The 64,140-nt window shown below is 42.5% G+C and overlaps 1 protein-coding gene across 1 annotated transcript; it reads left to right on the forward strand.

Annotated features, from left to right (window-relative positions):
- The first annotated feature begins 30,665 nt into the window (after positions 1-30,665).
- LOC139419665 (C-type lectin domain family 4 member E-like) lies at positions 30,666-58,308 on the forward strand. The gene is made up of 6 exons (XM_071169650.1): positions 30,666-30,988; positions 31,650-31,751; positions 31,908-31,973; positions 55,106-55,230; positions 55,327-55,427; positions 57,295-58,308. Exons 1-6 carry the CDS (start codon positions 30,886-30,888, stop codon positions 57,464-57,466), a joined length of 669 nt encoding a protein of 222 aa, XP_071025751.1. The 5' UTR covers positions 30,666-30,885; the 3' UTR covers positions 57,467-58,308.
- The last annotated feature ends 5,832 nt before the right edge of the window (positions 58,309-64,140 follow it).

Consider the following 64,140-nt stretch of genomic DNA (forward strand, 5'->3'; position numbering starts at 1 on the left):
CCCCCTGCTCAAGCCAGCGTATGTCCAGGCCCGTCTGAAGTTTGCCAATGACCATCTGGATGATCCAGAGGAAGAATGGGAGAAGGCCATGTGGTCTGATGAGACAAAAATAGAGCTTTTTGGTCTAAACTCCACTTGCCGTGTTTGGAGGAAGAAGAAGGATGAGTACAACCCCAAGAACACCATCCCAACCGTGAAGCATGGAGGTGGAAACATCATTCTTTGGGGATGCTTTTCTGCAAAGGGGACAGGATGACTGCACCGTATTGAGGGGAGGATGGATGGGGCCATGTATCGTGAGATCTTGGCCAACAACCTCCTTCCCTCGGTAAGAGCATTGAAGATGGGTCGTGGCTGGGTCTTCCAGCATGACAACGGCCCGAAACACACAGCCAGGGCAACTAAGGAGTGGCTTCGTAAGAAGCATCTCAAGGTCCTGGAGTGGCCTAGCCAGTCTCCAGACCTGAACCCAATAGAAAATCTTTGGAGGGAGCTGAAAGTCCGTATTGCCCAGCGATAGCCCCGAAACCTGTATGGAGGAGTGGGCCAAAATCCCTGCTGCAGTGTGTGCAAACCTGGTCAAGAACTACAGGAAACGTATGATCTCTGTACCAAATATTAAGTTCTGCTTTTCTGATGTATTAAATACTTATGTCATGCAATAAAATGCAAATGAATTACTTAAAAATCATACAATGTGATTTTCTGGATTTTTGTTTTAGATTCCGTCTCTCACAGTTGAAGTATATCTACATGCTTTGTAAGTAGGAAAACCTTCAAAATCGGCAGTGTATCAAATACTTGTTCTCCCCACTGTAGTTGCTAAGGTAACACTTTTGTCTCCATGAGAATGGAATTCAAGATAATTGGGTTTGGTCATTAATGTTGTCATGCTCTAGTCTAGTTTATAGGCAACTGTCCTGTGAAAGGACTAGCATGACCTATTACCTCGTTCAGATTTTCAGATGGGAAATGTACAGTCTTCACTGTACCCATCCCTCTCTGTGTGTTGTATTCCCCGCCTCTCCATCCCTCTCTGTGTGTCGTATTCCCCGCCTCTCCATCCCTCTCTGTGTGTCGTATTCCCCGCCTCTCCATCCCTCTGTGTGTCGTATTCCCTGCCTCTCCATCCCTCTCTGTGTGTCATATTCCCCGCCTCTCCATCCCTCTCTGTATGTCGTATTCCCCGCCTCTCCATCCCTCTCTGTGTGTCGTATTCCTCGCCTCTCCATCCCTCTCTGTGTGTCGTATTCCCCGCCTCTCCATCCCTCTGTGTGTCGTATTCCCTGCCTCTCCATCCCTCTGTGTCGTATTCCCCGCCTCTCCATCCCGCTCTGTGTATCGTATTCCCCGCCTCTCCATCCCTCTCTGTGTGTCGTATTCCCCGCCTCTCCATCCCTCTGTGTGTCGTATTCCCCGCCTCTCCATCCTTCTCTGTGTGTCGTATTCCTCGCCTCTCCATCCCTCTCTGTGTGTCGTATTCCCCGCCTCTCCATCCCGCTCTGTGTATCATATTCCCCGCCTCTCCATCCCTCTCTGTGTGTCGTATTCCCCGCCTCTCCATCCCTCTGTGTGTCGTATTCCCCGCCTCTCCATCCCTCTGTGTGTCGTATTCCCCGCCTCTCCATCCTTCTCTGTGTGTCGTATTCCCCGCCTCTCCATCCCTCTCTGTGTGTCGTATTCCCCGCCTCTCCATCCCTCTCTGTGTGTCGTATTCCCCGCCTCTCCATCCCTCTGTGTGTCGTATTCCCCGCCTCTCCATCCCTCTGTGTCGTATTCCCCGCCTCTCTATCCCTCTCTGTGTGTCATATTCCCCACCTCTCCATCCCTCTGTGTGTTGTATTCCCCGCCTCTCCATCCCTCTCTGTGTGTCGTATTCCCCGCCTCTCCATCCCTCTCTGTGTGTCGTATTCCCCGCCTCTCCATCCCTCTGTGTGTCGTATTCCCCGCCTCTCCATCCCTCTCTTTAGAAATCAGGAGGCGAGAGAGAGAGGAGAAACAGTTAATGGCAACTCATTGTCTCCCAGCTCAGCATGATGGCTCTTGGTGAATGGCAGGCAGTGGCCGGGGCTGGGACAAGCTGTTGGTGGTGGGGGCCATTTCTTATTTGTCATGGGGGAGAAGCCAGGGCTTTGTGGGATTATGAGGCACCTAGAGTGGAGTAACTGGGGCTCCAGTCTCCACCGAGCTCCTCTGTCCCCACCCAGTCCCAGAGCCCCTCTCCCAGCCTTAGCCATCTGCTGCCCCTGCTTCATCTGGAGCAATGCTGATCTGCACTGGGAATAGAGTTTCCATCTGTGGATAGATATAACTATATGCTGTATTCGTGCATCATTTTTAGCTACACACAGATCCATGCAAGAGGCGGTACTTGATGATGAGCTACTAACATAATTATTTTGTATACAACGTTTAAAATAAATCATTTGTCAAATAGTGCTAAGACAAACAAGACCACATTTAAATCCACCAAAGTCTTGTAGCTCTACCACCATCCTTATTAGAGAAGAATGTCTCACGGGTCCCCAAAAAAGAAAAAGGCTATTTTAGATTTAGGGGTTAGGTTTAGGGTTAGGGTTAGAATTAGGTTTATGGTTAGAATTAGGGTTAAGGATTAGGAGTTAGGGTTAGGTTTAGTTTTAGGGATAGGGGTTTGGTTTTAAGGTTAGGGTTAGGACTAAGTTTAGGGTTAGGGTTAAGGGAAAATAGGATTTTGAATGGGAATACATTTTTCGTCCCCACTTGGATAGTAAAACCTATGTGTGTGTGTGACCAGGCTTGTCCACAGCAGGCGAGACTCTCATAAAACTCCCATCTGCTGGGGCCACATGTTCCAACGCCCACCCCAGTGTCTGGCTGGAGCCCTGATCCCCCACCCTGAGACTTAGGCAGACACTGTCATCATCACTGGAGAGGGTGTATTGCACACTACCTTTATAGCACACTACTTTTGACCAGTGCCCATAGGCCCATGGTCAAAAGTAGTTCACTAAATAGGGAATAGGGTTCCATTTGGAATGCAACCCTGGACTCATTTCTGGACTCATTCTTAATTTAGGTGTAATGAGGTCATCCCTTTCACCTAACACCAGTTTTACGAGTGAAGCAGGGGAAATAACAGTGTCACATCATCTTGACTCGCACATCTAGACCGCTCAGAAAAAATAACAGTAAACACCGGCAGCAGATTAGCAGTAAACAACAAAACTGAAGTGGAGGAGCAGCTGACCCTTGGCTTGAACCTTGAACCCAAGAAGCCAATTTCTCCTCCAGGTTGACAATTCCTCTAGGTACAGATCTAGGATCAGCTTCCCCTCCCCCAATTCTTCACCATTGTGGGGCGAAAATGCTAAACGGACCCTGGATCAGCATCTAGGGTCAACTACTTCCAGCTCCCCAATCTCCCTTGAAGAGGAAATGTCCCTGTTTGGAGACATTTCTGTCGATCTCACTTCGGTTCTGAGAAGCAGCATTACATCACTGTAGGGCTGTTGAACTGTTAATGTACTCCTTTATGTTACATAAGCACCCAGTCACATCTGCTGATGTATCCAGCCATGTTAAAAAAAGGATGGGAGGACTCAGCAAACAAATGAAATAGCTCCTATTCATTAGAGCAGAACATAGCAGAAACATTTAGGTAACAGACAACTAATATGAAAGTTTCTTATTGCAGAACTGCTTATACTGTAGTACCTCCCAGTTTCGGTTGCCTGGCTACCCAGCCACATCGCTTCTGCCTAAAGCCACGCCCACTAATGAGTCTGGATTTGATCTCCTTCCCGACGACATTTCAAATGTGAACACATTCAAACTGTTTTGATTGGTCCCAGAAACCGATGGGTTGGGCCAGAGCCTGAACACACGTGGGTAAAAGCGACGTTTCGGAAACAGTCATTGGGTTTGATACTCTGATTGGTTAGAGACAATCCAAACGCTGCTGATGACTTGTTTTGTACAACGCTCCGTAGTTTTATGTCAGCGTAAAGGATATCTATGGTGGCAGTGTCAGACTGAATGTATGTAGCGATAGATAGAGCAGCGGAATTCAATTCAGTATGAGTCGTCAGGCAACCGCTTCGGCCCGATTCCATTTCTAGTGAACACAACACTAGTCTCCTCTCTCCATTCAATAGCCTCCTTTCGATTGTAGAGGTAAGCCCGCTGGATGGGTGATTGGATTTGAAGCAATGGGTTTGGACACTAACGTATGGGAACTGAGCTAATGCTAGGGGAAGATTCAAGTTTCTCATTAGCTCTGGTCTATTTCATCCAGTGAAAAGGCGGAGCGAAGCAGGTTTGGAATTAGCAGGGCTAATTCCATTCTGGCTCCTCTTGCTGTGATGTACGCGGCTCCGCGGAGGAACAATTTCCAGCTGTGAAATGCTTCGCTGGAGGATAAACAAAGTTAATGGAGGAGGAAGAGGAGAGAGGGAAGCACAATCAACCGTTCCGGGTAAGATGGATGTTGGTGTTAGAAAGAAATGCTAACAGAATTAAGTCAGCCCAAACGTTTGTTGTTTATTTGATTGATTTCAAACAGAAAAGTGTGTCGGTATCAACTGGTCTATTATAGTCCAATCAGGAGAATGATTTCATTTATTTTCCTAAAAAAAACATTTAATTTGTGTCTGTAGAGAAACCAAACAAGAATAAGTATTGATGTCTTTTTTTCGCCACTGCTTGTGTAGGGTACACATTACGCTTTTTTCATTGCTTCTACACCTTCCACCTTAGTTTCTGTTTACAGACGGATAGATTGCTTTGTCCGATGCTTCAGATCGGATACCAGACTTTCCCAATCAACGCCACCTTCACTTACAGCTGCGTGGTGTGAAAGAGGGAAGGCCTCTCTCTCTGCTGTTCTGTTGTAACTCATAGTTCTCTCCTTCAGACAGAGCAAGGTGCAATGTGAAGAACTGTAAAAGAAGCCATTAACAGTGTCAGAGCAGCAAAGTGTCAGTCACCACTCACCGATAACAGGAGGCGACATCCATCTCAGATCCCAAAATAAACGGAGGAGAGTCAATGACACTTACGTGAGACAACATTCAAAAACATTCCTCTCTGTACAGTACACACGTCCACTATCGATCACAACATTTTCAAGCACTGTTTTAATCCATTGCGCTGATCATGAAATAGCAGAGATGGCCGTCAACCCAAGACACCAAAGTCATCAAGCTGTTCTTACTGCGTTTAACGAGTCACCGACTAACCCTAACCATCACAAGAGTAGCCAGTCTCCTGACCCACGTGGCGGCAAATTCACCAAGGCAGTAGGAGGTCGCCTATCCCAGACGACTGCATGCTACTAATGATTTTAAGTTTAATCACCTCAGTCACAAAGCTTAATCAGACAATTAGTAATTTAAGCAAAACACTTAAACAAGGGGCTAAATACTTAAACTATAAACGGCATATGTATGATATATATTATTATATATACATACAGTATATATCATTATTTATAAACTGTCTGGTTCGAGCCCTGATTGCTGATTGTCTGACAGCTGTGGTATATCAGACCTTATACCACAGGATATGACAAAACATTTATTTAAATTTGTATAATTACGTTGGTAACCAGTTTATCCTCAGGGGTTGGTGGTATATGGCCAATATACCACGTCTAAGGGCTGTATCCAGGCACTCATGCATAAGAACAGCCCTCAACAGTGGTATATTGGCCATATACCACTCCCCCTCTGGCCCCTATTGCTTAAATAATCACCACCATGTTTTTAACTGACGTGCCTATATCAAGCACCACATTGCAGTCAGTAGGAGCGAACACTCTCTACGTTGTGCTCTTTCCCTGAAACAGACTCGATGAATAGAAGGACAGATTGACATCAGAGCTACTAATGAGAGTTTAGACCATGTGTTGCAGGCTGGGACTTCACAGGTTGAGACTCTGGGGAGACGGTGAATAAAATCTACTTTATCTGTTTATTTGCTACATTTTTATGGACTGGATGTATCTACTATACATGGAATATATTGTATGTCTCTAGACGGACGGCTGTGATAAGATGCTGGTTTTAACACGCCTAGTTACGCTGTAACACTCCAATGTAATTCCTGTCATGCCTAGAGGTTATGGGAATCTCAGTAAACCCATCTATGTGGGTGACCTACTGTAGGTCAATGACAAGCAACGTCAATAGCTCTGGCCTGCATTAGGCTTGGCAAGTGTTCCTCTAAATTCTCAAAATGAACACTTTCCCTTACAGTGTGACTATGTTTTGAAGTATTGTGTATACTGGAATTACACATTGCAGCAGTGCACTTGGGGTCAGGTACTTCTACCCCCTCCTTTTTTGAAAATTCTGTTAAAAATCGCGCATCTTTTCAGCGTCCTGCTAATCATGCCAGGAATATAGTATATGCATATGATTAGTATGTGTGGATAGAAAACACTCTGAAGTTTATAAAACTGGTTAAATCACGGCTGTGACTATAACAGATCGTGTGTTTCATTGAAAAACGCAAGAAAAACTGCTCTCTGAAAGCTAAAAATAATTTCCATAAGTCACTTCCACCAGTTATTAAAAGAGAACAGAATTTAATGGCAATCTGCCTGCAATTCATACAAATTCCGCACGATGGCGCCATTGTCCTAATTTTCAATTGAATTTATTGTTGGAAAATCCTTCTGTCTGACCTCCATTTTCCCAGTCTTCACCCGGATGCAGTTGAGGGAGATATCAGATGGCATTGTTTTTGCAAGTGAAGACCTATTGAAAAGACATCGCCCTGTAATCATTTTGATAGATTATAAACGTTTACTAATACCTAAAGTTGGATTACAAAAGGATTTCGAAGTGTTTTGTGAAAGTTTATCGTCGACTTTTTTAATTTAAAAAAATTACGCAGCGTTTAAAAACGATGATTTTTTCTGAATGACACAGATCCCATACAAAGCTATTTTGGGTATATATGGACCGATTTAAACGAAAAAAAGACCCAATAGTGATGTTTATGGGGCATATAGGAGTGCCAAGAAAGAAGCTCGTCAAAGGTAATGAATGTTTTATATTTTATTTCTGCGTTTTGGGTAGCGCCGGCTACCGCAAAGTCTGTTGTTTACGTGTCGTGCTGGCATTTTGGGGGGTGCATGCTATCAGATAATAGCTTCTGATGCTTTCGCCAAAAAGCATTTTAAAAATCTGGCTTGCTGGCTAGGTTCACAACGAGTGTAGCTTTAATTCAATACCCTGCTTGTGAATTTTGATCAAAGATTGAGTTGTAACGAGTACATTTAGCATTTAGCGTAGCGCATTTGCATTTCCAGGGGCATACTTGGGACGTCTGCGTGTCAAGTATTCTCAAGAAGTTAAAGGTTTGAGTTTTTTGCTGTATATAGTAACAAGAAAAAGTGCACAGCTGCAATGTTGCCCAACAAACACTGGTTAAATTATATTCTAAGTCAAACATGACCTAACGCATCCACTACAATTGTGGTATGGATTTATCCCTAGCCACCAGCTGCACGTATGGATTTAATCTGTTAATCCACAAACAAATCCAGAAGAACAGATAGCATGTCCGGCTGCGTCGGATATGACCATAGAACATAGGCAATGGAAAGTACAGAACGCTATTTGCTCTGGGTTCAAACTGTGTCCATTTACAACATATTAATCGCTCCGCTAATGTCAACCTGAACGCTTTGTTATTTTCGTAATTGATTTGCCCCTAAGAATCCTGCATCCATTGCCCTTGCCTTGCCTTGCCAGTCTGTGGAACACATACTGTATTAACCCCTGCTGTTATCATCACATCAACACTTTACCATGACCTCATGATTGCAGACTTCTCCTAGCCTATCAGCTCATCCAATGGAGCTGTAGTAATGGTGCTATTCATGTAGTAATCACCGTCTCATCTCATTCACGACCCCGAACACCCGTATTGTTCCTCCCCCTACCCGTTGGTGCTCAGACAGTCTGGGATATGATTGGAAACGGTTTGCCCTGTAAATGAGGTTTCTGTAGGACGACTCTTTCTTTCTTCTGTGTGATGCAGTAAGACATGCCACATAAAGGCCTGCGGTGCCGCACTAGAGAGGTGTCAGGTGAGACAAGAGAAAAGAGTGATATTTCTGTTGGAAATCAACTCCTGATGTGATAACCTGCTGAGCTAAGGCTAACACGCGTGTCGGGCAAGTCAACTCATCACGTGTGCATGGCTCTCCAAACCACGTCTGAGCAGGCTGAGGCTGCATCCAAAATGGCACCCTTATTTACTATATAGGGAACAGGGTGCCATTTGGGACGTTTACGTCGTTGGTCCGTCCGTCATCCGTCCTGGTAATAGAAGGGATCCCTGGTGTTAGGTATAACCCCGTCCCACTCCCTCGAAATTCTAACTCGGGGTCTCGCTATGCACAGTGCAGTACCCGAATCATGAATTAAAGATAGTTCATTATTTAATACATGAAGCAGGAAATTAATCATTTAGATCAGCGTCAGTTTGAAATATGGCCGTGTGGCATGCAGTGTGGCCCATGAACTGTGAAGTCCCAGCCCGCCTCCCAAATGGCACCCTTTCCCCTACATAGTGATACCTTTGGTCAAAAGTAGTGCACTCCACAGGGAATAGAGTGCCATTTTGGATGCATCCACATACAGTGGTGCAGTCTGCCAAGACCACACATTAGAAAGCTTGTACAGCATGCCCCCGCTCATGATAAAATAGCCATGGCAAATGGATTCCCTAATAAGGCCAAGCATATAAGAAAAGAGGACTAATCTGTGGTAAATGTGTTACTTCTGGAAAATGTCCATCGACTTGGCTTGATTGCTTTTGTTCTCAGAAAAATGCTCCGAGGTGCATTTCCAAATGCATTGTTCATCATCGCTCGCTCTGGGAGGCCACTACATATTTCCCAATCATGTCTTTCCCTCTCTGGAAGTTTGTTTGTTTGCCTCGCAAGATGTCAGGACCAAATGCATGCTTTTCAACCGTTCGCTGCCTGCACCCGCACGCCTGACCAGCATCACCACCCTGGATGGTTCCGACCTTGAATATGTGGACATCTATAAGTACCTAGGTGTCTGGCTAGACTCTAAACTCTCCTTCCAGACCCATATCAAACATCTCCAATCGAAAATCAAATCAAGAGTCGGCTTTCTATTCCGCAACAAAGCCTCCTTCACTCACGCCGCCAAACTTACCCTAGTAAAACTGACTATCCTACCGATCCTCGACTTCGGCGATGTCATCTACAAAATTGCTTCCAACACTCTACTCAGCAAACTGGATGCAGTTTATCACAGTGCCATCCGTTTTGTCACTAAAGCACCTTATACCACCCACCACTGCGACTTGTATGCTCTAGTCGGCTGGCCCTCGCTACATATTCGTCGCCAGACCCACTGGCTCCAGGTCATCTACAAGTCCATGCTAGGTAAAGCTCCGCCTTATCTCAGTTCACTGGTTACGATGGCAACACCCATCCGTAGCACGCGCTCCAGCAGGTGTATCTCACTGATCATCCCTAAAGCCAACACCTCATTTGGCCGCCTTTCGTTCCAGTTCTCTGCTGCCTGTGACTGGAACGAATTGCAAAAATCGCTGAAGTTGGAGACTTTTATCTCCCTCACCAACTTCAAACATCTGCTATCTGAGCAGCTAACCGATCGCTGCAGCTGTACATAGTCTATTGGTAAATAGCCCACCCATTTTCACCTACCTCATCCCCATACTGTTTTTATTTATTTATTTTTCTGCTCTTTTGCACACCAATATCTCTACCTGTACATAACCATCTGATCATTTATCACTCCAGTGTTAATCTGCATAATTGTAATTATTTGCCTACCTTCTCATGCCTTTTGCACACAATGTATATGTAGACTCCCCTTTTTTCTACTGTGTTATTGACTTGTTAATTGTTTACTCCATGTGTAACTCTGTGTTGTCTGTTCACACTGCTATGCCTTATCTTGGCCAGGTCGCAGTTGCAAATGAGAACTTGTTCTCAACTAGCCTACCTGGTTAAATAAAGGTTAAATAAAAAAATTAAAAAAAATTAAAAAATATAGTGCACTATGGCACTGGTCAAAAGTAGTGCACTTTATAGGGAATAGGGTGCCATTTGAGACGCAACCTGTGAATGGGAAACAGTGTGGTCTGTCTGTCTTTAGCCCTCCCCCTCTCCGCTGCTCCGTCAAACCCCAGCTCCAAAGAGAAATTAGTTATGTCGTCTGTCAGTTTACTAAAGCCGATTGTCTGCTGCGTCTGACGATTGAGTGTTCAGATGACTTCTGGTGAAATGATAGAGGGAGGGGAAAAAGGGAACACAGAAGGAGGGAAAGAGCTGAGCTCCAAGGCACACGAGGTAGGGAGCATTTCCCTCATAAGATAAGAGATGAGAGCAAGGCTTTGTCAAGATATCCATACCGGCATACTGCGTATTGAAAGGTTCAAATTTGACATGTTTTTTTTTTACCCCCCCTAACCCTTCCAAATAGACTATAAAGAAGGTAAAACGAAGTGATAAGCTGGTGTGAACAGTGGAACGTATCCTAGATACTGCATGTATCCATCCAGAAGTAAAGCAACCACTCTGAATCTCCAGTGTCCTGTCTCCAGAGGCTAGGGGAGTCTAGTTGTGGCATTGTCCTGCCCTACACTTGGAACACTTGGGACTTGGAAATGGGTGGATGGCACACCACTGACCACAGAGAAAGGAAGGATAACTACTTACTTTGACTACTTATCTATACAGGTTATTCTCATTGATGGCAGAAGTCAACAAAGTTGAATTTTTGGGGGTTATTATCGAGGATATTGATGTTTTAACCATAATGTCTGACTATTTTTAACCCCTGGTAATGCAGAATGACTTATAATGTGAGGATATTCATCACTGGATTTGTGAGAAAATGGTTTACCAACATGGTAAAATAGTTGACCATGATTATCAAGTTTTAAGGAAGATGCAGATGCATACAGTGTCAAAGTAAGAAAAGTGTATTAGTAGAACAGGGCAAGGCTATTACTAATATAATAATACTCTTGGTAAAAGTATTTATCTTCAACTCGCAATCTGTGGATTATATTCGATTAGATAGATTGAAATTGTGTGTTAAACATCACAGCACAGTTGAAAGTTATATGGCGCTTAGAAATATTAAGAGGGTGGCCAGCAGAGATAGGTGGGATGGGCTGAGGGAAGCTGAGGGTTGGGATGTGGAATTGGAGACAAGTGGGAGGGGAGTTGCTGGGCGGAGGATAGAATGACGGTCGAAGTTTTTAAAAAAATATATAAAAAATAAAGTAAAAATAGCGCGTTGACCCTGGTTTCTTCTGTGTGTCTCTGGTTGGGAGTCTGTTAAATTACTAATGTGATGTAGTTGTTGAGCGGCTTCACTGCAAGTATATTGTATGTTCTAAACATTCAATAATAAAAAATAATACCAAATTAAATAGAACATGAGGCAGACAAAACGACAGGTCAAGAGCAGGCAGAGGTCAGTAATCCAGATCAGAATCAAAAGGTACTGAACGGCAGGCAGTAGGCACTATGGGTCAGGCCAGGCACTATGGTCAACATCTGGAAAACTAGAAAACAGGTCACATGAGCAAGGCAAAAATGCTGGTAGGCTTGACAAGACAAGACGATCTGGCAACAGACAAACAGAGAACACAGGTATAAATACATTGGGGATAATGGACAAGACCTGGAAGAGGGTGGAGACAAGTACAAAGACAGGTGAAACAGATCAAGGTGTGACAATGATAACATACTGTAACACAAACAGCAGACCCCAGTGCACACAACTTCCTCCTTCAATCTCTCTCTCTATCTGTCTCACAGACACACATACACACGGTCTCTCTCACACATACACACACACACATGCACGCACACACACGCATACAAGTATGCAAATGTTTAGATTTTTTTGTATTTGTATATTAAATCCTCTTAACCCCAAAATTGGGCACTGGAATTACTTTAAAATATATGTAAAGGTTTACATGGCTTATTTTATTGATTTCGCACCATTTTATAATTCAGAAGACAGCAATCCTGACCTTCCTAAGACCATGTAAAGGTCCTCTGTGGAATAAGCTGGTATTTGCATCCCTCTGGTGGTCGGCTGCATCATTACATCAATTTATATCACTTCACTGCAACATTACGTCAAAGGGGTGGTCCTTAGAAAAACATTTATTCAACTGATTCAGAGCACAGATATGACAAGGAAATCACTGAATCGAGACACGAGCAGGCGGATCTAAATACATTACTTAATTAGCTCAACGATAAAGAATGTGAACTACCCACTTCCTTAAACCTAAAATAAGTAGTCATTTTGTGTGTCAGAAGCAGGCACATTTCTCCATTTACCTATCCCTTCTCCCCTTGTCTATAGGACAGAAGTATGTTGTTTAAAAGGTCCCAAATGTTGATTTAGACATTCACAATTTTAACAGATTTTGACTATCACTAATGTCATGATATGTTTGGTAAAGTAATGAAGGTGAAATACGACATATTACAAAATATGAAAAGGCTTATTATATAACATTTGTATATATAGCATATGAATAAAATCCTTACTTATTAGCTTCCTGTGTATTAGCAGTTGTTTCCCCACTTCAACAGATACAATATGAAGCCATTACAGCAGACTCTTGATAAGTTCACACTCTTCACTACTTGGGAACCAAATGAAAATATGAAAAGGTGAAGAAAATGCCGTAGCACACAACTACTGTACCCATGTCGTTTTTTTTGTCATCATTTTTGTCATTTTTATTGACACTTCCCTGGGAGTGTCTACAGCAGATAGTCACAGAGACAAACACACACAGAGACAGACACAAGGCAGAGGTAATTAGAACACAACAAATCCACAAAGAAATGCTTTGTTGACAACAAAATCAACATGTTGCAATGGCCATCTCAGTCTCCGGACTTGAACCCCATTGAAAACCTGTGGTTTGTATTGAAGAGGGCAGACCATACGTGCAGATGAAGGATATCAAGCATCTGTAAAGATTCTGTATGGAGGAATGATCTAATATCCCTCCCAATCTCATAAAACATTTTAGGAAAAGGCTCAGTGCCGCTATCCTCGCAAGGGGAGTTTTGCAGTGTTAAAAACAGGGGTGCCAATCATTTTGACCCCTATCTTTATTAGATTTTTTCATTACATGTTAAACAAAATATCTTTCTATGAGCAATTGTATTAGTACAAAATATCATCATAAAAAAAAAATTGTGGAGCTCAGTATTTTTATTATTTTATACAGTCTTTTTTGCTCATCTTTATCAAGGATGATAATAATTTTGGACCTGGCTGTATATATTTATCTTTTTCAACAATATGACTTTCTCTACAAATCAAATTAAATCTAAATGTATTTGTTATATGCACCAAATACAACAGGTGTAGATCTTACTGTGAAATGCGTACTTACAAGCCCTTAACCAACAACGCAGTTCAAGAAATAAGGCTAAGAAAATATTTACAGGTTAGTCGAGGTAATTTGTACATGTAGGTAGGGGTGAAGTGACTATGCATAGATAATAAACAGCGAGTAGCAGCAGTGTAAAAACAAAGGGGGGGGGGGGGGGGAGTCAATGTAGATAGTCTGGGTGGCCATTTGATAAATTGTTCAGCAGTCTTATGGCTTGGGGGTAGAAGCTGTTAAGGAGCCTTTTGGACCTAGACTTGGCACTCCGTTACCCCTTGCCATGCAGTAGCAGAGAGAATAGTCTATGACTAGAGTGGCTGGAGTCTTTGACAATGTTTTGGGCCTTCCTCTGACACCGCCTTGTATATAGGTCCTTGATGGCAGGAAGCTTGGCTTGAGGCAGGACGCTTGGCCCTTGTAGACATTGTTGAGGATCTGGGAACCCATGCCAAATCTTTTCAGTCTCCTGAGGGGGAAAAGGTGTTGTCGTGCCCTCTTCACGACTGTCTTGGTGTGTTTGGACCATGATAGTTTGTTGGTGATGTGGGCACCAAGGAACTTGAAACTCTCTACCCGGCCTCATCACAATAGTCTAGATTGGTCTGACTGAATCTGTTACCGAGGGGACTTGCAAATGTGTGGATGGCACACTGCTGACCACAGAGAAAGAGAGAGTAACTACTTCAACAATAAGGTTAACCCAATGTGCCATTGGAACACAGGAGTGCTGGTTGCTGATTTGGAGTGCTGGTTATTTCATTAAACTTTTATCTATACAGGTTCTTCTCATTTATGTTTTTAAGATGAAAAATGTCTGGATATGATTGAGGATTATAAACTGGGTGGTTCGAGCCTTGAATGCTGATTGGCTGACAGCCGTGGTACATCAGACCGTATACCACGGGTATGACAAAACACGTATTTTTACTGCTCTAATTACATTGGTAACCAGTTTATAATAGCAATAAGGCACCTTGGGGGTTTGTAATATATAGCAAATATACCACTGCTAAGGGCTGTGTCCAGGCAATCTGCATTGCATCGTGCGAAAACCACACCACCTTGGGCCTTATTGCTTAATTATGACATATTAACCATGATGTCTTACTGTTTTTAAAGCTCTAAGTACGGGTATTGGCATAACCCTGTAAATGCTGACCCTGCTGAGAATGAGGACAGTGCTGAGGTGAATGCAGAAACATTGCATCCTCTGAGGCTGGGAATGACTTGTCATGTGAGGACAATGGTCATTGGGTTTGTGAGAAAATGGTTCACCAACACCAACAGCAGACCGCAGTGCACACAACTTCTTCCATTACAGCAGACTCTTGATAAGTTCACACTCTAATCAAGAACCAAATGAAAATACGCGATGGTGAAGAAATTGCCATAGCCACAACTACCCATGTCAATTTTTTTGTCATCTTCCTCTGTTGACACTTCTCTAGGAGTGCCATCTACAACAGATAGTCACACAGACAGAGACAAACTCAGAGGCAAACACAAATACATAGACAGACACAAGGCAGAGGCAATTGGCACACATCAAATCCACAAAGAAATGCTTAATTGACAACAAAATCAACATTTTGCAAGGGCCATTTTAGTCTCTGGACTTGAACCCCATTGAAAACCTGTGGTTTGAATTGAAGAGGGCAGACCATACGTGCAGATGAAGGACATCAAGCATCTGTAAAGATTCTATATGGAGGAATGATCTAATATCCCTCCCAATCTATTAAAACATTTTAGAAAAAGGCTCAGTGCCATTTTCCTCGCAAGGGGAGTTTTGCAGTATTAAAAACAGGTGTGCCAATAATTTTGACACATATTTTCTTTACATTTCTTACAATATTTGTTCAACAAAATCTCTTTCTCAGAGCAATTGTATTAGTGTAAAATATCATAATAAAAATGTGGAGCTCAGTATAGTAAGTCTTTTTTGCTCATCTTTATCAAGGGAGAATTTTTTTGGGACCTGACTGTATATATTTATATTTTTCAACAACGTGAGTTTCTCTTCGGCCTCAACACAGGGCCAAGATCGGTCTGACTGAATCCGTTACCAAGGGGACTTGCGAATGGCACACCACTGACCACAGAGAAAGAAACAGTAATTACTTCGACAATAAGTTTTCACATTTATTTTCATTCAACTTTTATCTCTACAAGGTTATGCTCATTGATGGGTTTTAAGAAGAGAAATGTCTGGATATTATTGGGGAGTATGATGTTTTAACCACAACATCTGACTGTTTTAAACCTCTAGGTATGGTATTGGCCTAACCCTGATAAATGTTGGCCCTTCTGAGAATGAAGACAGTGCTGAGATGAACACAGAAACATTGTATCCTCTGAGGCTGGGAATGACCTGTCATGTGAGGACAATAGTCCCTCAATTTGTGAGAAAATGGTTTACCAAAACCATGATCACACATACAGCAGACAACAGTGCACACAACTTCCTAAATTGTGTCTCTCTTTCTCAAATAAAAACGAAATGTATTCATAAAGCCCTCTTTACATCAGCAGATGTCACAAGTTGTTTATACAGAAACAAAAGAGCAAAAGAGTAAGTAATAATATGGGGGGGGATAAGGTGTGCTATTTACAGATTGGCTGTGTACAGGTGCAGTGATCGGTAAGCTGCTCTGACAGCTGATGCTTAAAGTTAGAGAGGGAGAAATACAACTCCAGTATCAGAGATTTATGCAATTCGTTCCAGTCGTTGGCAGCAGAGAACTGGATGGAAAGGCGGCCAAAGGAGGTGTTGGCTTTGGGGATGACCAGTGCAATATACCTGCTGGAGCGCATGCTACAGGTGGGTGATGCTATGGTGACCAGTGAGCTAAGCCGGGGCGTTACCTATCAGAGACTTATAGATTACCTGGAGCCAGTGGGTTTGGCGACGGATATGTAGTGAGGGCCAGCCAACGAGAGCATACAGGTCACAGTGGTGGGTAGTATATGGGGCTTTGGTGATAAAACAGATGGCACTGTGATAGACTGCATCCACTTTGATGAGTAGAGTGTTGGGGGCTATTTTGTAAATGACGTTCCCGAAGTCAAGGATCGGTAGGATAACCTCGTAAAACTGACTATGTTTGGCGGCATGAGTGAAGGAGGCTTTGTTGCGAAATAAGAAGCTGATTCTAGATAAAATGTTGTATTGGAGATGCTTAATGTGAGTCTGGAAGGAGAGTTTACGGTCTAACCAGACACCTAGGTATTTGTAGCTGTCCACATATTCTAGGTCAGAACCGTCCAGAATAGTGATGCTAGTCGGGCGGGAGGGTGCGGGCAGCAATTGGTTGAAGAGCATGCACTTAGTTTTACTCACATTTAAAAGTAGTTGGAGGCCACGGAAGGAGTGTTGTATGGTGTTGAAGCTCGTTTGAAGGTTTGTTAGCACAGTTTCCGAAGGGCCAGATGTATACAGAATGGTGTCGTCTGTGTAGAGGCAGATCAGAGTATCACCAACAGCAAGAGCGACATCATTGATATAAACAGAGAAAAGTGTCGGCCTGAGAATTTAACCCTGTAACACCCCCATAGAGACTGCCAGAGGTACGGACAACAGGCCCTCCGATTTGACACACTGAACTCTATCAGAGAAGTAGTTGGTGAACCAGGTGAGGCAATCATTTGAGAAGCCAAGGCTGTTGAGTCTGCTGATAAGAATCCTGGTGATTGACATAGTCGAAAGCCTTGGCCAGGTCGATGAAGACGGCTGCACAGTACTGTCTTTTGAGCGTGGCTGAGGTGCACCCATGAGCAGCTCAGAAACCAGCCTGCATAGTGGAGAAGGTATGGTGGGATTCGCAATTGTCTGTGATCTGTTTATTAACTTGGCTTTTGATTTTTGTTTTGAAAGACAGGGCAGGATGGATATAAGTCTAACAGTTTGGGTCTAGAGTGTCTCCCCCTTTGAAGAGTGGGATGATCGCGACAGGAAGCAAATCTCTGTATGAAAAAGCTAGCCTTAGCTTCCCTAACTGACTGACTATGTATATTTGTTCCTGACTTCCCAGAAATGCTGCATTTCACAGGGGCTATTCGATGCTAATGCAGAATGCCACAGGATGTTTGTGCTGGTCAAGGGCAGTCAAGTCTGGGATGAACCAAGGGCTATGTCTGTTCTTTGTTCTACATTTTTTGAATGGGGCATGCTTATTTAAGATGGAGAGGAAAGCATTTTTGAAGAGCAACCAGGCATCCTCTACTGACAGGATGAGGTCAGTATCTTTCCAGGATACGCAGGCCAGCTTAATTAGAAAGGCCTGCTCGCTGAAGTGTTTTAGGGAGCGCTTGACAGTAATGAGGGGTGGTCATTTGACCGCAGACACATTACACACAGGCAATGAGGCAGTGATCGCTGAGATCCTGGTTGAAGACAGCAGAGGTTGAGGTAGAGGGCAAGTTGGTCAGGATGATATCTAAGAGGGTGCCCATGGTTGCGAATTTAGGGTTGTACCTCGTAGCTTCCTTGATAATTTGTGTGAGATTGAGGGCATCTAGCTTAAATTGTAGGATGGCTGGGTGTTTAGCATGTCCCAGTTTAGGTCACCTAACAGTATGAACTCTGAAGATAGATGAGGGGGGCGATCAATTCACATATGGTGTCCGAGCACAGCTGGGGGCTGCGGGGGTCTATAAGAAGTGGCCACGGTGAGAGACTTGTTTCTGGAATGGTGGATTTTTTAAAATAGAAATTGTTAGGGCACAGACCTGGATAGTATGACAGAACTCTGCAGGCTAACTCTGCCCCCTTTGGCAGTTCTGTCTTATCGGAAAATGTTATAGTTAGGGATGTATAAGAACGGTGGCTAGGAAAAAAACTCCCTAGAAAGGCAGGAACCTAGGAAGAAACCTGGAGAGGAACCAGGCTCTGAGGGGTGGCCAGTCCTCTTCTGGCTGTGCCGGGTGGAGATTATACATGGACACTAAGACCAGATCGTTCTTCAAGACGGTCATAGATGACCAGCAGGGTCAAATAATAATCACAATGCAACAAGTCAGCACCTCAGGAGTAAATGTCGGTTGGCTTTTCATAGTCAGGCATTCAGAGTACGAGACAGCAGGTGCGGTAGAGAGGGAGAGGGATAGAGAAAGTTGAAAACAGCAGATCTGGGACAAGGTAGCATGTCTGGTGAACATGTCAGGGTTCCATCACCACAGGCAAAACAGCAGAAATTGGATCAGCAGCATGACCAGGTGGACTGGGGACAGCCAGGAGTCATCAGGCCAGGTAGTCCTGAGGCATGGTCTTAGGGCTCAGGTCCTCTGGGAGGGGAGAGAGCGAGAGAGATGGGAGAATTAGAGGGGGCATACTTTAGATCACACAGGACACCAGAGAAGACAGGAGAATTACACGAGATAAGACAGGAGAATTACACGAGAGACTGACCCTACCCCCCTGGCACATTGACCATTGCAGCGTAGATACTGGAGGATGAGACAGGGGGAGGTCGTGGGAGACTTAGGCCCCGTCCAACAATATCCCCAACCAGGCAGAATATAACCCCACCCACTTTGCCAATGCACAGCCCCCACACCACTAGAGGGGTATCAACAGACCACCAACTTACTACCCTGAGACCAGGCTGAGTATAGCCCATGAAGATCTCCTCCACCGCACGAGTCCGAGGGGGTGCAAAATTGGCTGACTCAACCCACTCAAGTCAAGTATAACAAAAAAGGAGACGTGATGCTACCCCTCCTAGGGACGGCATGGAAAAGCACTAGTAAGCCAGTGACTCAGCCCACGTAATAGGGTCAGAGGCAGTGAATCTCAGTGGAGAGAGGGGAGCCAACCAGGCAGAGACAGCAAGGGCGGTTCGTCACCCCAATGTCTTGCTGTTCACCTTCCCACCCCAGGGCCAGACTACATTCAATCTTAGGACCTACTGAAGAGATGAGTCTTCTGTAACGACTTAGATGTCGAGACAGAGTCTGCGTCTCTCGCATGGATAGGCAGACCATTCCATAAAAATTTAGCTCTTTAGGAGAAAGCCCTGCCTCCAGCTGTTTGCTTAGAAATTCCAGGTAAAATAAGGAGGCCTGCGTCTTGTGAATGTAGCGTACGTGTAGGTATTTACGGCAGGACCAAATCAGAGGGATATATAGGAGCAAGTCCATGTAATGCTTTGTAGGTTAACAGTAAACCCTTGAAATCAGCCCTAACCTTAACAGGAAGCCAGAGGGTCTGGGTGTAATAGAAAAAAAGGCAAATTAAGTCATACAATCAAATTCATGTTAAATACTGACATAACTTCTCTCTCACAGACACACATACAGGCACTCACACACACACTCTCACACGCACGCCAGTGTGCAAACCTGTATTACCGTTTCTTGGTTGCTTGAGCACATTTGTCCAAACAAAATGACACATTTCATTTGCAGAATGCATTAAGACTCTCAAGACATGAAATTACATGACACACAATCAGCGACCTCCATCAAAACATACTGTGCAACTTGTTATGTAATCACCCTTCTTGATTCTGCATCTATCAATATGTCTCTGCCATCTGTTGATACTATAAATCAAATCAAATAATCATAGTATGCACCATCAAGACAACTAAACATTATCACAACATGGGCTGTATTCTTTTCTAAAATAATTTGACCAAAGATGATCAACACAGAAAGAATGTCACTGAAGAGCATGACTATCCAGAAACAGGAGGCTTTATTTGACCTTTTTCCATTTGAACTGAGAGCTGAACTTTCCTCTAGGGGCCTCTCTACCTCTCCTTTGCCCTTTGCCCTCTGCCTCTTACTTGGTCCATTCTTACAAAACGGCAACTCAGAGGTGACCTCTTTTACTCATGAATAAGGACTGATTGAACAATTGTGCAAAGATTTGCACGCGTGCAGAAGTAGTTCACGATCATGCTAGTCATTTGTATCAGCTGTGACCAAATGCTTGGATGTTGTTTGACATGATTTACTCAACTGACTCCTGCGATTTTTTTTGTAGAGAGTTGTGATTACCGTTTTTTCAAAAAATGTGCTTAGCATTTGCATAGTTTGTGAAAGCAATTACTTACTGTTTTGTGCTCATTAAGTTATGATGGAAAGCAAGTGGACCCCAGTTTCATTAAAAGTGTCTTAGCAAACGAGAAAAACTGTAATACCTTCCTACCTATTTCCTGACAATGTGGCTTCCTGTGTACCAGTGGTTATGTTTCACAACATGAAGTCAGTCCAGTAGACTCAACAACAGAATAGTTTTACAATAGAAGTAGATTATTTTGCACATTTCATTTTTTGTATTAGCATATTAATAAACTCTACTTCTTATCGTCCTGTGCACCAGTAGTTATGTTTCACACATCGTCAGACACAACATGAAGTCAGTACAGTAGACTAATAAGTGTAAACTCACTACTCAGGAGACAAATACAAATATGCAAAGAAGAAGCTGTAGCCACAACTACAAGTGTCATTTTTTTATACCTCCCTAGGGGTTACATCTTCACACAGATAAAGACAGACACACAGGCGATACAGAGAGAGACAGAAACGAACACAGAGACAGACACGGACACAGAGAGACAGAGACAGACACGAACACACAGAGACAGACACAAACACACAGAGACAGACACGAACACAGAGACTGACACGAGGCAGAGGCGACGCTATCACTATAACCGGAGGCTTAACGTAAAATACAAGTAACAGCACAAGAAGCATCCGGCATTGCTGGAGATGTCTGAGGCCATCTATGCCAAGCCAGACATGACCAAGAAAGTCAAGTTTGACAGAGGTGAGATGGAGGAGAGGATTGTGGACATCTACGTCAGTGCAGACACCCTGAGAGACCACGAGACCAGCACCAAAACAGAAGATGTAGAACACACTTCAACTAATGGACCGGGACACCAGCACACAGGTAACACAAACACACACACACACACACACACACACACACACACACACACACACACACACACACACACACACACACACACACACACACACACACACACACACACACACACACAAATACGTTACACACACATCTGTTTATGTGTACATAGAGCCTAATAGCACAGGGAAGAGACCCTTCCTAGCTGTTGCAGTGTGTCTGGGGTTGCTGTGTGTTCTCCTACTGGCTGGGATCATAGGCCAGTCTGTCCACTGTAAGTATAGCTAAATTGTAATTACTGTAATTCACTGGCAGTCCTGTAGATATAATCTGATTTAGTGAGTAACTTTTCTAGGCCAACAACAGACCAGATACAACAACCTGACTATTATATTGCAATGCAACACTTTTTGGAAAGTTTCTATACAATCTAATACAATCTTAATCCCGCTGTTTTACGAATTTACTAAAACTCAAACCCTGGTTACGGCCCTGAACGGGTACTAAAATGTTGTTTGTATTCTTTCATTAATGTGTGCAGAATAATGAGATGGCAATGAATGTTTTAACTAACCTGTTCTGAAGGCTGGAACAAGTTTGAATCCTGTTGGTACTTCGTCTCTTCTGAGAGTAAAACCTGGAGTGAGAGCAGACAGGACTGTGTGGAGAGAGGAGCAGACCTGGTGATTGTAAACAGCAGAGAGAAACAGGTGAGAGAGTGGGGGGAGATAGATAAATACATAGAGAGAGAGAGACATGATAAACATATTTTGATCAGTGTTCATTTATCTTTCTCAACAACAGAGATTTCTCTTTAGCCTCAACAAGAGATTCTGGATCGGTTTGACTGACAGAGAGACTGAGGGGTCCTGGAAATGGGTAGACGGCACACCACTGATAACAAGGTGAGAGATTTGACCAGTTGTGATATGGAGACTTTGAAAACAAATGACATTGCTTCAGATCATCTTCATAAAAATAAATGTTTCCCTTCATAGATGTCATTCAATGAGCTCTATAGATGAATCATAGAAACCAAGCATTATTTTCTTCAAGAAACACTATATATACAGTATGTTTTTTACTTTTTGTTGGTGGCCCACATCAGACAGCGTGTGGCTTTAAAGCTGAAGAAACACAGGCATTATGTCTTTTATTTAGGATGATGTTTTACTGACAGTGTGACTGTCTGGTTCTCTGTGTTGTTAAACATAGTTACTGGATAATCGACCAGCCTAATAATGGACAAAGTATTTCAACCTTTCCGGGGGAGGACTGTGTTGTACTAAGAAATGGACAAGACCAGCCTGAAAAGACATGGAATGATATAAATTGTACACAAAAGCGTATCTGTATTTGTGAGTTGTGTAACAATAACCTACTGTAACAACTACCCATCCACCATCTCCCCGTCTATCTCTCTCTCTCTCTCTGACTCTCCCTCTGTCTCCATCCCTACTCATTTATGTTCTTTTCATTCTGAACATATGAATCAATTTCCCATTTACTTCCTGGGATGCATTAGTAGCTTCCTGTCTTCAGTAGTTAAATGATGGACACATCAGACACAGACAATGATTGAGACACAACATCACTAAAAGTAAACAGCTGCATTAGAACAGATGGAAAGGACCAGTATGAGGTTGTTAAGTCAGTACAGTCGACTCCTGATAGGTACACCCAGTGTGAGACCTGGGTTCAAATACAACTTGAAATCGTTCAAAAGCTTTGAGCGTTTGCTTTAGCCTGCCTTCAGAGCCAGGTGGGTACTGGGGCTTTTCTGTTGCAACAGAAGTATTTTAAATAATTTCATATAAAGAGGCATTCTGGTAGTACTCCTTAGACACTGGATTCATTTATTAGGTCTCGTCGTCTCCGAATTCACAGACACCCAAATGTAAATTTTGAAATGGCCTATTGATTAACAAGACACACTGTTTATCTTATTATTTTGTGCTATAATTTGCAGTTTACCTTGGAACATCTTATCATTAGAATTATTTTACATTGTTGTGTCTCAATGGGCCGCAAGGCTATGAATAGGATTCATGTGCAATGGTCAGGTCACTCTGAGGAAGATGTCAGCTTTGTGTTGAAATGTCAGTCACCTGTTCGCATCCTGTACAATGTATTAAAGTGAGCAATAAGAAATCAATCTGTCTTGTTGTTGACTGCTCCAACTCCTTTTTACCTCGAATTTGTCCATTTGGAAGTTCTCCTTGGCAAGCCATTCTCATATTTTCATACAGTATTTCATCCCAGGTCTGGTAAGTCTACACTACCTACTCGGGAATCCAATGAATATGTTTAAATGAAAAGATCATGTCCCAACCTCAACCACCATGTTACTTTATCTTCCTCTTTTAACATTTCCCTTTCTTCTGGGGACAACATATCAAAAACGCCTCAGAAATGGACACAAATCAGACACAGGGGCAGTGATAGATTCAGAACCTGAGTAGATATTGCTGTATAGTATATAGTCAGAAAACACAATGCATTGTTGGAGATGTCTGAGGCCGTTCATGACAAGCCAGATGTAACCAAGAAGGTCAAGTTTGACAGAAGTGAAGCTGAGGAGAGGATTGTGGACATCTACGTCAGTGCAGACACCGAGAGACCATGAGACCAGCACCAAGACAAAGAGGTAGAAGACACTTCTCCAAAGAACGGACCAGGAGGTCAACCTAACACACACACACTTTTTCTCTCTCTCACACACACACAATGCAAAGAAAAACTATAAACATATTTTATAACACAGGGAAGAGACCCTTCATAAGTCTTGATGTGTTGTCCGACTGACTGGGATCATAGGCCTGTCTGTCCACTGTTGGTAAATGTTAGAATTCCTACACATTACCGGCCGTTCTGTTGTTCTCTGATTTAGTTATTGCAGATAACGGGTCTCTCAGAGCTTCTTAGTTTATAGTTTTTATGTGGTGTCAGGAAAAGAACCTCACACTCAACGTCAACAAAACTAAGGAGATGATTGTGGACTTCAGGAAACAGCAGAGGGAACACCCCCCTATCCACATCGATGGAACAGTAGTGGAGAGGGTAGCAAGTTTTAAGTTCCTCGGCATACACATCACAGACAAACTGAATTGGTCCACTCACACAGACAGCATCGTGAAGAAGGCGCAGCAGCGCCTCTTCAACCTCAGGAGGCTGAAGAAATTCGGCTTGTCACCAAAAGCACTCACAAACTTCTACAGATGCACAATCGAGAGCATCCTGGCGGGCTGTATCACCGCCTGGTATGGCAACTGCACCGTCCTCAACCGTAAGGCTCTCCAGAGGGTAGTGAGGTCTGCACAACGCATCACCGGGGGCAAGCTACCTGCCCTCCAGGACACCTACACCACCCGATGTCACAGGAAGGCCATAAAGATCATCAAGGACATCAACCACCCGAGCCACTGCCTGTTCACCCCGCTATCATCCAGAAGGCGAGGTCAGTATAGGTGCATCAAAGCTGGGACCGAGAGACTGAAAAACAGCTTCTATCTCAAGGCCATCAGACTGTTAAACAGCCACCACTAACACTGAGTGGCTGCTGCCAACACACTGACACTGACTCAACTCCAGCCACTTTAATAATGGGAATTGATGGGAAATGATGTAAATATATCACTAGCCACTTTAAACAATGCTACCTTATATAATGTTACTTACCCTACATTATTCATCTCATATGCATACGTATATACTGTACTCTATATCATCGACTGTATCCTTATGTAATACATGTATCACTAGACACTTTAAACTATGCCACTTTGTTTACATACTCATCTCATTTGTACATACTGTACTCAATACCATCTACTGTATCTTGCCTATGCTGCTCTGTACCATCACTCATTCATATATCCTTGTACATATTCTTTATCCCCTTACACTGTGTACAAGACAGTAGTTTTGGAATTGTTAGTTAGATTACTTGTTATTACTGCATTGTCGGAACTAGAAGCACAAGCATTTCGCTACACTCGCATTAACATCTGCTAACCATGTGTATGTGACAAATAAAATTTGATTTGATTTGATTTTAAGTATGATTCCCAATCAGAGACAACGATAGACAGCTGTCCCTGATTGAGAACCATACCCGTCCAAACACAAAGAAATAGAACACATAGAAATCAGAACATAGAATGCCCACCTAAATCACACCCTGACCAAACCAAAATAGAGACATAACAAGGCTCTCTAAGGTCAGGGTGTGACACTCACCAGCAGAAAGAGTCTTTTTAGTTTTTAAGACCAAATCACCTTCAGAAAGAGCCCTCTCCTTTCGGAAAAGCTGACCACGACTCCATTTTGTTGATCCCAGCCTACAGACAGAAACTAAAACAAGAGGATCTCCCGCGCGGAGGTCTGTTCAACTCTGGTCCGACCAATCTGATTCCACACTCCAAGACTGCTTCCATCACGTGGACTGGGATATGTTTCGTAGTGCGTCAGACAACAACATTGACGAATACGCTGATTCGGTGAGCGAGTTCATTAGAACGTGCGTTGAAGATGTCGTTCCCTTAGCAACGATTAAAACATTCCCAAACCAGAATCTGTGGATTGATGGCAGCATTCGCGTGAAACTCAAAGCCCGAACCACTGCTTTTAATCAGGGCAAGGTGACCAGAAACATGACCGAATACAAACAGTGTAACTACTCCCTCCGCAAGGCAATCAAACAAGCTAAGCGTCAGTATAGAGAAAAAGTAGAATCTCAATTCAACGGCTCAGACACAAGAGGTATGTGGCAGGGTCTACAGTCAATCACAGATTACAAAAAGAAAACCAGCCCCGTCACGGACCAGGATGTCTTGCTCCCAGGCAGACTAAATAATTGTTTTGCCCGCTTTGAGGACAATACAGTGCCACTGACACGGCCCGCAACTAAAACATGCAGACTCTCCTTCACTGCAGCCGACGTGAGGAAAACATTTAAACGTGTCAACCCTCGCAAGGCTGCAGGCCCAGACGGCATCCCCAGCCGCGCCCTCAGAGCATGCGCAGACCAGCTGGCTGGTGTGTTTACGGACATATTCAATCAATCCCTATCCCAGTCTGTTGTTCCCACATGCTTCAAGAGGGCCACCATTGTTCCTATTCCTAATAAAGCTAAGGTAATTGAGCTAAACCACTATCGCCCCGTAGCACTCACTTCCGTCATCATGAAGTGCTTTGAGAGACTAGTCAAGGACCATATCACCTCCACCCTACCTGACACCCGAGACCCACTCCAATTTGCTTACCGCCCAAATAGGTCCACAGACGATGCAATCTCAACCACACTGCACACTGCCCTAACCCATCTGGACAAGAGGAATACCTATGTGAGAATGCTGTTCATCGACTACAGCTCGGCATTTAACACCATAGTGCCCTCCAAGCTCGTCATCAAGCTCGAGACCCTGGGTCTCGACCCCGCCCTGTGCAACTGGGTACTGGAGTTCCTGACGGGCCGCCCCCAGGTGGTGAGGGTAGGCAACAACATTTCCACCCCGCTGATCCTCAACACTGGGGCCCCACAAGGGTGCGTTCTCCCTCTCCTGTACTCCCTGTTCACCCACGACTGTGTGGCCACGCACGCCTCCAACTCAATCATCAAGTTTGCGGACGACACAACAGTGGTAGGCTTGATTACCAACAATGACGAGACGGCCTACAGGGAGGAGGTGAGGGCCCTCGGAGTGTGGTGTCAGGAAAAGAACCTCACACTCAACGTCAACAAAACTAAGGAGATGATTGTGGACTTCAGGAAACAGCAGAGGGAACACCCCCCTATCCACATCGATGGAACAGTAGTGGAGAGGGTAGTAAGTTTTAAGTTCCTCGGGGTACACATCACAGACAAACTGAATTGGTCCACCCACACAGACAGCATCGTGAAGAAGGCGCAGATTACTTGTTGGTTATTACTGCATTGTCGGAACTAGAAGCACAAGCATTTCGCCCATTTGACGAAGAATTGCATTTGACGAAAGGCTTGGCACACGCATACTCAAGCTGACTGGCTCTCGTTCAAGCAAATGAGAAATAAGTGCACTCAGGCTATCCGTAAGGCCAAAGTTAGTTACTTTAAGGAGCAGTTCTCTCTTTGTGGGTCTAAGCCCAAGAAGTTCTGGGAAACAGTTAAAAAAGTAGCGAATAAACCCTCCTCCTCAGAGCTGCCCATGTCCCTTAATGTTGATGATGTGGATGTTACGTTAAAGGTACTAACTCCGCTCCAGACATTAACATGGGCCCGTCCTCCCCAATTATGGTGTCACCAACCTACTGTGTTGCGTTTCCATTTTTGTTCAGTAATAGATGAGCTGGTTAAGAAGCTAAGATTTTTCTACAAAAACAGATTGTTCCTTTCTCTAAGCAGTGAGAAGCAGATTATTCAGTCAACCTTTTTATCTGTTCTTGATTATGGTGACATTAGTTATCAGATGCTGCTACTCTACTGTTACGGATGATGCGAATTCTCTGACAAGAAGAACATGGCTGAGCTCTTTAATCACCACTTCATTAAGTCAGGATTCCTATTTGACTCAGCCATACCTCCTTGTCCGTCCAACATTTCCTCATCTCCCACCCCTTCTAATGCGACTATCCACGATGCTTCTCCCTATTTTTCCACTGCCCCGCTACAAAGTTTCTCCCTGCAGGCAGTCACCGAGTCCAAGGTGCTAAAGGCACTTTTTAAACTTCACCCCCAAAAAACATCTGGGTCAGATGGTTTAGACCCTTTCTTCTTTAAGGTTGCTGCCCCTATCGTCACCAAGCCTTTATCCAGGCTTTTTAACCTCTCTCCTCTCTTTGGGAGGTTACCATTGATTGGAAGGCATCCACGGAACATCCTTTATTTAAAGGGGAGATAAAACTGATCCTAACTGTCCTCAATGATGTCACCATTCCCCTTGATTTTAAACAATATTGTGCTGCTATTTATATTGACTTGGCCAAAGCTTTTGATTCGGTAGACCATTCCATTCTTGTCGGCCGGCTAAGGAGTATCGGTGTCTCTGAGGGGTCTTTGGCTTGGTTTGCTAACCACTTCTCTCAAAGAGTGCAGTGTTTAAAGTTAGAAATGTTGCTGTCTCAGCCACAGCCTGTCATCAAGGAGTAACCCAAGGCTCAATCCTAGGCCCCACGTTCTTCTCAATTTACATTAACAACAATAGTTCAGGCAGTAGGAAGCTTTCTCATTCATTTATATGCAGTCTTATACCCAGCTGGCCCCTAACCCGGATTTTGTGCAACAAAGCTTTCTTAGTGTCCAACAGGCATTTTCTACCCTAAACCTTTTTCTGAACAACTCAAAAACAAAGGTCATGTGGTTTGGTAAGAGGAATGTCCCTCGTCCCACAGGTGTTATAACTACCTCTGAGGGTTTAGAGCTTGAGGTAGTCACCTCATACAAGTACTTGGGAGTGTTGCTGTCCTTCTCTCAGCACATATCAAAGCTGCAGGCTAATGTTAAATCTAGAATTGGTTTCCTCTATCGAAATTGCTCCTCTTTCATCCCAGCTGCCAAACTAACACTGATTCAGATGACCATCCTACCCATGCTAGATTACGGAGACATAATTTATAGATCGGCAGGTAAGGGTGCTCTCGAGTGGCTAGACGTTCTTCAGCCATCATCTTTGCAACCAATGGTCCTTATAGGACACATCACTGCACTCTATACTCCTCTGTAAACTGGTCATCTCTGTATACCCGTCGCAAGACCCACTGGTTGATGCTTATTTATAAAACCCTCTTAGGCCTCACTCCCCACTATCTGAGATATCTACTGCAGCCCTCATCCTCCAACATACAACACCCGTTCTGCCAGTCACATTCTGTTAAAGGTCCCCAAAGCACACACACATCCCTGGATCGCTCCTCTTTTCATTTCGATGCAGAAAACACTCAAACTGGACAGTTTTATCTTAATCTCTTCATTCAAAGACCCAACCATGGACACTCTTACTCACAGTTGTTGCTGATGTGTGTGATGTATTGTTGTCTCTACCTTCTTGACCTTTGTGCTGTTGATGTGCCCAATAATGTCTGTACTATATTTTGTGCTGCTACCACGTCGTGTTGCAACAATGGTGTTGTTATGTTGTGTTGCTACCATGCTGTGTTGTCATGTGTTGCTGCCTTGCTATGTTATTGTCTTAGGTCTCTCTTTAGGTTGTGTTGTGTCTCTCTTGTTGTGATGTGTGTTTTGTCCTATATTTATATTGTATTTATTTTATTAGCAGGCCCACGTCCCCGCACGAGGCATTTGCCTTTTGGTAGGCAGTCATTGCAAATTTGATTTTGTTCTTAGCTGACTTTCCTAGTTAAATAAAGGTTAAATAAAATAAATCCAAATATATAAAGAAGTGATCTTAATTGAAAGTTCTCACATCTGTTTACCTAATACATGGTCATGAGATCAACAATTGGAACATGACAACTGCCATGTTTTTGAAAGAGCTAATGTAAGAGCTGGTGATGGATGGGAGCAAAACGTTCCCTACTGAAAGCTCCATTATGCTATTGTTAAGTGGAAATAAAATATGTGAAAAATAAACGTGAACCTTGTGTCTGAAAACCACATCTATTGTTTCTCCCGTTTAGCTGTAGAGGAAGAAGACATGTCAAGTGAATGACGGAGAGAGAGAGAGAAAACAAAAAACATTGTGATGTGAAGATTCAGAGGAAAGCATACTGTACTCTGTAAAATACATGTCAGAATTGTTTTTATTAGAAACATGTACGTTTCCAGCATAGACCTATGTTCAGTAAAACACTTGTAGATCTTTTCATGTCCAATTATTAGCATACGTTTATCTCTTTAATAATAATAATCACAAAGGCACAGATGAATAAATAAAGGTACAATGTCATTTATCAAGGTCTACCAGCTTTCTGATTGAATGTGATTAGATAGTTAAAACAGTGTCTCCTCCAGTTGGACACAGACAGAGGGCAGAACTGTACAGAGAGGACACAGACACATATTGTACAAGATGCATGCAGACACACACACACACATACTGTACAAGATGCATGCAGACACAAGCAGACCACACGCGCACACACAACACACAAGTGAAGTTCCCTTTAAATTCTCTGATGAAGACATTTTCCACAGAAACTTCATAATATCTCTTCACACTGATTTCACACAGAGACAGCGTTGTTACAAAATAAATGCCCATAAATGGTCATCAGTGCGGTAAAGAGTTTGAGCCATAACGTGCCCCCCGTTTGAAGGCTGCGGAAACAACATACATTCCTCACAAAGTGATTGGCTGAAAGGTTGCACTTGTCACTATTTGTTGTCCTGCAGCTCTTATGTTCTATCACTCGGTTAGATGATCCTGTCAGGTCTATGTTCCTGCTTGAAGGTGGTTGGATACTCAACATTATATCAACTGCAGTCGTCCAGAGAAAGAGCACAGAGAGGTACCAGGTGAAGTCAAACATCAGAGCTACGACTCAACTACTTGTCAGTACAGTTGGAATCATACAGTAGATATTACCATTACAAGTCAGTTAGAAAGGTTATCAAACAGTTAGTTAAGATGGATGACTACGTCAACAAAGAGGTTGTTGAAATTGACAAGGTTATTGAAGAAAACGAGAATGGAGCAATGAGGAGAGTGACAACTGAGACACATCCCTCAGGTAAGAACACAGAAATCTCTATCACACAAACACACACACACACACACACACACAGAAGCTTTGGAGCCCCTCTCACCCCACAGGTAGTAAATGAACATGTCATAAGCCTTGAATATTGTGTTTTTATATTATAGGAAGTTAGCGTTAAAACTGTTACATTTCTCTCAGCCTCATGGCAAAATGTGTAGAATAGCAGGAAATGTGCTCTAGACCAGCAACATTTTCTCTCTTCCCCATGGCAAAAAAAAGACACCCCTTCCAGGTTGGGTGTGGGGGGCCTTGCTCAGACCTGCTCTACACCACTGACTCACACACACGCACATACACACACACACACACACACACACAACGAACAAGATGTACAAACACATGACGCAAAAACAGAAAAGAACTAAAAAAAAGTAATTATTTTACCCCACATTTAAATATGCAAATGTTTTCAGTGTATTCAGAGGCTCCGACATGTCATTCTGATACAGTCAATTCCTGAGGACCCCAGAAAAGAGTAGCTGCTGCTATCGCAACAGCTAAAGGGGATCCTAATAAAATACATAAAATACCACAAGACAGCTGTGAGAAACGATCCTCTTGTAGCTGATCATGATGAAACTGCACTCTGCTGTGTGTCCGTGTGTTTTCACACCAGTGTGTATCTCCCCAGGACCTGACGGTTCAGGGAGAAGACTCTACGGGATGGTTGCTGTAAGCTTTGGGATGCTGTGTGTTCTACAAGTCGCTCTCAACATCTCCCTGCGACTAGAATGTAAGTGGATTATTGTTAAATCATCATGTTATATCAGACTTTGACGACAAGATCCAAAATTCAGATGAATTTTGTTCTGTTTAACTAAGTTCCTCCTATGTTAGATACGTTTAAATGACTGGCAAACCACATCCAATATATTCTGTCCTCTTTTAGCAGACTGTCTGACTGAAGAGAGAGACCAAAAACAGAGGGAGAAAGATGAACAGTTCTCTATTCCGGGTGAGTTTACCAAATACATGATCATAATATTAATTGTACATGTTCAATATGCACAGGGCCGTAGCAACATGAGGACATTGAGGTGCTGACCTCAGTAACTGTTTCTAATGAGAAACATGAATCAAATAGATTCTTAATCTGACTGAGTTCTAATCGCTCCTCTTTGTAAATGAGTGGAATCAAGAAAAGTGGTTTGTTTGTTAAGTTTGCCAAAGTCAACCCGGACTTGCATCCTGAATTTGACTTTTAAGCATCGTTTCACCACTTTCTCAAACGGCTAACTCCTCCCTCTCACGGCACTGGCCGATGGCCTGAGACGTGAAACGACCTACCCCAGCTCGTAGTTCGCTCTAGTAGACACTAGAGATGCTGCTGACTGTGTTTGCGAGATGCCAGACAAAAGTACATTTTCAAACCGACCAGCATCTCCTTTCGTGTCTACAGACATCCCCAAACAAATACAAAATGAATGAGTACAAAACTATTAAATAGTCGCTTAAATATGTGTCAGTTAGTCATGTTTTTTCGATTACCCTAAAAAAGTAGACGGCCCGGGTCAAAATTTTGATTTATGGCCCTGTGTCCAGATGATGTGTACATGTCCAAATATGGGCCTCTGGCCAGGACATCCTGTTCCTGTCGTCACGTGTTAGAGGGTGTGTTATTTTATATCTATATTGCATCTATTCCTTTGAAGTTGTCATGCTGATTGATGTCTAGAGACCTGGTTGACCTGGGGGGGTTCTGTGTTTTAACTTTTGAAAGAGTATGGCCCCACACCCCCAGTTTTATTGCCCTTATGGTTACTACAGTGCCTTGCGAAAGCATTCGGCCCCCTTGAACTTTGCGACCTTTTGCCACCTTTCAGGCTTCAAACATGAAGATATAAAACTGTATTTTTTTGTAAAGAATCAGCAACAAGTGGGACACAATCATGAAGTGGAATGACATTTATTGGATATTTCAAACTTTTTTAACAAATCAAAAACTGAAAAATTGGGCGTGCAAAATTATTCAGCCCCCTTAAGTTAATACTTTGTAGCGCCACCTTTTGCTGCGATTACAGCTGTAAGTCGCTTGGGGTATGTCTCTATCAGTTTTGCACATCGAGAGACTGACATTTTTTCCCATTCCTCCTTGCAAAACAGCTCGAGCTCAGTGAGGTTGGATGGAGAGCATTTGTGAACAGCAGTTTTCAGTTCTTTCCACAGATTCTCGATGGGATTCAGGTTTGACTTGGCCATTCTAACACCTGGATATGTTTATTTTTGAACCATTCCATTGTAGATTTTGCTTTATGTTTTGGATCATTGTCTTGTTGGAAGAAAAATCTCCGTCCCAGTCTCAGGTCTTTTGCAGACTCCATCAGGTTTTCTTCCAGAATGGTCCTGTATTTGGCTCCATCCATCTTTCCATCAATTAAAACCATCTTCCCTGTCCCTGCTGAAGAAAAGCAGGCCCAAACCATGATGCTGCCACCACCATGTTTGACAATGGGGATGGTGTGTTCAGGGTGATGAGCTGTGTTGCTTTTACGCCAAACATAACATTTGCATTGTTGCCAAAAAGTTTGGTTTCATCTGACCAGAGCACCTTCTTCCACATGTTTGGTGTGTCTCCCAGGTGGCTTGTGGCAAACTTTAAACAACACTTTTTATGGATATCTTTAAGAAATGGCTTTCTTCTTGCCACTCTTCCGTAAAGGCCAGATTTGTGCAATATACGACTGATTGTTGTCCTATGGACAGAGTCTCCCACCTCAGCTGTAGATCTCTGCAGTTCATCCAGAGTGATCATGGGCCTCTTGGCTGCATCTCTGATCAGTCTTCTCCTTGTATGAGCTGAAAGTTTAGAGGGACGGCCAGGTCTTGGTAGATTTGCAGTGGTCTGATACTCCTTCCATTTCAATATTATCGCTTGAACAGTGCTCCTTGGGCTGTTTAAAGCTTGGGAAATCTTTTTGTATCCAAATCCGGCTTTAAACTTCTTCACAACAGTATCTCGGACCTGCCTGGTGTGTTCCTTGTTCTTCATGATGCTTTCTGCGCTTTTAACGGACCTCTGAGACTATCACAGTGCAGGTGCATTTATACGGAGACTTGATTACACACAGGTGGAATGTATTTATCATCATTAGTCATTTAGGTCAACATTGGATCATTCAGAGATCCTCACTGAACTTCTGGAGAGAGTTTGCTGCACTGAAAGTAAAGGGGCTGAATAATTTTGCACGCCCAATTTTTCAGTTTTTGATTTGTTAAAAAAGTTTGAAATATCCAATAAATGTCGTTCCACTTCATGATTGTGTCCCACTTGTTGTTGATTCTTCACAAAAAAATACAGTTTTATATCTTTATGTTTGAAGCCTGAAATGTGGCAAAAGGTCGCAAAGTTCAAGGGGGCCGAATACTTTCGCAAGGCACTGTATCTATGAAGCAGGAATGTCCGGGGTATTGGCTGTGGCAGACACATTATAAATAAAAGTCCAGAACAAGGCATGCGACCCCAGAACAGTAAACAAGATTTTTTTAATTAACATGGATTTTGTGATCAGTGGCAAAGCTGTGATGACTGTAACAACGGAAGCAGGACCGCGGCTGAAACATAGAGAAAGGGCTTAGTATAATGCCACAATATACGATGCGCCAAAAAAACAGTTTCTAAGTGTGTATAGAACCCAGATACCGCCCGCAACTGCGCTGAAAGATCAAGTGCTGATGTCGAATGGACAGCAATGGGGGTATCTGTTTGATTACCTGGCCTGTAGAGTGAACCTCTATACGGTAGCCGAAGGAGAAGAATATACCGACCAGACAAGGTTTTGTGTCCCGAACTGAGACTTATCACCAAGGGGTATAGCTTGTTCACAGGCTACGAGACCCGTTGGGAAGGTACCCCTGACTCCTCAGGGACACCATCAAGGCCTCTGTAGCCACGCTTTTAGACGTGGTGATTGGAAAGTATATACGAGAAAAATGCATCGGTTGTGAGATCAATCACCCCAGCCAGCTCAGGCATCCTTGCCTATACAACCCCCCAAGATACTACTTCTTCAACCATTTTGAGGCGCTGGTGAAAAGACTTTGGTCCTGCAGGTTTATACCATCGCTGGTCAGAGCCCTGGAGTCTATGGGCCTATAGAGTTATCCTATAGAGTTATCAGAAGCCTATAGAGTTATCAGAAGCCTGGGAAGTAGGTCTCAGCGAGATGACATACCCCCATAGCTGGTATAATATCAAAGATAAGGACCGTGATTTTTATTGCAAAAAGTTATCGGAACCTGCAAAACTTATTAATTGAATGAACTCCTAACACTGAACAATATGGAAATATTCCTGATCTACAACCCTACGTAAACGTGTACAAATCTCAGGAGATGCTGCCGGGGGAATAAAGACCAGCGGTAATTTAGCCTACATGTTGGGGATGGGTCCATTTAGGACGTATGTGAAAGATAAAGTATTCCCATTCCCTGCGCATATACATGCAGGATTTTACAACATATTTGTGTATACCGACATCATATCCTATCAAAGGGTCGGAGACAGCTGTGTGCCACTCCTGAGAACAGTTCATATAGACGGAAAGGATGGGGACATAGTCACTATCACCTACGACAAGCCACACTACGTACCTGTAAGCAAGAAATATATTGAAAACATTCTTGTTGAGCTTAAAACGGATCAGAACGAAAACATTGAATTTACTTATGGTAAAACAATTGTAAAAATCCACTTTAGACCCACCAAAACCTCTCTACATATATAATATTAGTATTATATATTTTATATACATAATACAAATAAATTAAAAAGGGTTATGGAACACCGACATCTCGACCTTAACCGTTATGTCTCATACTATGTTGATCAAATGGGTAATGGGTTACCCGGCTATTATGGATCCCCAACCATGTACGGTTCGGGGATAGGAGGTATATTTCGTAACCTCTTTAGCTTTACCGTTTATGAAGGGAGGCCTCAGCATAGCCAAACCGCATTTAAAATCATCAGCAAAAAATATAGTAAGTGAGGTTGTAGCCAATGCTATGACCAGAAGGGCGTCACCAGATGTCGAGCGTCAAGAAGGCTCAGGGTTGATGATGTTGTCTCGAAGACCAAAAAAGAGACCTCCGGGTATAGGGCGCAGGCTTGCGCCTAAAAAACTGTTAAAAGAAACTCAGTAAGTCAAAGACGGGGTAAAGTGAGGAGGTCTAGACCAAAAACGGTAAAAATAATTCTCTGAAGTATTTTCTAAAAGAACAAGCACTCTTTTACACCGCATGTCCTCTGAAGCTATAATGACAGAGCTCGATCTTTTCACGGCCCCCTTAACCCAACATTTAGTAGAGGGGTCCAGTTATGTGGAGATAGCCCCACTCTCTGCCATTACAGACAACGGGCCCATAGAGTTTTTCATACCAGGCCACGGTGACAACTATCTGGACCTCAACAACACCTTGGTGCATTTGCGTCTAAAAGTGACCAAAAGAGACGGTACTAATATTGCAAACGATGCCAAAGTGAGTCTCATTAATTACCCAGTGGCCACCATCTTCTCCCAAGTGGATATGACTTAGGGTGAACGTCTAATAAGTCAAAGCAGTGCCACATACCCATATAGGGCCATCATGGAGTGCTTACTCAACTACTCTGAAGACACTCTCAAGACACAATTCAGCACCGGGCTGTTTAGCAAGGATACTGCAGGAGTCTCTATGGAATCGACAGACCCATCCACCGGTGCAAACAAAGGACTGCAGGCACGGGCTCGCTACTGTGCCGAATCTCGAGAGTTTCATCTGCTAGGCCCTATACACTCTGACATTTTCTTTCAAGAACGTTTAGTCTTAAATGCGGTTGATTTAAGACTAAAATTAACCAGGATGAGTTTTGCCTAATGTCTGCCCAGGACAGAGACTTTAGTTTAAAAGTGTTGGGGGCCACGCTTTTTATTAAAAAAGTGTCTGTATCTCTGGCAGTTCGTCTGGGTCACTCACAGGCTTTGATGAAAGGAAATGCCCTTTACCCTTACCAAAGAATTACCATGAAAACCTTTAGCATACCTGTGGGCAGTAGAATCTGCAGTCAAGAAAACCTATTTCTAGGCCCTTTACCACGATACATGGTTATAGGTTTGGTTGATCACGCCTCTAATACGGGCAGCTTAAATAAAAACCCATTTAATTTTCAATTAAAACCATCTTCCCTGTCCCTGCTGAAGAAAAGCAGGCCCAAACCATGATGCTGCCACCACCATGTTTGACAGTGGGGATGGTGTTCAGGGTGATGAGCTGTGTTGCTTTTACGCCAAACATAACGTTTTGCATTGTTGCCAAAAAGTTTGGTTTCATCTGACCAGAGCACCTTCTTCCACATGTTTGGTGTGTCTCCCAGGTGGCTTGTGGCAAACTTTAAACAACACTTTTTATGGATATCTTTAAGAAATGGCTTTCTTCTTGCCACTCTTCCATAAAGGCCAGATTTGTGCAATATACGACTGATTGTTGTCCTATGGACAGAGTCTCCCACCTCAGCTGTAGATCTCTGCAGTTCATCCAGAGTGATCATGGGCCTCTTGGCTGCATCTCTGATCAGTCTTCTCCTTGTATGAGCTGAAAGTTTAGAGGGACGGCCAGGTCTTGGTAGATTTGCAGTGGTCTGATACTCCTTCCATTTCAATATTATCGCTTGAACAGTGCTCCTTGGGCTGTTTAAAGCTTGGGAAATCTTTTTGTATCCAAATCCGGCTTTAAACTTCTTCACAACAGTATCTCGGACCTGCCTGGTGTGTTCCTTGTTCTTCATGATGCTTTCTGCGCTTTTAACGGACCTCTGAGACTATCACAGTGCAGGTGCATTTATACGGAGACTTGATTACACACAGGTGGAATGTATTTATCATCATTAGTCATTTAGGTCAACATTGGATCATTCAGAGATCCTCACTGAACTTCTGGAGAGAGTTTGCTGCACTGAAAGTAAAGGGGCTGAATAATTTTGCACGCCCAATTTTTCAGTTTTTGATTTGTTAAAAAAGTTTGAAATATCCAATAAATGTCGTTCCACTTCATGATTGTGTCCCACTTGTTGTTGATTCTTCACAAAAAAATACAGTTTTATATCTTTATGTTTGAAGCCTGAAATGTGGCAAAAGGTCGCAAAGTTCAAGGGGGCCGAATACTTTCGCAAGGCACTGTATCTATGAAGCAGGAATGTCCGGGGTATTGGCTGTGGCAGACACATTATAAATAAAAGTCCAGAACAAGGCATGCGACCCCAGAACAGTAAACAAGATTTTTTTAATTAACATGGATTTTGTGATCAGTGGCAAAGCTGTGATGACTGTAACAACGGAAGCAGGACCGCGGCTGAAACATAGAGAAAGGGCTTAGTATAATGCCACAATATACGATGCGCCAAAAAAACAGTTTCTAAGTGTGTATAGAACCCAGATACCGCCCGCAACTGCGCTGAAAGATCAAGTGCTGATGTCGAATGGACAGCAATGGGGGTATCTGTTTGATTACCTGGCCTGTAGAGTGAACCTCTATACGGTAGCCGAAGGAGAAGAATATACCGACCAGACAAGGTTTTGTGTCCCGAACTGAGACTTATCACCAAGGGGTATAGCTTGTTCACAGGCTACGAGACCCGTTGGGAAGGTACCCCTGACTCCTCAGGGACACCATCAAGGCCTCTGTAGCCACGCTTTTAGACGTGGTGATTGGAAAGTATATACGAGAAAAATGCATCGGTTGTGAGATCAATCACCCCAGCCAGCTCAGGCATCCTTGCCTATACAACCCCCCAAGATACTACTTCTTCAACCATTTTGAGGCGCTGGTGAAAAGACTTTGGTCCTGCAGGTTTATACCATCGCTGGTCAGAGCCCTGGAGTCTATGGGTCTATAGAGTTATCCTATAGAGTTATCAGAAGCCTATAGAGTTATCAGAAGCCTGGGAAGTAGGTCTCAGCGAGATGACATACCCCCATAGCTGGTATAATATCAAAGATAAGGACCGTGATTTTTATTGCAAAAAGTTATCGGAACCTGCAAAACTTATTAATTGAATGAACTCCTAAAACTGAACAATATGGAAATATTCCTGATCTACAACCCTAAGTAAACGTGTACAAATCTCAGGAGATGCTGCCGGGGGAATAAAGACCAGCGGTAATTTAGCCTACATGTTGGGGATGGGTCCATTTAGGACGTATGTGAAAGATAAAGTATTCCCATTCCCTGCGCATATACATGCAGGATTTTACAACATATTTGTGTATACCGACATCATATCCTATCAAAGGGTCGGAGACAGCTGTGTGCCACTCCTGAGAACAGTTCATATAGACGGAAAGGATGGGGACATAGTCACTATCACCTACGACAAGCCACACTACGTACCTGTAAGCAAGAAATATATTGAAAACATTCTTGTTGAGCTTAAAACGGATCAGAATGAAAACATTGCATTTACTTATGGTAAAACAATTGTAAAAATCCACTTTAGACCCACCAAAACCTCTCTACATATATAATATTAGTATTATATATTTTATATACATAATACATCTAAATTAAAAAGGGTTATGGAACACCGACATCTCGACCTTAACCGTTATGTCTCATACTATGTTGATCAAATGGGTAATGGGTTACCCGGCTATTATGGATCCCCAACCATGTACGGTTCGGGGATAGGAGGTATATTTCGTAACCTCTTTAGCTTTACCGTTTATGAAGGGAGGCCTCAGCATAGCCAAACCGCATTTAAAATCATCAGCAAAAAATATAGTAAGTGAGGTTGTAGCCAATGCTATGACCAGAAGGGCGTCACCAGATGTCGAGCGTCAAGAAGGCTCAGGGTTGATGATGTTGTCTCGAAGACCAAAAAAGAGACCTCCGGGTATAGGGCGCAGGCTTGCGCCTAAAAAACTGTTAAAAGAAACTCAGTAAGTCAAAGACGGGGTAAAGTGAGGAGGTCTAGACCAAAAACGGTAAAAAGAATTCTCTGAAGTATTTTCTAAAAGAACAAGCACCATGGCTCTTTTACACCGCATGTCCTCTGAAGCTATAATGACAGAGCTCGATCTTTTCACGGCCCCCTTAACCCAACATTTAGTAGAGGGGTCCAGTTATGTGGAGATAGCCCCACTCTCTGCCATTACAGACAACGGGCCCATAGAGTTTTTCATACCAGGCCACGGTGACAACTATCTGGACCTCAACAACACCTTGGTGCATTTGCGTCTAAAAGTGACCAAAAGAGATGGTACTAATATTGCAAACGATGCCAAAGTGAGTCTCATTAATTACCCAGTGGCCACCATCTTCTCCCAAGTGGATATGACTTAGGGTGAACGTCTAATAAGTCAAAGCAGTGCCACATACCCATATAGGGCCATCATGGAGTGCTTACTCAACTACTCTGAAGACACTCTCAAGACACAATTCAGCACCGGGCTGTTTAGCAAGGATACTGCAGGAGTCTCTATGGAATCGACAGACCCATCCACCGGTGCAAACAAAGGACTGCAGGCACGGGCTCGCTACTGTGCCGAATCTCGAGAGTTTCATCTGCTAGGCCCTATACACTCTGACATTTTCTTTCAAGAACGTTTAGTCTTAAATGCGGTTGATTTAAGACTAAAATTAACCAGGATGAGTTTTGCCTAATGTCTGCCCAGGACAGAGACTTTAGTTTAAAAGTGTTGGGGGCCACGCTTTTTATTAAAAAAGTGTCTGTATCTCTGGCAGTTCGTCTGGGTCACTCACAGGCTTTGATGAAAGGAAATGCCCTTTACCCTTTCCAAAGAATTACCATGAAAACCTTTAGCATACCTGTGGGCAGTAGAATCTGCAGTCAAGAAAACCTATTTCTAGGCCCTTTACCACGATACATGGTTATAGGTTTGGTCGATCACGCCTCTAATACGGGCAGCTTAAATAAAAACCCATTTCATTTTCAACACTTCAATGCAGAGTATGTAGCTCTCTGTTAGGACGGACGCTAAGGAATTCCAACCGCAATTTAATAACAACATATCTGTGTGAGAATTTTACAATCTATTCCTGGCTACCGGGAGGTATCTAAAAGATCTCTCTTTACCTATTGACAGAAACGATTTTGCAGAGGGTTACACATTGTATGCTTTCAATTTATCACCTGATGATGACACCTCAGGAAACCTTTCGGTGGTGGCCCAAGGTAACCTCAGGCTGGAAATGCGTTTCCGTACATCTTTAGCCTGTACCGTTAGCATGATTGTTTATGCATGCTCTGATTCAATCTTGGAAGTGAATACCCAAAGACAGGTCTTAGTAGATTATTATTAAGGATCGTTAAGCAAAGACATGAATACCCAAGAGTTGGAAGGGCTCATGCCGACTGATTGGAAAACAATTTTGTGGAGTGTTGGCTTGTGATGAATTACCTATTGAGAAATGGCAGGAGGGGCCTGCCATGTTTATTGTCAATACCCATCCTAAACACACAGTGAACATTGGCTAGCTGTGACATTAGAAGAGGAAGGAGGAAGAAAAATCTCAATTTTTTTTTATTCCTACGGTTTTTCACATTTCCCCAAATCTATTAAAGAATTTTTGACCAAAAATGGCTCAAAGATATACTACAACATCAAACAAGTGCAAGATAACCTTTCCACTACATGCGGTCACCTCTGTGTATTCTACCTATGCCAAAGAGCCTGGGGAGTTTCTTTTGAAGATGTTATGTCTCTTTATAAGGATGATTTAAGAAGTAATGATAACGTTGTAGCTTGTTTTGTTAGAAAATATCAAAAGTGTTCAAATGTGTTTCCTTTAAGACCGTGTAATCAAGGTGTATGCTCACGTCAAATGTTTCAAGAATGCCACAAATGTTAAATTGCTTATTTTTTTCAATTGATTGAATTTAATCATAGTCATTCAAAAGTCTAACCACCCAGAGAGATCGGGATTAGGGAAAGGTCCGGAGGTGTTCAGGGGGGTAAATGAGTTATCATCATTCATTTCATAGGGAGGCGGGTTGTTTGGGAATCTTTAGGGGTGCTGTATCTCGTTGAAGGTTTTTGTTTTAAAGGGTGAATCTGTTGACGAAGCTTATAGTTGGGTACACCCGAGAGGGGAATGTTGAGGATGGCCAGGGCCTTAAGAAACTGAAGCCACTGGAGGTCTTCTGTCATCAGCAACCTTGTGGGCCGATGTGGTACTTTTAAGCAAGTCAAGCATATGTGAACCCCTGACAACAGAGCCCTGAAGGATAAACTCTCCTTTGCCGTTCCATGTAGCGGCCCCATTTGAGTCTTTTATCTTGTTCATAATGTATCTAACATTTATCCTGTTACGTGCCGGAACATGGGTTAACATGTCATGCATAACTTTATCTTCAACAGGCATTTGATCTTCAGACGGTAAGTTCGCAGGTACAGGCATTACAGGGGCTTGGCTCTCGCTAGGCTCGTCATCTTTTAAAGGGTCCGGTAGGGAAATAGTTAAATGGCCGGTCTCTCTCTCCCCTTATTTCACCAAGGACAAATACCTTTGCAAGAGGTTTGTGTATTTTTGGACCTTATCATAGGGGTTCAATCCTTTTTGATTCAAAATATCCTTCATGGCAGTATCCAAATCATTTTCCGCTGTTTGTCTGAGATTTTCAAGGCCCTGCACTTGTTTTTTAAGTCTATCCAACTCTTGTTGTGGCACCAGATACATTTTATTGTCCATCACCCTCTGTGTTCAACCCCCACGTCTGGCAGCAATAAGGCTGGTGATGAAGGGCACGGGTATACTTATTAAAACCTCTTACTTCTACCCCCTCCTTTTTCGAACATTCTGTTAAAAATCGCGCAACTTTTCAGCGTCCTGCTACTCATGCCAGGAATATAGTATATGCATATGATTAGTATGTGTGGATAGAAAACACTCTGAAGTTTCTAAAACTGGTTAAATCACGGCTGTGACTATAACAGATCGTGTGTTTCATTGAAAAACGCAAGAAAAACTGCTCTCTGAAAGCTAAAAATAATTTCCATAAGTCACTTTCATGGGTTGTTAAAAGAGGACAAAATTTAATATCGACCTGCATGCAATTCATACAAATTCCACACGATGTCGCCATTGTCGTCATTTTCAATTGAATTTTTTGTTGGAAAATCCAAGTATCTGGCTTCCGTTTCTTCCAGTCTCCACCAGGACGCTGTAAATGTGGACAATGGCAGCCATTGATTTGCAGACGAGGAGCAATTGAATATACATCGCCCTGTAATCATTTTGATAGATTATAAACGTTTACTAATACCTAAAGTTGGATTACAAAAGGATTTCGAAGTGTTTTGTGAAAGTTTATCGTCGACTTTTTTAATTTTAAAAAATGACGCAGCGTTTAAAAACGATGTTTTTTTCTGAATGACACAGCTTCCATAGAAAGCTATTTTGGGTATTATGGACCGATTTAAACGAAAAAAAGACCCAATAGTGATGTTTATGGGGCATATATTAGTGCCAAGAAAGAAGCTTGTCAAAGGTAATGAATGTTTTATATTTTATTTCTGCGTTTTGTGCTGCTTCGGATAAGCAGAGTCTTTGTTTACGTCGCATTCAGGCATTTTGAGGTGGTGCATGCTATCAGATAATACCTTCTCATGCTTTCGCCGAAAAGCATTTTAAAAATCTGACTTGTTGGCTAGGTTCACAACGAGTGTAGCTTTAATTCAATACCCTGCTTGTGAATTTTGATCAAGGTTTGAGTTTTAACGAGTACATTTAGCATTTAGCGTAGCGCATTTGCATTTCCAGGTGCCTACTTGAGACATATGCGTCTCAAGTAGAATCAAGAAGTTTAAAGGTAGAAGAAAACCCCCAGACTGTTGTATGCTATGTCGTTTCTTTTGAAGACTGGCCCTTTTATTGGCAAAGAGTTTGATCGCGGTCTTTTGTCTCTTTAATTTTTTCAATTGGGTCAGGGTGAGTGGAATGCGTCCTTTGAGAAGATTCAAAGCAATCTCACATAGGGATAATATGAGATCTGAAGAATAGGGACCCAAGATGGCCTTCCGTTCATTAGCTGTAGCCCCAACTAGGCTTCTCAAGAGGGGCAGGTTTCTTTTTGAACGCAGAGACATAGCGGTTACTTTTTAGGAATGTACGCAGCCGGCCACTCCCACGGGAACAGACCTGTTCGTAGCCTCAGGTGTTCTGGAGTATTTGCTTTTAAATCCACGACTAAATAAGAAAATTGTGCTTGGTAGCGTCCTCATAGCTCTCCATGAAGTAGGATTTCCTTCCCGGGTACATCTGCTGAGCTAGAGTGTTAATTTGTACTTTGTCTCTAGGATTTTTGAACAAAACCATATAATTGGCGTTCAAACTGATGGTGCGGCTATTTTTACCTTGGTGAAACACATTCTGCACCAAGTAAAGCACGGACAGGTTTCTATGATGAGTATATTGGGTAAAAGCTCAGGCAATTTTGGGATGTTCACTACCTGCAAATAGCATATCGTCCAAAACCAGCAGATTGTTTTTATGAGGAGGTAAAAGTTCATCATCAGACAGGGATTCAGGTATTCCTTCAACAAACTTGATTTTTATTGTCTTCAACAATTCATCATAAAGAGGTTGATAACAAGAATAACACCACACAACATTATCAGGCTTTTGAGATAACACGTTCAGAATTCTCTAAAATACTTTTTACAAAACAAGTTTTACCGCTATTAGACGGCCCTGCGATTAAGGCCGAAAATGGTAGTTGCAACCGGGGGTCAAAACCTTCTACAGCAGTCATTATATCTTAAGCTTTAATGACACACTGCGGCTTGTTGCATAAGTCAGTAGCCAAAGGGCAATGTGGTCCCGTCAGGCAAAAGCAGTCTCTTGTCATAGACACCCTGAATCTTTTAGTAAGTGGGGCATTCCTTAGATGGAAGCCCTTTTTATCCCTAACAATTTCGACACATTTCGTTTGGTTTTGTTGACCTCTATTCTGTAAGGGTCAAGAAGTATGCCTTCTCTGTCGTGATAGTCTTGAATGTACTTGTCTTTGCTCTCTTGATCTGTGACCGATGCAGGATAGCCTGAAGCCATTTGCTTCAAAGATTTTGGCCACACGATACCCCATCTCTAAAGCCTTAGAGAATTCAACTGTGACCCAAACCCCTGTCAGGGCTCTTTCTTGATCTAAGTGACCACATGGGGTTTGCTGTTTGTTTTCACTGCAGGTGCGACAAAGGGGAAAGAAAATACCAACACTGGTATAAACAAACCCCTAGGAGGGTAGACAGTTGCTTTGATCAGACCAAAATAGTTTTGAGGTAAGTCAAAATCGCGATGAATAATTTCCGGATGCCCCATAGGATAGCATGAGGAACTCATTACATGAGGATAAAGGGATGTAAAATCTACATATCCTATTGTCTCGTTGGGTTGCGCTACATACCGCAAGGTCAAAGCATTGGTGCGGCCTCCATACAAGGCCTGTCGTGGTTCCAGGGGTTCTGGTGTGTCATAGCTGGAAAGGAAGGCTTGAACATGAGGATCAGACTTTTTGAGGGCGGCCCATTCGTGCTCTCACAAAAACTCCACTTTTAGCCCGTAAGTAGCCTGTAAAGAATCCAATTTGGCTTGAAACTCTTGGTACATTTCCCCAAAAGTATTTTGGGTTAGGACACATAGGGCCTGGGGCACAAAGCAAGATTTACAACCGTGGAAGAAACAACCGTTGTACTCATACACGGTCTCAACCCCGTCAATCTGGTTGTATCCATCTTTATGGTAAGATCCAAACACCTTCTCCCCCCGATTCAAAGCATGTTGAATAAAAATGTCTTTATCCTGGGCCAAATACTCCAACCATTGAATGGACCCACTAGAGTATGACTTGAATTGGCGTCGGTAGTTGTCAGGCGAGGGGATTGCTATAGATGATGTAGGCAGAAAGTGTGTACGATAGGTTTTCATGCATGCCAATGCAAAAGTTGTACAACTCCAGGGGTCAGTGCCTGCATCTTTGATTACCTCTTCTCTGAATCTGAGGCATCCTTCACGAAGTATAACTACATCATTGTCACAGTATGATTCCATCTCTTTATAGAAATCAAAGGTGCCATGTCTTCCTGTCTCGTACCACGTCATGAATCTCTCACGCTCTTTGGGAGACATTTGGTCACACCCGTACATTTCTGGGCTGGGATATGATCCGACATAATGTAGATTCTCCTCAGATGTGAAGAAGTGGGGGAACCAGCCTTTCACAGAGTTTTCAAAACCCAAGGCCTCTGGCATTTGAGCCAATCTCATGGGTAAGAAGCTTAAACTGTCAATGTATCTCTGATTGAAGGCTGGGTCTACAAAACACAAGATTTTACTAACTTGAGCTATGACACTGGGTGCCACGCCTTGCTGTATCAAGGGATTCAGAAGAAGGTAAGAGTCGTAGGCTCTAGCATTGTGCGCTATAAACGTGAAGTTTCTGTACTGGGGTTTTCTAAAGTGTTTTAGAAAGAGCAGTGCACAATTGGGTCCCTCTGCCGACCACTTTTCACCCTTGAAAGTCATGGTAGATACAAAAATAGCTAAATTTGTCTTAAAATCATAGAACACATATTTCTCTGAATGTTCATCTTCAGCCAAGGGCTGAATATAACACTCGTGTGGCACTTCTTGAACCACTTCAGCGTCTCTGCTTTTCAAAGGCCCTTTACAGATTGGACAATGTATGATTCCACACACATGTGGTTTAGGGCTATCTATTTTAAGGTTGTAATTGCAATGGCATTTTGGGCATATCTTGTTAATGTCACAACTGCTTACAGATTTACATGCCTTGGGGTGCCATGTTTCGAAATTTTGTGTTTTTCGTAAGAGTAGGTCGAACGACATGTGCGGTGGTAATCCTCACAGGGTGTCAAGTATAAGGGTTGCATTGGGCAATTTGCATGCTGACATACTGAACAGTTATAACGGAACGAGTGCCCCCCCCTTTCGGGTGTAGCCGGTATGGCAGGATGGACACACATGGTGCGCCTAAAAATGCAATGATGTTAGTAACTGCATAGTAATGTTTGTTTTGCACATAAAAGTACAGAATCTGAGGATGCGGTTGGGGGTTGTTTTGGAACTTCAAGAGAGCTGGATTAGCTCTACTGTGGTAAAAAACCACAATCTTGATATTCAGAAAGTTTTCAAATTTGACTATGTCAGAGAAAGCCACAGCATCCTGTATACCGAGACCCACAGCCGTTTGGATCTCTCTAGCCTTTTGCAATGCCGTCAGATCCGTACATCCAGGGTTAAGTAAATGCGCTAGGCCTATTGCAAAACATAGCTTATTATCGGGATTGTGAACGTTTATGAGGTAGGCCCTTTTGTTGCTTATGATTTCTGACTGCATTAGGCTATCAAGCTTCCTTCTCTGCCCACCACCACCCTGGGGTTGACGTATTATTTGCACTACAAGCTCGAGGGTCTGATCTGCTATGATGGCTAAATTTGACTGAACAAGGCGTTCTAGCAGTGCGATAAATTGTTCAAGATCTGCTTCGCCATTGGGTAAAATAAGAGAAACTGTGTTATGCATCTCCACAAATTTCCAAATGTAAGACATCACGTGGTTCGCCATAATCTCTTGCCCTGTCCAACAGATCGTTCAGAGTGTCCAATATCATTACGTAAAACACAGCATAGTCAAGGTTCTGATTCACCCATAGGAAATTGAAAAACTGTCGAATCTCTGTATTGTTGAATTTATTTCGGTACACAACCCGGACATTTCTATCAATATCATCTCCCTCCTGATTTATTAGACAATTTTCCAATTCCCCCAAAACATTGTGTTACGTTTCAGACTCTACGGACATGGGCGTTAACGGTTGGGATGTCGCTGTTGGTGTAGGGGGTGCCGAAAATGTCCGGCTCTCGTTCATCCGATTAATTAGGGTTATGAGGGCTTCGGGAATCTGTGATAACAGGTTTTCATCGGGCGTCCCTGACTCGTTCATACGATTAATCATTTCTAGGAGTTCGGCTGGAATCTGTGATAATATGCTTTCATCTATCGGTATTATGTCTGTTACCCCCGCCTCGTTCATACGATTAATAATTTCTAGGAGTTCTGGCGGTATCTGTGCTAAGAGGCTTTCAACTGTCTCAACTTGTTCCTGTGGTTCTGCCATTTGGATAATTAAGGATGTGCGTTTTGGGGTATTTCTGGAATGATCCGTGTTACATATATGATTTTAGCACCTGTATTTGCGTTTTTTAATCGGTTTGCTGTTTAACATGCGTGGAATTGTTCTATGCCAGAATAACAGATCGTCTCGGTACTGTCTCTCAAGTAAAACCCCCAGTCGTTTGTGTAACAAAACCTTCCTCGATTTCAAAGCCCTGGAAAAGACTGTGAAAAACCTTGCTTGTTCTATTTCAGATCCGGATGTTGACGCCATAGAATTGTCGGGGTCAAGGAGGTTGGCTGCATCACAGAATAACCGGTTGTCAACCTCTGAAATGTCATTAAAAACAGGGATATCCCCTGCTTTGGTTGTTTCATTGGGAATGTTCGGTGAGCCGGAATCCCCCAGCTCTAGATGTATGTGGCCTTCTGTGCCGTTTTTCGCCGGGGAGGAGTCTGATAGAAAATAATACATACAACATAGGTTATTAAATATAAAAATATGTTATATACATAAAATGTCAAATATATTTCAGGTATAATACTATATATTAACAATACATAGTTAAAATACCTCGGCTTTTTTAGCGCTGGCTGAATCTGCTGAATCGCAGAAACCGGGGGGCGTGACTTTTTCATCTAGTGTTCCCGATTCTGAAGGGCCGGTCTCGTGGGAGTCTGAAAAAAACATTATTTGTCCTTGTTTTAACATATTCAAGCCTACAAATGTATAAATAATAAAACTATGTATAACTAATAATATATATATATATATATAATGACTTCATGCCGTGTTGATGGAGCGCCGAATCGTGACGCCTCACGTTCCCGGCACAGTAATACCTTTCTGGAGATGTTGATTCAGAGCAATGTACAAGAGCCCTCGTTATGCATTGCTTGTTGGGGCCTGGAATGTGTAGCGAGTGGGTGGAGGTTCCCGGGGGAGTTGTCGGAACGTTTAAATTCTCTGTTCTCTGTGTGCTGGAAAAAACGTTCGTGCAGAACGGGAGAATTGCATCCAAGTCACCCATTGTGTCAGTTGTCCCAACGAAGTCGTTCAGGGTCCATAATGATGCCTTTATCCTTCTTGGCTGTATGTCGGCTGTAAATACAAAAGTAGCTTTTAATATAGGGTGCACACTATTTGTTTTTTAATTTCTAAATATTCTTGGGTATGTGATTATTTGGACTTACGTCGAAAATAGGTTGATGGCGATTGGCTGGCGGGGGTTTGAGTCTGCAAATCACCGTCTAACTCGTTCTGTTCCAGATCAGTTAAACCTCTTAAAAGCTGCGTAAATGATGGGGACCCTAACAAACGTTAGATAATATTAACAGTTATACAATATACATTAAAACGCTAATATTATCTAACAGTTATACGAAATATATACACTTGAACTTATATGTGCATTTAGCATGAAATACATACCTTAAAAAAATCGTTGTCCACCCCCGTTTAAACACAAATAACTCGTGTTTAATATTACAGTAATATCACGATAATATTCAAACAAATCTTAAAATATATTTTTCACTTACTCACCTCCAGAAATATCCATTAGAAGGGCTTCACAGACTATCCTTTGTTATCTGTCCTGGGACTGCTGCCTGGTGTTTGGAGTTAGGGTAAGGCCGTTGGTACAAAAAATGTAGAATAGCATCTGTTTCATCTGCTCTTCCGAAGTCATTCAGAGTGCACACTTTTCGTTTTTTAATATCTAAATATTCTTGGGTATGTGGTTATTTGGACTTACACCGAAAATTGTGTGATCGTGAAGGGCTACGTAAAGGACAGTCGCTTCCCAATCACTTATGTCCAGTAGCCTTCAGAAATATCCATTAGGAGGGATTCACAGACTCTTTTTTTAATCTTTCCTGGCAGCTAAATATTCGGGGCTGTTGGTCTGTGGGTTTTCGCTAAAGCTGTGCTAACATAGTGTTAAAGTATATGCTCCACTAGACTCGCTCCGCGTTCGTGTCCCTAACTAGAGAATGTACGGAATGAGTTTACAGGGCCGTGGTGGCATTGTCTCGGGAGATGTCATGTTTGCAACACCCTGTATATTTGGTTTAGAGAACAAAGGCAGTGAATTCAAACAACAGGAGGGGATGTCGAGACATTTTGTCTACAACCGGGGTGGGGGCATCGAGAGCTGATTAGAAATATCAATGTTTAACCCCGGGGGGTCGGCAGATATCTGGACATGCTGTATGCATGATAGTGCAAACCTTGGTTTCAAACGATCCCCTACAGAGATAAAGTGCCTTGAGTGCAGATGCCTCAAGGCAAGGTTTTAATTCAACATTTTTACCCCCCACACACACTCCTCCTGGTACGTCACACGCACACTCACGCACGCACCCTGATTTTCCGTGTCTTTTATCTTCGCGACAGACCGGGGTGATGATGTAAAATACATTTTCCTATCATTAAAGGGTGAGATACAGTTTTAAATTCCTTTGATTTAATCCCAAAAAAATTGTACAAACTTTTTTAAGACATGTTAGAATTAATTACCAAATTTGACTAATATTTAAACATGCATCACGAGTGTTTTGTGTAAAAACATTGGAGGCCTACAGTTGTACATCATTACAAACTTTAATAACCAGTAATGTTTATAACATAACATTGTAGGAAAGACTATAAAATAATACATTATTTTTTATAAGACATTGCATGCTACAGACCAGGGCGTGAGAGAAAAGACTATTTCTCCTTTCGTTAATTAAAGGGTGAGATACATTTTTAAAACCAATGATTTAATTCAAAATATTTAGTACATACATTTTAACACACGTTATAATTCAACATTTTTACTATTTCTTACAGATTAAGGGTCTGGTTAGCCCTGACCATTATCCGTTTCCAATTCACCATCGCAAAGACGCTTGCCCGCTCCATCAAAGCTCCGGACGTTTTCACTCCAGGGAAAGATCCTCCTTATGGATTGTGAGTCCTGGGTATGTCTCAACGATAACCTCGGCCATCGCCGTAATTGTTCACGATTTTGGAAAAGACTGTCCAGCTTATTCATCAGTGTTCTGAAAATATGATAATTGCGCCATTTAAAACTGAACACTGGCATAAAAAAGTTTACATCCTTGCATGCATTGGAAAATACATGTGAACTGACAGATTTCGTCGCATTTGCACTATCAAATTGTTCACAAGCTAAAATTGTCACTTTGGAGTCAGGGGTATAAGCCATTGAAGTGATTCTTAGGGCCATCAGATCACTTCATCCGCAGACCAGTTCTTCCACCGCATATCCGGGTAAACTTGAAGCGCTCAAGGCCTGTTCAATTTAACACAGCGCGAGTCTTATCTTAAGCCATTCTCTCATCCTTAGCGCTGGAGAAAAACTCCTGGGTTCTGCCCGATAAAGGGGTTTGGACACGCTGTCTGTGAATATCTTAACCGTAGATTCCTCAGGTTGGAATATGTAAGACATATGTCCCTCACTCGTACCCAAAACCTAAAACATTCTGGGGCCTCACGCAAAACATCCTCCAGGCTTTTGTCATTGGGTTCATGACATGATCCGCAATACACCCCGAGAATTGGCCTAGGAGACATCTTTTTATGTTTAATATTCTGGGCTTTATTTTAAAAATCTTGTTTACTGTTCTGGGGTCGCATGCCTTGTTCTGGACTTTTATTTATAATGCGTCTGCCACAGCCAATAACCCGGACATTCCTGCTTAATAGATAGCAACCATAAGGGCAATAAAACTGGGGGTGTGGGGCCATACTCTTTCAAAAGTTAAAACACAGAACCCCCCCCCCCAGTTCAACCAGGTCCCTAGACATCAATCAGCATGACAACTTCAAAGGAATAGATGCAATATAGATATAAAATAACACACCCTCTAACACACGACAACAGGAACAGGATGTCCTGGCCGGAGGACCATATTTGCACATGTACACGTCATCTGGACACAGGGCCATAAATCAAAATGTTGACCCGTGCCGTCTACTTTATTCTCTTATTCTCTCTACCCTCCACAAACACAGTAACAGACAGAGTCACAATCACACAGGTATCCATCCATAACATCAATGCGTTAGTCTTACAGTCAATACGTCACAAACTCATTGCTATAACACCATGTGAAAGAATAGCAGAACTTCCATTCATTTGAAATAAATAAGCAATACATTAGTAGTAATCTGTCATCATGTCTGTAGGATTATGAAGCAGAGACTTATATTACAGTAATGTTGAAGGGATCTGGGTAGTATAAGTAATGTTGAAGGGCTCTGGGTAGTATAATTAATGTTGAAGGGCTCTGGTAGTATAAGTAATGTTGAAGGGTTCTGGGTAGTATAAGTAATGTTGAAGGGCTCTGGGTAGTGTAAGTAATGTTGAAGGGCTCTGGGTAGTATAAGTAATGTTGAAGGGCTCTGGGTAGTATAAGTCATGTTGAAGGGTTATGGGTAGTATATGTAATGTTGAAGGGCGCTGGGTAGTATAAGTCATGCTGATGGGCTCTGGGTAGTATAAGTAATGTTGAAGGGCTCGGGGTAGTATAACTAATGTTGAAGGGCTGTTGCTAGTATAAGTAATGTTGAAGGGCTCTGGCTAGTATAAGTAATATTGAAGGGCTCTGGGTAGTATAAGTAATGTTGAAGGGCTCTGGGTAGTATAAGTAATGTTAAAGGGCTCTGGCTAGTATAAGTAATGTTGAAGGGCTCTGGCTAGTATAAGTAATGTTGAAGGGCTCTGGCTAGTATAAGTAATGTTGAAGGGCTCTGGGTAGTATAAGTCATGCTGACAGGCTCTGGGTGGTATAAGTAATGTTGAAGGGCTCTGGCTAGTATAAGTAATGTTGAAGGGCTCTGGCTAGTATAAGTAATGTTGAAGGGCTCTGGGTAGTATAAGTAATGTTAAAGGGCTCTGGCTAGTATAAGTAATGTTGAAGGGCTCTGGCTAGTATAAGTAATGTTGAAGGGCTCTGGCTAGTATAAGTAATGTTGAAGGGCTCTGGGTAGTATAAGTCATGCTGACAGGCTCTGGGTGGTATAAGTAATGTTGAAGGGCTCTGGCTAGTATAAGTAATGTTGAAGGGCTCTGGGTAGTATAAGTCATGCTGGCGGGCTCTGGGTAGTATAAGTAATGTTGAAGGGCTCTGGGTAGTATAAGTAATGTTAAAGGGCTCTGGCTAGTATAAGTAATGTTGAAGGGCTCTGGCTAGTATAAGTAATGTTGAAGGGCTCTGGCTAGTATAAGTAATGTTGAAGGGCTCTGGCTAGTATAATTCATGTTGAAGGGCTCTGGCTAGTATAAGTAATTTTGAAGGGCTCTGGCTAGTATAAGTCATGTTGAAGGGCTCTGGGTAGTATAAGTAATGGTGAAGGACTCTTGGTAGTATAGGTAATGTATAAGGGCTCTGGGTAGTATAAGTAATGTATAAGTGCTCTGGGTAGTATAAGTCATGTTGTAGTGCTCTGGGTAGTATAAGTCATGTTGAAGGGCTCTGGGTAGTATAAGTCATGTTGAAGTGCTCTGGGTAGTATAAGTCATGTTGAAGGGCTCTGGGTAGTATAAGTCATGTTGACGTGCTCTGGGTAGTATAAGTCATGTTGAAGTGCTCTGGGTAGTATAAGTCATGTTGAAGTGCTCTGGGTAGTATAAGTCATGTTGAAGGGCTCTGGGTAGTATAAGTCATGTTGAAGTGCTCTGGGTAGTATAAGTCATGTTGAAGTGCTCTGGGTAGTATAAGTCATGTTGAAGGGCTCTGGGTAGTATAAGTCATGTTGAAGTGCTCTGGGTAGTATAAGTCATGTTGAAGTGCTCTGGGTAGTATAAGTAATGTTGAAGGGCTCTGGGTAGTATAAATCATGTTGAAGGGCTCTGGGTAGTATAAGTAATGTTGAAGGGCTCTGGCTAGTATTACTTAGCCAGCTAGAAGGATGAAGTAAGATGGTAACTTTAAAAGGAGCCCACCTCAGCAGTATCAACAAATAGGCTACTAAGCTCTCATAATAACTTTGCTTTACAAAGATTAGTCTACTGAGACAGACAGTGATGTGGCGCTCAGTGTTGAGGCTGATGAAGGCTGCAATGCATGCAGGAGGAAGCAGAGGAAACAGAGAGAGAGAGGAAGCAAGGCGGAGAGAGGTTAATACAGTGGTTCCCAAACTTAGGGTTGGGGTCCCATGTGGGGTCCCCTGACTAAATCTGTATCAAAGAAGTTAGGAACTAAAAGAAAAGAAGATGTGTTTAAATATGAACATATTCACATGGCCTATCTTCCCCGTAGGCCTACATTTAAATGCACTCAAAATGCTAACAATGCAGGTGTAAAATAGTCCTACATTTCCCTAATATCACTGGTTGTTCTTCTTATCTCGATCACCACGGAGTTTATAGTTTACCTATTACACATATTTTTCTAACCACAACATCACTGATATTAATACAGAATCCTTAGTAATATTCAAATCATTCAAGTGAATGTGACAACATGATCATCTGTGTGCTCCATTGATATCTGTTTGTGCGGAGCTGGATTAGTAATGCCTTGTAATACAAATGTGAACGCAATGTCATTTGAGAAAAGCCATATCTATGTAAAGAGATGATGAATTACACATTTCAATACTACAACTGACTGAACAGTCACTGACGCTACTTGTCAGTGTAACTCATTTCTCATATTTCTCCCCTTTCCGGGGTATAACATCAATATTGTATAGCTATTAGGCTGTGTGTTTGTAGATCAACTGAGGTGAAAGAACCTACAGCAGCCAAGGTGATAAAGGCTGGGGTAACTTTTGCTTGTTTTTGCTGTTCTCCAAAAAGTATTTAAAAGTTTTTTTTATTATATTGAAACTCAATCCCTGGTTACGGCCCTGAACGCGTACTAAAATGCTTTTTTGTATTCTTTCATTAATGAGTGAAGAACAATGAAATGCCAATGAATGTTTTAACTTACCTGTTCTGAAGGCTGGAACAAGTTTGAATCCTGTTGGTACTTCGTCTCTTCTGAGATTAAAACCTGGAGTGAGAGCAGACAGGACTGTGTGGAGAGAGGAGCAGACCTGGTGATCGTAAACAGCAGAGAGAAACAGGTGAGAGAGTGGGGGGAGAGAGATAAATACATAGAGAGAGAGAGAGACATGATAAACATATTTTGATCAGTGTTCATTTATCTTTCTCAACAACAGAGATTTCTATTTGCCCTCAACAAGAGAGCCTGGATCGGTCTGACTGACAGAGAGACTGAGGGGTTCTGGAAATGGGTTGACGGCACACCACTGATAACAAGGTGAGAGATTTGACCATCCATTTGTGATATGGAGACATTGAAAACAAATGGTATTGCTTCAGATCATCTTCATAAAAACACATTTTTCCCTTCATAGATGTCATTCAATGAGCTCTATAGATGAATCATAGAAACCAAGCATTATCTTCTTAAAGAAGTAAAAAAAGTAATTTTTTTGACACTATATATACACTGCTCAAAAAAAAAATAAAGGGAACACTTAAACAACACAATGTAACTCCAAGTCAATCACACTTATGTGAAATCAAACTGTCCACTTAGGAAGCAACACTGATTGACAATAAATTTCACATGCTGTTGTGCAAATGGAATAGACAACAGGTGGAAATTATAGGCAATTAGCAAGACACCCCCAATAAAGGAGTGGTTCTGCAGGTGGTGACCACAGACCACTTCTCAGTTCCTATGCTTCCTGGCTGATGTTTTGGTCACTTTTTAATGCTTTCACTCTAGTGGTAGCATGAGATGGAGTCTACAACCCACACAAGTGGCTCAGGTAGTGCAGCTCATCCAGGATGGCACATCAATGCGAGCTGTGGCAAGAAGGTTTGCTGTGTCTGTCAGCGTAGTGTCCAGAGCATGGAGGCGCTACCAGGAAACAGGCCAGTACATCAGGAGACGAGGAGGAGGCCGTAGGAGGGCAACAACCCAGCAGCAGGACCGCTACCTCTGCCTTTGTGCAAGGAGGAGCAGGAGGAGCACTGCCAGAGTCCTGCAAAATGACCTCTAGCAGGCCACAAATGTGCATGTGTCTGCTCAAACGGTCAGAAACAGACTCCATGAGGGTGGTATGAGGGCCCGACGTCCACAGGTGGGCGTTGTGCTTACAGCCCAACACCGTGCAGGACGTTTGGCATTTGCCAGAGAACACCAAGATTGGCAAATTCGCCACTGGCGGCCTGTGTTCTTCACAGATGAAAGCAGGTTCACACTGAGCACATGTGACAGACGTGACAGAGTCTGGAGACGCCGTGGAGAACATTCTGCTGCCTGCAACATCCTCCAGCATGACCGGTTTGGCGGCGGGTCAGTCATGGTGTGGGGTGGCATTTCTTTGGGGGGCCGCACAGCCCTCTATGTGCTCGCCAGAGGTAGCCTGACTGCCATTAGGTACCCAGATGAGATCCCCAGACCGACCCCTTGTGAGAACATATGCTGGTGCAGTTAGCCCTAGGTTCCTCCCAATGCAAGACAATGCTAGACCTCATGTGGCTGGAGTGTGTCAGCAGTTCCTGCAAGAGGAAGGCATTGATGCTATGGACTGGCCCGCCCATTCCCCAGACCTGAATCCAATTGAGCACATCTGGGACATCATGTCTCGCTCCGGATGCTTTAGTCCAGGTCTGGGAGGAGATCCCTCAGGAGACCATCCGCCACCTCATCAGGAGCATGCCCAGGCATTGTAGGGAGGTCATACTGGCACGCGGAGGCCACACACACTACTGAGCCTCATTTTGACTTGTTTTAAGGACATTACATCAAAGTTGGATCAGCCTCTAGTGTGGTTTTCCACTGTAATTTTGAGTGTGACTCCAAATCCAGACCTCCATGTGTTGATAAATTTGATATCCATTGATAATTTTTGTGTGATTTTGTTGTCAGCACATTTAACTACGTAAAGAAAAAAGTATTTAATAAGAATATTTCATTCATTCAGATCTAGGATGTGTTATTTTAGTGTTCCCTTTATTTTTTTGAGCAGTGTATATTTTTTACTTTTTGTTGGTGGCCCACATCTGACAGCGTGTGGCTTTAAAGCTGAAGAAACACAGGCATTATGTATTTTATTTAGGATGATGTTTTACTGTCAGTGTGACTGTCTGGTTCTCTGTGTTGTTAAACATAGTTACTGGATAATCGACCAGCCTAATAATGGACAAAGTGTTTCAACCTTTCCGGGGGAGGACTGTGTTGTACTACAAAATGGACAAGACCAGCCTGAAAAGACATGGAATGATATAAATTGTGCAGAAAAACGTATCTGTATTTGTGAGTTGTGTAACAATAACCTACTGTAACTACCCATCCACCATCTCCCCGTCTATCTCTCTCTATGACTCTCTCTGACTCTCCCTCTCTCATTCTGTCTCCATACTTACTCGTTTATGTTTGTTTCATTCTGAACATATGAATCAAATTCCCATTTACTTCCTGGGATGCATTAGTAGCTTCCTGTCTTCAGTCGTTAAATGATGGACACATCACAGACACAGACAATGATTGAGACACAACAACACTAAAAGTAAACAGCTGCATTAGAACAGATAGAAGGGACCAGTATGAGGTTGTTAAGTCAGTACAGTCGACTCCTGATAGGTGCACATCAGATAAGTGCAAGACCTGGGTTCAAATACAACTTGAACTTGAGCTTTGAGTGTTTGCTTTAGCCTACCTTCAGTGCCAGGTGGGTACTGGGGCTTTTCTGTTGCAACAGAAGTATTTTAAATGATTCATACAGAGAGTCATTCTGGCAGTACTCCTTAGACACTGGATCCAGAGGGGTGAATTCATGATTTTTCTCTGTGCTCATTTCTATAATGTTGATGCCTTGATTTATTGGGTCTCATTGTTTCCGGATTCACAGACACCCAAATATCCCCTACGTATATTTTGAAATGGCCTATTGATTAACGAGACAAACTCTATCTTATTATTTTGTGCTATATTTTGCAATTTTCCCTGGAACAAGTTATTATAAATTGTTTTACATTGTTGTGTCTCAAATGGGCCACTAGGCTATAAATAGGATCTATGTCAGGTCACCCTAATGAAGATGTCAGCTTGACGTTGAAATGTCAGTCACCTGTTCGCATCCTGTACAATGTATTAATGTGAGCAATAAGAAATCAATCTGTCTTTATTTGTAGACTGTTCCAACTCCTTTTTACCTCAAATTAGTCCTTTTGGAAGTGTTCCTTGGCAAGCCATTCTCATATAGTATTTCATCCCAGGTCTAGTAAGTCTACACTACCACTATGTTTAAAGGAAAATAACATGTCCCAACCTCAACCACCATGTTACTTTATCTTCCTCTTTTCACATTTCCCTTTCTTCTGGGGACAACATATCAAAAACGTCTCAGAAATGACTAAACAATAACTAAACAAACTACAAAACGAACGTGAAGCAATACTATAAATGTGCATACACAGGCAACTAGACATAGACAATAACCCACGAAATACCCAAAGAAGATGGCTGTCTAAATATGGTTCCCAATTAGAGACGATACACACCTGCCTCTAATTGAGAACCAATCATAGACATAAACACCTAGATCGTCAACAACCCCAAAAACCTACAAAACCCCTAGACAGTACAAAAAACACACATATCACCCATGTCACACCCTGACCTGACCAAAACAATAAAGAAAACAAAGAATACTCAGGTCAGGGAGTGACACACACAGTCTTGCTCTCTCACACACACACACACTCACATGTGCAAATACACACACACACACAACGCAAAGAAAAACTAAACACACATTTTATAACACAGGGAAGAGACCCTTCATAAGTCTTGATGTGTTGTCCGACTGACTGGGATCATAGGCCTGTCTGTCCACTGTTGGTAAATGTTAGAATTCCTACACATTACCGGCCATTCTGTTGTTCTCTGATTTAGTTATTGCAGATAACGGGTCTCTCAGAGCTTCTTAGTTTATAAAACCAACTCACTGTCACGGCCGTCGTCAGAATGAGACCAAGGTGCAGCGTTGTAAGCGTACTGTCACAGGCCGGCTCATAGCCTGTGGCAAAAATGAGAGGACATGAACAACAGGTTTTGGCCAATCAAAAAGGTTCTTTATTGTAAACCAAAACTATTAACTTAAAACAAAGAAAAAGGAATGAGGTGTGAAAGTATCATAATGTAAGGTGTATGTAAAGTGCAGGGATGCGTGAATCTGTGTGTGTGAATGACTGAGTCAAAACTACAAAGGCACAAACAAAACAGGATCATACCTGGAGGAGCAGAGAGAGAGAGAGAGAGAGAGAGAGAGAGAGAGAGAGAGAGAGAGAGAGAGAGAGAGAGAGAGAGAGAGAGAGAGAGAGAGAGAGAGAGAGAGAGAGAGAGAGAGAGAGAGAGAGAGAGAGAGAGAGAGAGAGAGAGAGAGAGAGAGAGAGAGAGAGAGAGAGAGAGAGAGATTAGTCAAGCCGTTTAAATACCATGAGCCCAGGTGACTCCAATCACTAACGACCCTCCTCTGCCTGCAGGAGGAACCACCCCTGCACTGCAGAGGGGCTGTGACAGTAAATTTGTAAAAAAAAAAAAATATTTTTTTTTAATGTCGCCAACAAAACAAAGAAATACCAAAACGACCCCGCAGCTTATAAGGACCATAGTACCCCTAACAAAGAAATTCCCACAATCACAACAGGGAAAAAAGGCTGCCTAAGTATGATTCCCAATCAGAGACAACGTTAGACAGCTGTCCCTGATTGAGAACCATACCCGGCCAAACACAAAGAAATAGAACACATAGAAATCAGAACATAGAATGCCAACCTAAATCACACCCTGACCAAACCAAAATAGAGACATAAAAAGGCTCACTAAGGTCGGGGCGTGACACTCACCAGCAGAAAGAGTCTTTTTAGTTTTTAAGACCAAATCACCTTCAGAAAGATCCTTCTTAGTTTTAAGACAAACTCATCTGCAGAAAGAGTCTTCTTAGTTTACAAGACCAACTCACCTGCAGAAAGAAGCCAAATACACACCAGTTACAAAACCCTGACTGAAGACAGAGACCAGTTTTAGAAAGAGACAGACCAGTTACAGACAAGCTACAACACTCTGAATGAAGAGAGAGACCAGCTACAGATCAGTCACTAGTTACTGAGGAGAAAGAAAAGCGACAGTGGGAGAGAAGTGGACCTTGAATGAACCTTCTTTTTAAATATTTTATGTGGTATTGTTAACAAACACGCCCGCATAAAGAAAATGAGAATTAAAAACAGGTTCATCCCCTGGATCGACCGTGATCTTGCGGAGTTACGACACCTCAAGAATTGCATTTGACGAAAGGCTTGGCACACGCATACTCAAGCTGACTGGCTCTCGTTCAAGCAAATGAGAAATAAGTGCACTCAGGCTATCCGTAAGGCCAAAGTTAGTTACTTTAAGGAGCAGCTCTCTCTCTGTGGGTCTAAGCCCAAGAAGTTCTGGGAAACAATTAAAAAAGTAGAGAATAAACCCTCCTCCTCACAGCTGCCCATGTCCCTTAATGTTGATGATGTGGATGTTACTGACAAGAAGAACATGGCTGAGCTCTTTAACCCTTTCACACGTACCATCACACTGGTGTGATCGTCCTACAGTGGTCCCTGAAGCGTACGATCACACCCCGTGTGATTAGAACACTCATTTAGAATGCTAGTTTAGAACGGCCAGTTTCGAATGACGCAACAATCAGCGTTTGAGCTGCCAACACTTTTTTCACAAACACAGTCCTTACAAAGTTATGTCCAAAATGTGAGCATGTTTATTTTTGGATGCAATGTTCAGATATTCACAGAAGTGTATATATAGCATAACACAATCATCCTAACCGGATAAATGTAGGCTACATTTGTCCTAGAGGAAAGTGAGGAAAGATTGACCCAACACAAGCAGTCATATTTTCGAACTCTCGGCTGACATAAACTACAACTCTCGGCTGACATTAGCTAATTGCAATTACTATGTATAATTAATCACATCACGGGTGAGCTCACCATTGATCGAAATAACTAGGTGAAACACTTTATAGAAATCGAAAGTAATCCGACGATTAGTTTCAGCGTGCAGCCATGCATTTTTTCCTCACAGAATCCGAAGATAAGAGAAGACAGATGAGTTTGGTCTGTTTATAGTATGCATGTTGAAGGGGTGTGTCATCTACCGTTGTTCACATCCCACCATTAATTTCCGGAAGTCCTCAAAAAATTTGTGAACTCTTACTCACCTCATTTTGCTATAGCATCTTTGGTCCGACAGACGATCAAGTGAAACCCAGAATGCATTGTATGTCAACAAACATGGCTCCACACACATAGCTGGAATTAGCTTAGCTCATAATCAGTGCAACCTTCAAAACATTATTTTACACACATATTATGTGCCCTTTACAATCTATGCAAAAATCGGAATGCATGATTTATCACCATTAATTGAAAAACGTGAATAAAATAGTAAATATATCAACACCACACAAAACATTTTCTGATAGTGATTTATTGATACAAATGGCGCGTGCAGGCAGTCAATCACGTAACCTCGCACTCCCACTCTGAGCCATTAAGTGTTGTTATGTACGTAGCTAATGAGCTAAACTGTAGCATTAGCAATGTCTTTCAAACGGAGACAACTCAGAAATGCAGAAATGGAGAATTTTAAAAAAATCTGACAATGAGTCTGAAAGTCAGGAATCAGATTCTGACAGTGACAGAGGACCACTTGACCACTGACAAAGTCCCAGTTCCCTTTGAAGATGCTGGTGGTGATGATGATGGAGGCAGACCGATAGTACAGGAGTTCTGTGGTAGCTGGAAGGCTGCCAGCCATTTCACCCCTCCTGGCCCTGCTGTTTGTGTTGATGAGTCCCAGTCTGGAGTGCAACGCCCCTTGCCATTTCCATCTGAGGCAGAGTGCTTCAAGTTGTTTCTAACAGAGGAGCTGGTGGGAGACATAGTAGAGACCAATCGATAAGCCTTGGAGCTACAAGAGAAGAGAGAGCCAGGAGTGGGGGGGCAGCCACAATTAGTGAAATGTACATTCCTTGTGACAGTAAAGAAGAACTCCCTAAGAGAATACTGGAGCAGAAATCCTGTGTTTGCAACTCCCTTCTTTGCCACCCTCTTTTCCCAGGACTGCTTTCTAGTTCTGCTGCTATGACTGCATTTCATCAACAACGCTACTGCCATCCTAAATGACCCAATATACAAAATAAAAAATGTTAACAGCTGGCAGTAAAGTTCCATGACAAACGAGACGTCCATGTCCTCTCCTCTGTCCATACAGCAACCATGTTGGCCACAGGGAAGGTGGACCACCTGACGGGAGAGAGAAACAAACCAGACAGAGAAACATCAAACCAGACTGTGTGCTTGACTATAACCTCAAAATGGGGGCAGGGGATAAGGCTGACATGATAAACAGCTTTGTGGAATGCACTCAGAAAACGAACAAGTGGTATAAGATATTTTAAAATTTTTCCAGGGTAGCGTCAAAATACAACATCTTCTTCTGACGCATTTAGCATTGTTTTACAGAGCTAATAGAAGAATGTAACTAGCTACGTAAGCACGATTGAATATAACACCATAAAAGGTGAGTAACGTTACCTAGCGTGTCCGCGGTTATAAGGAATATACACAAATATATTATGCTCCATACACACAGTGAGCTACAGTAGAAACGGTATAACACGACACACAGAAACTATTATAACGTAATAAGGCACTTACTTTGATAGAAACGCAGTCTGGATTTGAAGATGGGTGTCTGTAGTGACGCCTCTAGCACAGAGACGCTCTGCCACTTGGGAGTCATAAGGCCAGGGTAGCTTCAAAATACAACACATGCTAATACTTCCCTGACGCAATTAGCATTGTTCTCCAGAGCTAATAGAAGAATGTAGCTAGCTACCTAAGCATTGAGTATAACACCATAAATGTTATGAAATGAGTAACGTTACATCGCGTGTCCGCGGTTATAAGGAATATACACAAAAACATTATGCTACAGTAGAAACGACATGCAGAAACTATTATAACGTAATAAGGCACTTTGATAGAAACGCACACATTTCAAAAGTTATTATTGGTAACGAAAACAACTTTGATTGCGATGCAGGCGACAGGTGGAAAATATGAACACGTGTGTGCAGGACGGCAGATGACCAAATATCTGAAGATTTGAACTGCACAAACAATTGAGAAGTGTTTGGGGAATTTTGTCCGGGTCAGAAATGTCTAAAAAATGAATTGGTCCGCAAAAGTAAAAATGACTACTTGTATGTGAATGAATGAGGCGGAACACACCTCATTTCAAACTGTTATTAGAAAATAAAAAACTTATTAGAAAATAATTAAGGAGGCTGCTACAGTTAGTTGTTTGTTGGGAAAAATGATCATCCCCCAAATTCAAACAATTAGTCATTTTGCTCTGCTAATATAATGCTCTGGTACTGTAAGTCACATTTCTAACTCCATACTTGTTTGTTTGTTATTGTTTAATGCCAATTTCAATTGCTTAACTTTCTTCAGTGAGAGGGAGAGAAAGAGAGAGAGGAAGAGAGAGCTGGACAAATCTAGAATTTGTATCAACATTTCATTGTATATATTTTATTTTGGTGTACCTTACATTTCATTATTATCAACATTTTAAAAGTTAGCTGTGTTGGTGTGATTGAATTACGTATTTAAATAATGTTGGGAAATTGACAAGTATAGGTGTATTAAAGTTTTAAATAATGAACAGCAGTCAGAGTATCTGCGCTGGAAAGGTGTTTTTTCTATGAGGATGATATATGGGGAATTGTCTCATATTTTCTCAACCCCAGCTAATTGTGCCCTTTGGTAATTTTCCAAGATGCCCTTTGGGTTTAAATATTCTGGTAGTGTTATTTTTATAGTTAGCATTCACCCAGTGTAACTGTTCTCTCATTTCTCAAATGTGAGTAAAATTGGTTTCAGCACATTCTTTC

The sequence above is a fragment of the Oncorhynchus clarkii genome, chromosome 10, assembly GCF_045791955.1.
Source record: "Oncorhynchus clarkii lewisi isolate Uvic-CL-2024 chromosome 10, UVic_Ocla_1.0, whole genome shotgun sequence".
Lineage (NCBI taxonomy): Eukaryota > Metazoa > Chordata > Actinopteri > Salmoniformes > Salmonidae > Oncorhynchus > Oncorhynchus clarkii.

What these genes read in the sequence shown, in the direction of transcription:
- LOC139419665 (XM_071169650.1), top strand. Translation starts at nt 30,886, where the DNA reads ATGGATGACTACGTCAACAAAGAGGTTGTTGAAATTGACAAGGTTATT. An exon ending in CATCTCCCTGCGACTAGAAT is followed by an intron (nt 31,752 to 31,907) that starts GTAAGTGGATTA and finishes GTCCTCTTTTAG; the next exon opens with CAGACTGTCTGACTGAAGAG. An exon ending in TGAACAGTTCTCTATTCCGG is followed by an intron (nt 31,974 to 55,105) that starts GTGAGTTTACCA and finishes CCTGTTCTGAAG; the next exon opens with GCTGGAACAAGTTTGAATCC.